Source organism: Cetorhinus maximus, chromosome 7 (assembly GCF_964194155.1).
Source record: "Cetorhinus maximus chromosome 7, sCetMax3.hap1.1, whole genome shotgun sequence".
Classification (NCBI taxonomy): Eukaryota; Metazoa; Chordata; class Chondrichthyes; order Lamniformes; family Cetorhinidae; genus Cetorhinus; species Cetorhinus maximus.
The window spans coordinates 71610878-71682966 of record NC_135885.1 but is presented as its reverse complement, the minus strand read 5'-3'; positions in this window follow the sequence as shown (position 1 = coordinate 71682966).

Sequence of the window (72089 nt, the reverse complement as noted above, 5' to 3'; positions counted from 1 at the left end):
AGTGATGTCCTGGAGCTGAGATGATTGACCTCCAACAATTACAACCATCTTCGGAGAGGAGCACAGTTAACATTTCAAGTCCGAATGACCCTTCATTTGGACTCAAAACGTTAACTGTGCTCCTCTCTGCAGATGCTGCCAGACCTGCTGAGTTTTTCCAGGTATTTTTGTTTTTGTTTTGGATTTCCAGCATCCGCAGTTTTTTGCATTTAACCACAACCATCTTCCTTTGTGCTAGGTATGACTTCAACCAACGGAGAGTTTTCCCCCTGATTCCCAATGACTCCAGTTTTGCTAGGGCTCCTTGATGCCACACTTGGGTCAAATGCAGCCTTGATGTCAAGGGCAGTCACTCTCACCTCACCTTGGGAGTTCAGCTCTTTTGTCCATGTTTGAACCAAGGCTGTAACGAGGTCAGGAGCTGAGTGACCCTGGCAGAACTCAAACTGGGCGCCAGTGAGCAGGTTATTGCTAAGCAAATGCCACTTGGTAGTATTGTTGCTGACCCCTTCCATTACTTTACTGATGATCGAGAGTAAACTGATGGGGCAGTAATTGGCTGGGTTGGATTTGGCCTGATTCTTTTTTGTGCAGGACATACCTGGGCAATTTACCACATAGCTGGGCAGATGCCAGTTTTGTATTTGTACTGGAACAGCTTGGCTAGGGCGCAGCAAGTTCTGGAGCACAAGTCTTCAGTACTATTGCCAGAATATTGTCAGGGCCCATGACCTTTGCAGTATCCAGTGCCTTCAACCGTTTTTTGATATCACATGGAGTGAATTGAATTGGCTGAAGTCTGGCATCTGTGATGCTGGGGACCTCCAGAGGAGACCAAGCTGGGTCATCCACTCGGCACTTCTGGCTGAAGATTGTAGCAAATGCTTCAGCCTTATCTTTTGCACTGATGCGCTGGGCTCCTCCATCATTGAGGATGGGGATACTTGTGGAGCCTCCTCCTCCAGTGAGTTGTTTAATTGTCCATGACCATTCACGACTGGATGTGGCAGGACTGCAGAACTTAGATCTGATCTGTTGGCTGTGGGATTGCTTAACTCTGTCTATCATTTGATCACTTGCTGCCTATGCTGTTCGGCACACAAGTTATAGCTTCACAAGGTTGACACCTCATTTTTAGTTATGCCTGGTGCTGCTCCTGGCGTGCCCTCCTGCACTCTTCATTGAACCAGGTTGATCCCCTGGCTTGATGATAATGGTAGAGTAGGGGATATGCCAGGCCATGAGGGTACAGATTGTGTTCGAGTACAATTCTGTTGCTGTTGGTGGCCCATAGCACCTCATGGATGTCTTGAGTTGCTAGATCTGTTTGACATCTATCCCATTTAGCATGATGGTAGTGTCACACAACAAGATGGAGGGTATCCAAAATGTGAAGGCAGGATTTCATCTCCACAACGACTGTGCAGTGGTCATTCCTACTGCTACTGTCATGGACAGATGCATCTGCAGTAGGCAGATTGGTGAGGATGAGGTCAAGTTTTTTTTCCCTCTTGTTGTTCCCTCACCACCTGTCGCAGACCCAGTCTAGCAGCTATGTCCTTTAGGACTTGGACGGTTCGGTCAGTAGTGGTGTTACTGAGCCACCCTTGGTGATGGACATTGAAGTCCCCCATCCAGAGTATATTCTGCACCCTCTCCAACATGGAGGAGCACTGATACATCAGCTGAAGGAGGGCGGCACGTGGTAATTAGCAGGAGGTTTCCTTTACCCTGTTTGACCGGATGCCATGAGACTTCATGGGGTTTTGGAGTCAATGTTGAGTGCTCCCAGGGCAACTCCCTCCCGACCGACTGTATACCACAGTGCCGTCACCTCTGGGATGCCAGTGGGACAGGCCATAGCCAGGGATGGTGATAGTGGTGTCTGGGACATTACCTGTAAGGTATGACTCCGTGAGGATGACTATGTCAGGCTGTTGCTTGACTAGTGTAAGGCAGCTCTCTCAATTTTGGCACTAGCCCCCCACATGTTACTAAGGAGGACTTTACAGGGTCGTTTGCCTTTGTCATTTCCAGTGCCTAGGTCAATGCCAGGTGATCCTTCTGGTTCCAGTCCTTTTTTGTGACTTTGTAGCGGTTTGTTACAACTGAGGAGCTTGCTAGGCCATTTCAGAGACAACCACATTGCTGTGGGCCTGGAGTCATTTGTAGAGGTAAGGATGACAGGACATTAATGATGGGTTTTTACAATGACAATGGTTCCATGGTCATCTTAGGCTTTTAATTCCAGATTTTTTTATTGAATTCAAATTCCACCATCTGCCTTGGTGGGATTCAAACCCGGGTCCCCAGAGCATTACCCTGGGTCCCTGGATTACTAGTCCAGTAACAATACCAGTACACTATCGCCTCCCTCTGAATGATTGGAGTGTGGTGTAGTGAGCAGCATGAGAAACTGGTGCTGCAGTGGGCTGATACAGGCAGGGAAGGCAGCCCCCGCTGATTTCCCTGGAGGGGTTTCCTCTTACCTATTGAATGTAGCAGGTCTCCATTCTGCCTCAGCAATGGCCACAGCTCCTGCTGGCGCTGCTGAGGCTGCTGGTTCTCTGATTGGGCCACAGCTGCCAGCAGCAGGGGACAGCAGTCCCAGTGACAGCCTCTCCACTGACTGCTGCCTGTAAAATTAGGAAGGAAAGCCTGCTGGCTGCCAACGTATGCAGATGGTTGCCTGTCTGTCTGATCATTAAAACTCTGTGCATTGCTAAACCCCATCTCCCCCATCCCACCCACTCTCCTGTGCGGCTAATCTATCATCATTCTGCCACATCTTGCTCACCATCTTGTTGAGTATCCAGAAGGTAGACTTTCATCTTCACTTCTGGGTAGCAATGTGACATAGTGGTGGTAATCACATATCCATTGTGGAGCTGATTGGTTTTCATTCCATTGAAATGACTGCAAATTGGGTGGACTCTATAATGAGCTGGTAAGCTACTCTGCCAGATTCCCGTCCAGGTGATGAAGTTGAAATATTGGTCTGCAGACATGTAAGAGATAAAATTGACCACAGCTTGCCCACGTCTTTGCAGGGTTGGTAGATAAGATGTAATCATAAATTTCTGACTCAGGCAAGAACACCACCAGCTTATCCATGTTGAAACTTCACAAAACAGTTCTTAGGCTGTTAATGGATTAATTGGTAACTTGTTTACCTGCTTGCGTTGTTCTGAGTTATAATAAAATGACGAATAAAGGAGGAAATATCTCATTTTCCATTCAGGTGCTGGAAACATAGTGCAAATCTGGATGATTCCACCCTAAGTGTGGTAGCGGGCGGTAAAAATGACGTTTTACCCGCCAGCTGCAATGGTGGATTCTCACGCTGTATCATCCCTATCCCGCCGCATTAATTATGCATTCCCGGGAAACACACTATTTTGATGGTGGGCGGGCTCTCGTTCACCAGCCACAATATCACCCTGTCACTTCGTCACGCAGAGTGCCATATTTAAAGTGCATCTGCATGCACACCTCTCAGTGCTTCTAGCCCAGGACTGCTGCACAGAAAACATTGATATGAAAGGGAAGAAGACTGCACACCCTGGTTTTATGACACGTTCCTCTTGCGCCTTTTGAATGCCATGGAGGCTGATGTCCTCTACCCCAGCTCTGGCCGTAGGTGGAGCTGCAACTTCACTAACCCAGCATGGGAGGAGGTGGCAGCGGTGGCCAGTGCCAATGCTCTGCATAAGAGGACAGCCACCCAGTGCCAAAAAAGGATGAAAGATCTGCTCCGTTCCACAATGTCTTCTCATCACTCTCAACTCACACACTCACAAACCATCACACATCCACAGGGCCCCCACTCACTGCCAGTTCAAGGGACATCACCATTCACTCTCTCACACTCACTGTCATTGTCCTCACCACATCCATGGGACCACTTACCGCCCACACATGCCAGGCATACTTATCATCTGGCCTGGCAGGCACCCTGCTTACACTCTCTACATTTCTATTCATGCAGGACAAGCTGGCACACAATAAAAGAGAGAGGTCGCAAACTGGTGGAGGAATGCCTGAAATCAAGGTCCTCACAGAATTTGAAAACAGAGCCATCCAGCTGGCCGGCGAGGACCTGGACCGGTCCTGTGCTGACAGTGAGGTCAGTGGTGCTCTACTGAGTGAGGATCCAGCAGTACAACATCCATCAGGCAACCATGCTTTGAGTGATGTGTCCTGTTCCTCAGTCCCCTGCCATTTGCTAATTATGTCTCCTTGCTTTTGCAGGCACATCTGGGAAACAGCTGAGGAGGTCCATGAACTAGGTTCTTGACTCAAGCCCTGAACAAACCTCTGAAAAGGAATCTGAAGGCACCTTCATTGAAGACCCATCACAGCGCTCACCCACATCCTCCACCAAATCTGGATGATTCCACCCTAAGTGTGGTAGCGGGCGGGAAAAATGATGTTTTACCCACCAGCCGCAATGGTGGATTCTCACGCTGTATCGTCTCTATCCCGCCGCATTAATTGGTGGAACCTAGCTTTAGAGTGGCCTCAGGATCACAATCTGGTGAGCACATCACACTGTCTGATCCATAGCAGGTTGTGGCCGGCACTTACCAGGTTCCCAGCACTCGGTAGACTGCTGGAGGCCAGAAATCTGCTGAGTCCAAGTCAGATGTCGAGCCTCTGGCCTTGGTCATACCACAGTTGCTGGAGCTGCAAAGGCAAGCTTGGGAACATCAGGAAGGGATGTCCGCTGCACTCCTCAGATTGCAAGGCATGATGGAGGAGTCCATCTGCCTTCAGGCTGAGGTGATAGTGCTGGCATGCCAATGCACCGAGGTCAACACTGGCAGGATGGCTGCGTGTGATGAACTCCATCGCTGACACCATAGTTGGCCTTCAACAGTGTGTATGTGAGAGGGGTGCTGGGCAGTTCGATCTCACTCCAGATACCCCTCCTCCTCAAGGAGTCAGCCAGGGACCCTTGGGCACCCATAGGGAGGAGGATCAGCAGGTGTACAGCCTTGGTCCAATGACCCAGGCGACTCCATGAGTGTCCAGCCCATCTGAATCCCCTCTTCCTGTGATCCCAGCTGCTCCAGCTCCACTGGCTGAGCAGGGTGCCACTGTCACACAGCAGGACCCCGAAAGCCAGCCAGGGCCCTCCAGAGGACACCCGCCAAAGTCATCACAGCCAGGGGAGTCAGTCAGCAGGCTGCCTCCACCCCCGCTGTGGATGTCCGGTGAGCACCAAGATGTAGCGGCAAAGTTAGGAATATTAAGAAGATGTAGATACACAGCCTGGGCATGGGTGTTAATCACTTGTACATAATGTTCACTATTGTAAATAAACTCCCAAGAATGTCTCTCTGCCTGTGGCTCCTTGTTCCGATGAGCAGTGTTCGTGTCACTCAGATGTGAAACCTTTCTGCACAAGATAAAGGCAGGTGTCTCAGTCCAGGGCCTTTCTCCTGTTCTTTGTGCAGCCTTCAGACCAAAGTGATGGTCCGGCCTCACGCTCCCTGGACACATTAGTGATGCCTGCATCTCAATGGTTCTTATCATTGCTGCCAGAATGCCATGAGCACGCATCACAGAGTTCCATCATTCCCTCTGTGTGCTCTCAGCACCTTTAATGTGGGATTGGCCCCCATTTCTTCAGCATTCGTGACCAGTGATGCTGTGCTCCTGAAGGGTTCAGGTGCTGAAGGCTGACAAAGGATCGGATGGATTTAAAGTTTTACAGCTGGATCTCTATGATATGACCCTGATCACAAAGCACAAGTGAGGGGCCCTCGGCCAGACAAGAGTCAGACATTCACAGAGGCTATGTGAAGATCTATGGAGCATGCTCACTACATTTCGTCATCATCCTCCTGGAATTGAGCGACTATTAAGGCCTCTGCTGCATCTCCATGACAGGAGCCTTATCACAGAGGGTATGTGCACTGCCATAAGCCAGACTGGAGTCAAACGTTTAGAGATGCAATGGGGGGATCTATCGTGTCTCCTCACTGCATGTCATCATCCTCCACAAATCTAGCAGCTATGAGAGCGTCTCAAGCATGCCTGCCTTGTCTGGCCAGTGTGATGGCCTCATCGTCTTCATCTTTGCTTTCAATGACTTCTTCACCCTCATGACCTTTGACGTCCTCCTCATTGGAGGAGACCTCCAGCTCTTCTATTTCCTTGTCAGTCAGTTCCTCTCCCTGTTGCAGCATCAGGTTGTAAATTGCATAGCTGGTGATGGCAATGCGTGACAAGATCTGTGGACTGTATTGCAGGGCTCCACCAGGCCGACCCAAGCAACAGAACCTCATTTTCAGCATCCCAATGGTTTGCTCCACCAAGGTGCTAGTGGCAGCATGAGCTTCGTTGTATCTTTGCTCTTTTGCAGTCTGAGGCCGCCACACGGGTGCCATCAGCCACGGCCTCTGCGGGTAGCCCTTATGCTCGAGGAGCCATCCTTGCAGCTTCTGTGGACCCTGGAAGACGTCAGGGATCTGTGACCGATTGACAAAGTAGGAGTTGTGGATGCTCCCTGGAAACCGTGGGCAGGGATGCAGTGGCATAGTGGTATTGTCACTGGACTGGTAATCCAGAAGCCCAGGGTAATGCTCTGGGAACCAGGATTTGAATACCACCAGAAATGACAGCGGCAAATCCAACCTTGTTGCCCCTGAAAAGTCTTTCTTAATAACATCTGGGTGTTTGTGCCAAAATTGGGAGAGCTGTCTCACAGACTAGTCAAGCAACAGTCTGACATTGTTAGGAAAAAGAGATAGTTTAAGTAAGTTATATTTGTATTTATGGGTGTTAGGAATGAGCTTTAGCTTTGAAGTTTACGTTTGATTTGTATTTCTGTATCAGTGTGTTAAAGAATGTCAAATGGAGTTTTAGTTTCACTTTAGAAGGCTGCTTGCATTTCTAATGAGAAGCTCACGACCCATATAAAATGAAATAAACACAGAAGAATAGAAAGAATAAAAACAAAAAGCTAAAAGCTACTGCGGATGCTGGAAATCCAAAACAAAATAAAAACAGAATTACCTGGAAAAACTCAGCAAGTCTGGCAGCATCGGCGGAGAAGAAATCAGTCAACGTTTCGAGCCCTCATGGCTCTTCGGCAGAACTGAAGCATAGTTTCAACAAGGGAGAAATATAAATTGGTTTAAGGTGGGTGGGGGGGAAGAGACACATTGAGGGTGTGGTGTGAGCAGATAATCAAAAGATGTCAGAGACAAAAGGGTCAAAGAGGTGTTGAAGGTGGTGGTCTTTGTCTGAGAAAAGTGCTAATTAAGAATGGAAAACAGGATATTCAAAGTACAGCTCTAGTGGGGGTGGGGTGGAAAGACTAAAGGTTTTAGTTTTAGATTTAAAAATAATGGAAATAGGTGGGGAAAGAAGAATCTATATAAATTATTAAAAAAAAAGGCGGGTGGGGGGGGAAAAGAAACGGGGTGGGGATGGGGGGAGGGGGAGTTTAAGATCTAAAGTTGTTGAATTCAATATTCAGCCCAGAAGGCTGTAAAGTGCCTAGTCGGAAGATGAGGTGCTGTTCCTCCAGTTTGCGTTGGGCTTCACTGGAACAATGCAGCAAGCCAAGGACAGACATGTGGGCAAGAGAACAGGGTGGAGTGTTAAAATGGCAAGCGACAGGGAGGTTTGGGTCTTTCTTGCGGACAGACCGCAGGTGTTCCGCAAAACGGTCGCCCAGTTTGCGTTTGGTCTCTCCAATGTAGAGGAGAGAGACCAAACGCAAACTGGGCGACCGTTTTGCGGAACACCTGCGGTCTGTCCGCAAGAAAGACCCAAACCTCCCTGTCGCTTGCCATTTTAACACTCCACCCTGTTCTCTTGCCCACATGTCTGTCCTTGGCTTGCTGCATTGTTCCAGTGAAGCCCAACGCAAACTGGAGGAACAGCACCTCATCTTCCGACTAGGCACTTTACAGCCTTCTGGGCTGAATATTGAATTCAACAACTTTAGATCTTAAACTCCCCCTCTCCCCATCCCCACCCCGTTTCTTTTCCCCCCCCACCCGCCTTTTTTTTTAATAATTTATATAGATTCTTCTTTCCCCACCTATTTCCATTATTTTTAAATCTAAAACTAAAACCTTTAGTCTTTCCACCCCACCCCCACTAGAGCTGTACTTTGAATATCCTGTTTTCCATTCTTAATTAGCACTTTTCTCAGACAAAGACCACCACCTTCAACACCTCTTTGACCCTTTTGTCTCTGACATCTTTTGATTATCTGCTCACACCACACCCTCAATGTGTCTCTTCCCCCCCACCCACCTTAAACCAATTTATATTTCTCCCTTGTTGAAACTATGCTTCAGTTCTGCCGAAGAGCCATGAGGGCTCGAAATGTTGACTGATTTCTTCTCCGCCAATGCTGCCAGACTTGCTGAGTTTTTCCAGAATAGAAAGAATGGTGCTTTTGCCTAGCAACAAAGGGGGCAGATAGGCAGGTTCCTCCCTCAGACATACACACAGAACTAAAGAAACAACAGTTTTAAGTTCAGTTGAAGCCAGGACCCCAGAGAGACTGGACGCTGGGAGAGGGAACTGCAGATTTCCCAAAAGAACAAAATGGTCCCAAGAGAAGAAAAAGCCCAGAAATTCAGGAGTGTGGAAGAGGGGAAAGTCCAAAGGAGAGCTTGTGGACAAAGGAAGGACAGGAATCTAAGAAAAGACCCTGTTATGTGATGTTAAGAGTGAGGGGGAGAGAGAAAGGCTCCAAGCTTCAGATTTAAAGTGAGAGCAGCTTGCAAGAAGCAAAAAGGTTCAAACAGACAACTGAAAGTCTGTAATTCTTTGCTATGGGCATGTGAAGCAGTGGTGTACTGTTATGGCTGAGTTGGTGAGATGGAGTGCATGGAAGACAGCTTGAAAGCATGTGGTGACCCAGGGAAGAGGAACATCAGAAGGAGAGTTCAAAACCCTGGAGGTGAACGCTTGTTGAAGGTTTCGGAGAGAAAACACCAGTTTGGGAGAAGATTCCAACTGAGGTCTTGGAAAGTGGAGATTCGAAATCCTCATGTGAAGGACAGTGAGACCGGTTGGCTCCTGATGTGACAAGCCGTCTGGGGGTGAGTTGAGGAGAGATCCATAGCATCTGGTTGAGCTGGTATCTGTCACTTAGTTTTAGAGTGTGGTGGGTCTGACCACAGGGTGCCTTGGATTAACATGGACTGTGTACTTACTGTGAACATTAAAGCATAAGATAGCTTTTGTAACTTGTGTTATCCTTACAAATCTGTATACATCTGTAAAGGTATAATTGTGGGAGAAGGACTATTGTAATATAGTTCATCTGTTCTTGTTGAATAAATGTTTTATTGTTTTGTTAAAAGTTCATCAGCTGACTTCAGTGCCTCTGTTCAGTAGCTACACTCCACGTACCTGCACAAACAAAAATAAAAGTTAGGGTCTATCAAGCTGGGTCTCACTCTGGGATCAGGCTTGTCCAGGGCTAACCTCAGCTGGGATTGCATTAGACATAGTCATACTCACAAAATCATACCATACTGATAATGTCTCAGACACCACCATCACCGTCCCAGGGTATGTCCTGAACCACTGGCAGGACAGATCCAGCAGAGGTGCAGCACAGTGGTATACAGTCAGGAGGGAGTTGCCCTGCGAGTCCTCAACATCAACTCCGGACCCCATGAAGTCTTGTGTCATCAGGTCAAACATGGGCAAGGAAACCTCCTGCTGATTACCATGCACCGCCCTCCCTCAGCTGATGAATCAGTGCTTCTCCATGTTGAACACCACTTGGAGGAAGCACTGAGGGTGGCAAGGGTACAGAATGTACTCTGGGTGGGGCCAATTCAATGTCCATCACCAAGAGTGGCTCAGTAGCACCACTACTGACCGAGCTGACTGAGTCCTACAGGACATAGCTGCTAGACTGGGTCTGTGGTGAGGGAACCAAGAAGAGGGAAAAACACACTTGACCTCATCTTCACTAACCTGCCTCCCACAGATGCATCTGTCCATGACAGCATCAGTAGGAGTGACCACTGCACAGCCATTGTGGAGACAAAGTCCCGCCTTCACATTGAGGATGCCCTGCATTGTTGTGTGGCACTACCACCGTGCTAAATGGGATAGATATTGAACAGATCTTGCAACTCAAGACTGAGCAACCATGAGGCACTGTGGACCATCAGCAGCAGCAGAATTGTACTCAAACACAATCTGTAACCTCATGGCCCAACATATCCCCCAACTCTACCGTTACCACTAAACCAAGGGATCAACCCTGGTTCAATGAAGAGTGCAGGAGGGCATGCCAAGAGCAGCACCAGGCAAACTTGAAAATGAGGTGTCAACCTCGTGGAGCTACAACACAGGACTACCTGCATGCCAAAGAGCATAAGCAGCAACTGATAGATAGGGCTAAGTGATTGCACAACCAACGTATCAGATCTAAGCTCTGCAGTCCTGCCACATCCAGCCATGAATGGTGGTGGACAATTAAACAACTCACTGGAGGAAGAGGCTCCACAAATATCTCTATCGTCAATGATGGAGGAGCCCAGCACATCAGTGCAAAAGATAAGGCTGAAGATTTCGCAGCAATCTTCCGCCAGAAATGCCGAGTGAGTGATCCATCTTGGACTGCTCCAGAGATCCCCAGCATCACACAAGCCAGTCTTCAGCCAATTCAATTCACTCCATGTGATATCAAGAAATGACTGAAGGCACTGGATACTGCAAATGCTATGGGGCCTGACAACATTCTGGCAATAGTACTGAAGACTTGTGCTCCAGAACTTGTTGCACCACTAGCCAAGCTGTTCCAGTACAGCTACAGAACAGTCATCCACTCACCAATGTGGAAAATTGCCCAGGTACGTCCTGTACACAAAACGCAGGGCAAAACCAATCCAGCCAATTACCGCCCCATCAGTAATGTGATGGAAGGTGTCATCAACAGTGCTATCAAACGGCATTTGCTTAGCAATAACCTGCACACTGACGCTCAGTTTGGGTTCCGCTAGGGTCACTCAGCTTCCGACCTCATTGCAGCCTTGGTTCAAATGTACAAATGAGCTGAACTCCAGAGGTGATGTGATAGTGACTGCCCTTGACATCAAGGACGCATTTGACTGAGTGTGGCATCAAGGAGCCCTAGCAAAACTGGAGTCAGTAGGAATAGGAATCAGAGGAAAATTCTCTGCTGTTTGGAGTCATAGTCAGCACAAAGGAAGATGGTTGTGGTTGTTGGAAGGTCAGTCATCTCAGTTCCAGGACATCAATGCAGGAGTTCCTCAGGTAGTGTCCTCGGTCCAACCATCTTCAGCTGCTTCGTCAATACCTTCCTTCCATCATAAGATCAGAAGTGGGGATGTTCGCTGATGACTGCACAACGTTCAGCACCATTCACGATGCCTCAGATACTGAAGCAGTCCACGTCAAAATGCAGCAAGACCTGGACAATATCCAGGCTTGGGCTAACAAATGTAAATTAACATTCGTGCCACACAAGTGCCAGGCAATAAACATCTCCAACAAGAGAGAATCTAACCATTGCCCCTTGACGTTCAATGGCATGACCATTGCTGAATCCCCCACAATCAATGTCCTGGGGATTATCATTAACCAGAAACAGAACTGGACTAGCCATATAAATACTGTGGCTACAAGAGCAGGTCAAAGGCTAGGAACCTTGTGGCGAATAACTCAGTTCCTGACTCCCCAAAGCCTGTCCATCATCTACAAGGCACAATTCAGGAGTGTGCCTGGATGAGCGCAGCTCCAACAACACTCAAGAAGCTTGACACAATCCAGGGCAAAGCAGCCCGATTGATTGGCACCTTTTCCACAAACATTCACTCACCCCCACCACCGACAAACAGTGGCAGCAGTGTGTACCACCTACAAGATGCCCTGCAGAAACACCAAAGCTCCTTAGCAGCACCTTCCAAACCCACGACCACTACCATCCAGAAGGATAAGGGCAGCAAATACATGGGAACACCACCACCTCGAAGCTCCCCTTCAATCAGTCACCATCCTGACTTGGAAATATATCACCAATCCTTCACTATCGCTGGGTCAAAATCCTGGACGTCCTCCCTAACAGCACTGTGGGTGTACCTACACCATAGGGACTGCAGCAGTTCGAGAAGGCAGCTCACCACCACCTTGTCAAGGACAGTTAGGGATGGGCAATAAATACTGGCCTAGCTAGCGATGCCCACATCCCGTATATGAATAAAATAAAAGACCTGCAGGATTCGTTTTTGGTAGTCGCACACCAGCTGCACATTCAGCAAATGGAAGCCCTTGAGATTGACATAGTTGCCCACTTGTTGCGATGGAGATCTGGGCGCCACGTGCGTGCAGTCGATGGCACCCTGCACCTGTGAGACACCTGGGATGTGGGCAAATCAAATCGCTCTTGCATCCTGTCTTTCCTGATCCCAGGCGAGATGCACAAAGTCGTGTACCTTTGCGAAGGTGGATGCATTTGTGGGTGGAGGCTTGCGATATCCCACAGAGATCACCTATGGATCCTGAAAGGAGCCACGAACATAAAAATTGAGTACTGCGGTCACTTTCACAGCCATTGGCTATGTCCCCATGGTGCCAAATCCTGCAGCAGGTGGCAGATGTGATTGATCACTTGCCTTGACATGTGCAGTCTTCGGCGACACTGGTTCTCGTTCATCTGCAGGAATGTAAGGTGGATTCTATAGACCCTGGGTCCAGCTACGTGCTGGCCAGTGACGGCTCACTGTGGCTCTTCAGTGGCACGCGCAGGAGCCACAGCTGCCCCTTCTCCCTGAGGGTGCTGCTTCTCCCTCTGCGCAGCCAGTCGCCTCCATCGCTCTCTTCTCCATCATCTCTGTATGCCATGAGGCATACAGCTAGTTCACCAGGCTCCATGCTCCTGATATACTACTCCTGCAGGATGAAAGAGAGAGGCATGTGGGTTAGCATGGGTGTTGTAAGAACCCCTCTTGGTTAAGTCTGAAGGCTCCTTATCGCATCCCGGAGAGTGCTGGCCATCACTTGGATGGCCAGAGTTTAGTGCGCTGCATGGCTGCCCAAAACCCCAAACTCCTCTGCCCCACTCCACCTGACTGACTGATGGTAGCTTTGCCCACTGGACTGCATGCTGTGCTCTCAGCTGAGGCCCAGGCATTCTTCTAACCTGCACTGCAAGGTTGCACTGTTAGCTTGAACCATGGGGGAGACTGGATCGGGATGATGACATTTTAAGGGGCTTGAGCGCCTCCACCAGTGACTGACCCACAGCCAGCTTTAACAAGGAGATTGTACAAGGTGCTCAGTCATCCAACTGCGGTCCACTAAAACACTCATTAGTTTGCAGTCTGTGCACGGTGGGGGGGTGGTGAAAAGCTTTGGAGCACTTGGTGGCATTTTCATGCCTCTGCATTGCTTAAGTGAGCAGATAAGTTAGAGGCCCAACTCCAAGCATATCAATGTGGCTGTGTCTGAACTGTCTCAGCTGCAGAGGAATGGTCACTTTATTCAAGGTTTCCCTGATATGTGGCCGATTCCCTTCCCCACACCTCCGCACATGCTTGTGCACCACCATCAACCGCAGGACAGCCCTTGTACCTTCCCCCAACTTGCTTCAACTTCAGGGCAGCCCTTGCCCCTCCCACAATTTGCCTCAACCACAGGGCAGCCCTTGTCCTCTGCCCAACTTACCTCAAACTTAAAATCCAACAGGCGACCCTAGTGAGCGCTGCACAATGTTACTGTGCACTCACCTCCCAGTTCCGCTTGAAGTGTAGCCCACCAAGTGCACGCTTTACATATGCTGTTGTGAAACACGTTGGTGTGTTTTAGTGCCGACGTGAGCAGACAATCCAGCATGGGGGAATGATTCTGGCGGGCTGGGATTATAATGATATGTAGATATATTACAATGAGGTTGCCGATGGCCGACGGCAGAAAATGCAGCCCGCCATTGGTGGGCAGAGCGGACAATTGCAAACTGGTTTCACAACATAGTGAAACCGATTTTTGGCCTTCTTGCCATAATGTCTGCTTGTGCCGCCGAACATGCCTTATGCCAGTGGGCACGGAAAACTGCCCCCCTTAAATCTGATTGCAACTCAAATCTGCTGATGGCTCAAGTCGGTGAGTTTCCAGGGCAACAAATGCTTGGCCACTTTTTCTGATTGTAAAACATGCTATCTGATTTCATATGTTTAACAATAACAACTGTAACAACTTATAGTTATATAGTACCTTCCAATTATTAAAACGTCACAGGGTCCTTCACAGGAGCATTCCAAAACAAAATCTGACACTGAGCCATACAAGGAGATATTAGTCAGATAACCAATTTCTTGATCAAAGAGGTAGGTTTTGAAGAGTGTCTTAAAAGAAGAAAATGAGATAGCGAGGCAAAGAGGTCTGTGGAGTGTTTGAGGAACGTGTTAGCCCTGATACCTTGTGAAGAGGAATTGTAGCCATACTTGGGTATTTACAAAAAGCTAGTTTGTTTACACTGTATACAATATTTTCAAAGTGGGTTATGCAATAGGCACATCTCCTCTAAGAGTTGCCGTTCTGTCGTACAGATTCTCTTGCACATGACCCCTGATGTCACAGGTGCATCATAGTCTACATTACTCGTTAGCACGTCTATTCCATTAACCCTTTACATTAGAAGGAGGGAATTCCAGAACGTGGCAGAGGGCCAAATCTTCCCGTCTCTGGATCGTCAGAGACCGGACATATGAGTGAAGATGTGCATCAGGGCCCTGTGAAAGTCCTGATGTGCTGATCTCCATGAGAATTGCCTGCAAAGTTTCAACTTCCGATGGGCAATTCCCCTGTCTCCCTGGACACTCCGTGATGAGTTGGAGACTTGAGACAGTCGAATGTATTTACCTGGATAGTTAGCCAGGAAATGTTGGACAGATTAAAACTTAGTCTAACTCCTGGATAACTCCAGAATTGACCCACCAATCACTCACACTGACTATCCCTACCGACCACCCGCCTTGAAGCCGCAACTACCACACTGACCCCCGAATATCCTTCGCGGCCACCCAAATATACCCCCGACCCCCAACTAGTCCATCAGCACCCGACTACCCCTTTGACCCCCCTTCCACCCCCGCTACCCTCCCAGCTACCCTCGGAACCCCTGACTGCACCCCAACCACCTGACTTCCTGACTAGCCTCTGACCATCCGGCTACTCTCCTGGACCCCTCACTACCCTCCCAACTACCCTTCAGATCTGGCCCAATTATCCCTTACCCTCTCAACCACCTCAGTCACCTACTCCCTCCCCACTTCATCCACCTCACCGTCTACTCCCTGCCCACTTACCCACCTCGCTGCCTCACCAACTCACTCACTTACCCCTCTATCTGCTTATCAACCTACCCGCCTCACCCATCTACCCACCCACCTCTGCACACCCACCCCTTACAACCTCACCACCCTACCTCACCCACCTACCCCAACCCACCTACTCTCCTAGCCCCATCACCCACCTACCCCATTACCCACTTACCTACCTACCGATCTCACCCACCTACACCCTTCCTCTTACCCACTTACCCACCTCACCCACCTACTCACTCACCCATTTACCCATTCACTCATTTATTCACTCATTCATTCACTAACATTCATTTAGTAACATTCACACTGGACATTTAAATTTACCATCGGGCAGCTAGTGCCATAAATAGTGGGTGTGTCTTGTCTTTCCCTGACTCTACCATGATCCGATGGAATTCCCTGAGGGATGCCACACTCCGAATTTCTAGGACATCTGGGTTCGCAAGACCCTGATGGAAATGTGGATCAGTGTGGGTTGGGAAAATTTCCGGATGTGGTGGCAATCCAATGATGATTGCCGCTCGTTGGAAGATCTGGACCAGTGTATTACACCTAGATTTGTAACAGATCTGAAACAGAAACAGAACATCTGGAAACACTCAACAGATCACACAGCATCTGTGGAGAGAGAAGCAGAGTTAAGATTTTAGGTGGATGACCTTTCCATCAAAATTATTTTTTTAGAACTGCTTATGTAGCAATCCACTGGACCCACTAAGATAGAAGTGTACTTCTGAAGACTTTGTGGGGACAGATTCATATTCACATGTCAATTTGTGCTATCAACATGGATTCAAGATCCATATTATGTGGAGTGCTATTGAAGTAATGCTTTTTTATTATTTCAGGAACTGAGCAGAAGTAAAACCTCTGACAACTGTGAGCCACAGGCGATCTACTGGCAAAGTTATGCATACCAAACAGCCATTTCCCTAAGAAATCTACATAAATCAACAGAGAATGAGTTAATCAGGAAATATATGAGTCATTTGTCAATCATTATCTCACATCAACATCTGAAACAACTTGAATATTTTGTGATTTTGCTTTCATTGCCAAACAGATTATGCTGCCTTGACTTTAAATTGATTGATCCTTACATTGCTGTTATGAAGGTGTATGAGGGATTTTTAATTTGTTTCAAAATCAAAAGCATGATGAGTGTTTATGTCAAAAATGCCCTTTCTTTGCTATGTTTCTCCCTTTTTGGCACTTTAAATGATCACTGCTTTTGCCATACACCTTCCTTTTTACTACAGGTCGAGTATCCTTAATCCGAAACCCTTGGGCCGATTGCGTTTTAGTATTCAGGTATTCTTAGTTTTCAGATCTACCGTCTATATGGTAGGCCTAGGTGTATTTACATTACAATAGTCTAAACCTATGCTAGCTATAGTCTACAAATACTAGGTTGTTTCTCCATTTGCCAACTCTCACACACCCCACTTCCTACCCGTTAACACTTATTACACCTGTAGTATAATATTACATTGCTTTATTAGTGTACAAATTAACTGCATAGCCGTTCAAAAAACGTTTGGTTTTTGGATGTGTTCCCTTTTCAGATGTACAGATAAAGGATAATAGTCATGAATGCTGAGAGAGACTGTTTCCCCATGAGTGCACATTAAAGAAAGGTCATGAGATAAGGAACCAGGTTCATCCATTAACTAATCTTAATGCTAAGAGAAAATACATTTGAATGTTGCAATTGATTGTGTAGTTGGATTGCTATCACCTTCACAGGATGTTTTAATTAGTAGCAGCAATTAAGGTGCAAATCTTCTTCTGCAGCATTGTGCTGAGCTAAAAAAAAAGGATACAGAAAGATCTTATAAAAAGTATTGATTTACATGTAAGTTAGAAAAATTATTTTGGTGATTGTTGGTACAGTGCAGTCAAGGCAGACATGCTGTTTGTGCATTCATTAGAGTGCACTGTTAAGTACTATGTTTTATTATGCCTGCTTGATGGACACTGCTAATAGAGAATTCTCATGTAGGGATAATTTTACTGATAAAATATTAACCACACATTTAATGAAATTACCGACATGTGTGAAAGCATGCAGCAAGAACAGGGCCAGACTTTTCTTTTAATAACCTGAAATAACAATGCACTAATGCTGTATTCAATGGTTTCTGTCAGGTTATTCAGGAATTACGTTCATAGTATTTAATTTATTCAAAATTATCCATTCGGGGCAATTTGAATGTGTGCGATGCTGTGCACATTAACAACTGTCGAGTGATAATGGAACAATTAGCACGCACTGCAATGTTTTATAGGATTAAGTTGTATTATGCAAAGGATTATCCATCACATTTGGCTTGGATGTGAGTTCTTAAAAACATAAAAATAATGTCAGCTTTGTAAAACAGCTGAGTTTTTCAGTCTGATTTCTTCTCCTTCAAAGGGGAAATGAGAATCTATTAAAGATACCAGCCTAGAGATTTCAATTTGTGATATTACAAGAAGAAAATCTTCCATTTAATTAGCGCTTCTCAGAGGTGTAATCAGGAAAAAATGGACGTCAGGCCAAAGAAGATCATTATTGCAAGGAGTGACCAAAAGCTTGCTAAAAAGGTGAATTTTTAGGAGGGTCTTAAAGGGAAGGAGGAAAGTGGAGAGGTGAATAGGTTTCAGGTAGGAATTTCAGATCGTAAATAGGGTTGTTAACTCTGGCTGGACATACTCTGGGAGAAGTCAGTGGAAGTGGCTTTGCAGAAAGCCGTTGGAATGGCGTGAGTGGGTGAATTTCTTCACTGGCCCAATTTCTTATCCACCCTGCCATCTCACCCCACTTCCCTTGGCACATCTCCTAGACTCAGTTTTTTGACATTTATTTCTCTTTTAGGTTTCTCCTTTCTCTCCCCTGCAACAACCACCTCAGGGTCTTTTAAATGTTTAATTCTGACTTCCAACAGGAGTTGTTGTCAACGTCCCAAGATTAGAACAAAACAAATAAAACAACACCGGGTGTTGGTGGTCTCCTGGGCCATTCCAGTAGTCGGCAACCCGAAAAGGCCTAAATTACTGAATGCATGGCTGCTGTTGGTGAAGGGAGGGGAGGTGCATATAAGAGACCAGAGTTGGAGGAGAAGAAAGGTCTGGTGGGGTTGTAGGGATGGAAAAGGTTACACAGATAAGGAAGGGCGAACCCATGAAGGGATTTAAACACAGGGTTTAGAATTTTAAATTGGAAACAGTAGAAACAGGAGTCCTGGGTAAACTGACTAAATGCAGGAAAGGATCCGGTCAACAGCATTTTGAATGACCCAAAGTAAATGGAAAATAGAGGATGGGAGGCCAACCAAGAGGGCATTGGAATAGTCAAGACTGGTGGTGACAAAATTATATTTGAGATTTTCAGCAGCCAATGGGCTGAGGCAAATAGAGGTAGAAGTGGGCGATATCACAGAGGTGGAAATAGATGGCCTTTGTGATGTAGGGAATATGGAGTCAGGAGTTCAGCTCAGGGTCAAATAGGGTGCTGAGGTTTGCTAAAGTTTGATTTATCTTGTGACAGTGGTTGTGGGGGGAATGGTGTTTGTGGTGGGGGCATAGAATGGTTAAGCACTGGTACTGTATTGCATCCTTGAAGGGAAAATTGGATAAATATTTGTACAGCAGAAGCTATATGGCTTTGGAAAGAGTGTTTAGCATATTGGTGAAGAAATAATAAATTTATACAAAATATTGATTTTACCACATTTAGAGTATTGTGCACAGTTTTAATCCATACAGAAAGGACCTATAAGTCAAAGAGAACATACCGTGTAGATCGACGTGGGTAATGGTGGGTTCCAACTTATCTCAAATGGACATATGCGCAGAGTGAACTGTCCCGGCTGCCTATGGAGAGGAGTTGTTTGGATACAGTTAATTTTGAGACTATGTGGAGCATGGGGGAAAATAAATAGAAAGCAAAATACTATTTATTCATGTGAGCTCTTAAATATCATAGAAACAAAAGGCAAGAACTGTGGGATAAATACTTATCCGGTGACTGAGTTGTGAGTTTGCTGTGATATTGGGTCCATGCATTGAATAACATAATTTCTCCAGGATCCCTTTGTGCTTTTGTTTATACTTATGTGCAAACAGAAATATAAGGATGCTAATGTTGGGGTCAATTTTTTGGGGAGAGGGAATGAAGGTGGGGGACATATTGCTCATTGCCTGGTTGGCAATTCGCTGACTTCATAAAGGGTTGGCCCTTGACAATATGCTGGGGACAGCCGTAACAAAGGAATACTGGGACCTCTGCCCCTCAGAGACAGGAAGTCCCACCCTCAAGAGCTGCCGGCCAATCTGATTGGCCAGCAGCTGAGTAATCCCAGCAGTGCCATAATGCAGTAGTGGCCACTGCTGGGATTACAAGGCAGTTCTGGAAAGAAGATCACGGGCACCCAGCTGAAAAGTCAGTCTGGGGTTTTTGGTCAGGGATGGATTGGTGACCCTAGCGAGGGGGTGGAGGGATTTGGGTTTCCGGAGGCCATGGTGGGAGGCACCAAATGGGGGTACCAACTTCCTGGGGGTTTGGGCACAGAGGATACTCCAAAGGAAGTATCCCCCTTCCTTCTACACTGAGTTGGGAAAGTAGTGGGCCAGCTTCTTTCCAGGGGAAGGCGGTGGAGGTGAAAAGAGGCCCTGAAGTGGGTCTTTAATTGGCAACTTAAGACCTAAGGGCAGACAGGCCGGCTGATGCGTTATCCACCCACTGTAATATAGGGGACAGCTTGGGGCTGGGCAGGCAGGCGGTAGGCTAGCCATCTGTTTTATTTTATGTCTCCCACACCCCCCCAGTCTTCACATACACTGGTGGGAGGAGCCGTAAAACTCCCCCCATGATCTTTAGTGTGGAGCACATGTGTTGGTGTTATCCTGATGTGTGGAGTATGTGTGCCAATGTTGTTTTAAAGTATCTGGTGTGGAGTATATATGCTTATGTTGTATTAAAGTGTTATTGTGGAGTATTTATGTTGATGTTGTATAGAAGTGTCTGATGTGGAGTATGTGTGTTGTGGTGTGCCTAGTGTTTTTCATTTTAATTCGTTCATGGAGTGTGGGCGCAACTGTCAAGCCCAGTATTATTGTCCATTCTCGATTACCCTTGAGAAGATGGTGATGAGTTCTTCTTCTTCTTGAACCACTGCAGTCCACCTGGTGTAGGTACACCCACAGTGCTGCTAGGCAGAGTGTTCCAGGATTTTGACCCAGTGACAATGAAGGATCAGCAACATATTTCCTGGTCTGGATGGTGTGTGGCTTCAAGGGAAACTTGCAGGTGATAGTGTTCCCATGCGCCTGCTGCCTTTGTTCTTCTTGGTGGTAGAAATTCAGAGTTTTGGAAGGTGCTGTTGAAGCAGCCTTGGTGAGTTGCTGCAGTGCATCTTGTGTATGGTATGCACTGCTGCTAAGCTGTGATGATGATGGAGAAAGTGCATGCTTGAGGTGGTGGATGAGGTGCCAATCAATTTGGTGCTTTGTCCTGGATGGTGTCACGCTTCTTGGGGATTGTTGGATCTGCATTTATCCAGGCAAGTGGAGAATATTTTATCACACTCCTGAATTGTACTTTGTAGATGGTGGACAGGCTTTGGGGAGTCAGTAAGTGAGTTACTCTGTGCTAAATTCCTAGCCTCTCACCTATTTTTGTGGCCATGGTATTTGTATGGTTGATCTGGTTACGTTTCTGAGCAATGATAACCCCCAATGTTGATGGTAGGGAATTCAACAATAATAAACGCTATTGAATGTCAAGGGGAGGTGGTTAGGTTGTCTTGCTGGAGATAGTCATTGCCTGGCACTTGTGTGGCAGGAATGTTACTTACCACTTATTAGTCTAAGCCTGAATTTTGTTCAGGGTCTTGCTGCATGTGGGCACCGACTGCTTCAATATCTGGAAAATTGCAAATAGAACTAAATACCATCCAAAACCCTCTCCAAACCTCGAGCAGAAAGTGAATTGCGAAAGGTGGTCAACCTTTTAAGTGCCACTTGAAATTCTCTGCAAAATCGTAAGTTGAACTCCCAATCAGCAGGTCACTATTAGGAGAATGAGTTAAAGTGCTAGTCACCAAAATACTGTGCAATCTTAATGAGTGCTAACAGTTAATTTAAGTGATACCCAGCTGTTTAATGATATTCTCTGGGTAGTGCAGGCTTCAACTCCTTTACCAAGATGGTGTCTTTCACTAAAGGCAGGCTAAACAGATGGTTCAGCTTAAGACCCAGTTCTAAGACACCACGAACGTTCTTTAGTAGCTAAAATATCTGAAGAAAATTGTCCCCATTGAATATAAAAGGTAATGCTAGAACTTTGAAAATCATTGATAGGCCTGGAGTGTTTTGGACAATTCTGGCCACCACACTCCTGGAAGGTGTCTGAAAAGGTACAGCAGAAGATGGCCAGGATGATACTGGGGTTATGGGATACAGTTTTGAGGAAAGGTAAGAAAATTCAGAACTGCTTTCCTCAGAAAGCAGAAGATGAAGAGGTGAGCTAATAGAGGGTTTTCAAGATGATGAGAGATTGTGATAGATAGATATGGTAAAGTGAGGTACCCTGTCCCTTTAAGAGAATGCAAGTGTACTGATCATGTGACAGCTCTGATGAATCAATGTACAGCGTGGGCAACTGGGAACTGTAAGTCTAGTTCTGGAGGTTTCTGAGTGAGCACATATGATCTGGTGCTCTGCCCTATGTCTCAATAAACCATCACTGTTTATTCTTACATCAGTCTCTCCCCATTATTGATTGCAAGCAGCAATTGAGGAGAACATAGGAATGGGTGCAGCTAGAGTTTGGCTGGCCAATGAACTCATTTACCCAAGACATAAAAGTAGTGACGAGGATAAAGAACAAAAGAAAATAAATTTCAAGATGGGTAAGCAAAGCCTGGGAAAGAGCATCTGTATCTACATTGTAAAATAGGTAACAGTTGGCAATCAGAGCAGAAAGCAGTGCTGCAGTTTAAAATAAAAAAAACTGCAGAATCGCGATTGCAGGGATCCTGCCAAAACTTGATAAGAGTGCAAAACCCAGTAGAGAAAAGCTGCAGAGACAGAGTTTTAAAAAATAGTGACTGCTCTTAAAGCGGCAATACATTTAAAAGGGTAAATACATGAAAAATGTCTATGGACAGAAAACTATGAGACCCCAGAGAGAGTGCAACTCTGTGGTAAGCCATACACCTAAATTTGTCATTACCTGGGAAGCCTATTGGAAGCTCAGTCCCCTTGCAGTCATTCATGATGCCCCAGTTCGGGCGTGTCACTCCACTCGACCCCATTTCAGGTGACTGGTCTAAGTATGTTGAATGCTAGTGTTCTTTTTTTACTGCTAGTAACATCATGGGGGAGAAGAAGAGGGCAATTCTTTTGTCCTGATGCGGGAGTAAAACATACAGGCTGATCCTCAGTCTTACTTCACCTAGCGCCCCAGACTTGAAGACTTTCGAGGAGTTAATAAAAATTGTACAGAGCCACCTGAGACCAGAGCCCTCAGTTACTATGCAGCACTTCAAGTTCAATTCAAGGAACAGGCTTCCAGAGGAGACAATAGCTGACTATGTGGCCATTTTAAAGGCATTAACTGAGCATTGCGAATTCGGACCGTCCATTAGTGATATGATGAGAGACCAGCTGATATGCGCGATTGGAGATGATACTATCCAAATGCATTTGCTAGCTGAACCTAGTTTAGACTTCAGTAAGGCATTAGAATTAGCTACTGCAATAGAGAGTGTTGTTAGAAGTTTGGAAGCTATAAGAGATGCACAAAATGGCACCATCTATCTGGTCGAGTGGGACGATCCAGAGAAGAGACAATGATATGCGATTCTTCAGGAAACTATTAATGAGAATAGGAAAGAATTGGAAGAGCTGAAGCAGCTGCTGCATAAAAGCCCTGAACTTTTAAAGCTAGAAGCCTTGAATTCTCAGAAGGGCTGTCGAAAAACCCAAATACTGAGCCCATTCACATTCAGCTCTCGTCTGAGTCTAGTCCAGCCAACAGAGAAATTAAAAAGAAGACAGAGATATGGCTTGGGGGGGAGAGCAGCAGGAGTGAATGTGACTGCACCTGGAAGATGGCGAAATCATCCACTGAGGGACCTTGGCGTGTGTGTCCATAGATCTCTGAAGGTGGAGGGGCACGTTAGTGGGGTGGCGAAAAAGGCAGATGGGACACTTGCCTTTATCAATTGAGGCATATTACAAAAGTAGGCAGGTCATGTTGGAGTTGTATAGAACCTTGGTGAGGCTACAGCTGGAGTACTGTGTGCAGTTTTGATCGCCACATTATAGGAAGGATGTGATTGCACTGGAGGGGGTGCAGAGGAGATTCACCAGGATGTTGCCTGGGATGAAACATTTAAGTTATGAAGAGAGGTTGGATAGACTTGGGTTGTTTTCGTTGGAGCAGAGAAGACTGAGGGGCGACTTGATCGAGGTGTACTAGATTATGAGGGGCATGGACAGGGTGGATAGGGAGCAGCTGTTCCCCTTAATTGAAGGGTCAGTCACAAGGGGACATAAGTTCAAGGTAAGGGGCAGGAGGTTTAGGGGGGATGTGAAGAAAAACCTTTTTACCCAGAGGGTGGTGACGGTCTGGAATGCATTGCCTGGGAGGGTGGTGGAGGCGGGTTGCCTCACATCCTTTAAAAAGTAACTGGATGAGCATTTGGCACGTCATAACATTCAAGGCTATGGACAAAGTGCTGGTAAATGAGATTAGGTAGGTAGGTCAGGTGTTTCTCACGTGTCAGTGCAGACTTGATGGGCCGGAGGGCCTCTTCTGCATTGTGTGATTCTGTGATTCTGTGATAGTGGGCAGCTGGCCCCTGAAAAGGAGGTCTCAGAGACACCAGCTGAGGTTGTTGGGCTGCGATGCTCAACCTGTCAAAGAAGGTCTCCTGAGAGATTTGACCTGTAAATAGTTATTGTGTAAATAGTTAATGTGTTTTAAGTTTGTTAGCTGCACTTTTAAGTAAAGGGGGAGGGATGTGGTAAAGTAAGGTACCCTGTACCTTTAAGAAAATGCAAGTGCACTGAACATGTGACAGCACTGATGAATCTGTAGAGTGTGGACGACTGGGAACTGTAAGTCTAGTTCTGGAGGTTTTTGAGTGAGGACGTATGATCTGCTGCTCTGCCTTATGTCTTAATAAACCATCACTGTTTATTCTTACATCAGTCTCTCCCCATCGTTGATTGCAAGCAGCAATTGCGGAGAACATAGGAAGGCATGCAATTAGAGTTTGGTTGATCAACAAACTCATACCAAGACATAAAAATAGAGAAAAGTTATTCCCTCTGAAAGTGGGTCAATAACCAAAGGGAATAAACTTAAAGTTATTGTTAAAAATTTAGAGGGGAGATGAGGAGAAATGATTTCACTCACAGAGTTATCAGGATCTGGAATGTCCTACTAAAGGTATTGGAAGCTGATTCCATAAGTAATTGTAAAAGAGAACTGAACAAGCACTTGGGGATAAGAAACTTTCAGGGTTACAGGGTTATGGGCAAAAAATGGGATGTACGGCTAAGCACAACAGTTTTCAAAGAGCCAGCATGGAAAGATGGGCTGAATGGTCTCCCTTAATGCTGTGTCGGATTGCATTACAAACCAGCAACATAATTTAGGTTTTTTGTGCATCAGGGAACAGCTAAACAGGAATCATCCACAGACAACTCTAACCAGATCAGCAGCCACAACAGCAAAACCTGTCTGGAACATTGGTGTCATCTCAGCTCTGGAAGTGCCACACCCTTGAAATGCTTACAGACTTCTGTTACCCTCAATAAATTGTACACATGGAATTTATAAGCTGATGTTTTTGCTTTCCTTCATTTCATTGTTTTAATTTTACCACCACTATAAAGAAGACCTGGCCACTGGCCTGTTTTTTTTAGTAAAAATAGGCTGTTCACCAGTCCTTCCCTCCTATTCACACAAATTACAATAGTGGGTATTCCAAGATTGTGAAACTAAATATATTTTCTCACCGCTGCAGCCACCCTCCTTGAAAGTCTCATTTGACACACTCTCTGTTAACTAAAATGATATTATTCATCATGCTATCCCACTGTTTGCACAAGCATACAGCTCATACTATTCTCACAAAACAGCTACATCTCCACTGTGTGCAGCTGCCACAGAGTGTTAGAATGTAACTGTTGATGGCATCTTCAATCAAGTGAACTGTCTACTCTATATACATGTTGTAGCATCTCTTGAATTATCCTTTTTAATTCAGAGAATTTACATTATGGTACATAACATTTGTGGTCTCACTCAATCAAACTGGCATCATACAAGTGAAATAAATGTTGCAACTCAAACAATTTCATTAGAATGAGATTAACTCCCTATTCATTGGCTCCTCGTTCCATTATCAAGATTTGTTAGATGTAATCAAATACCACATAATGAAATTTTTTTGAGATCCCTATTTGAAATGCTCACTGTACTGATGAGATCCCCAGTAATAGTAAAAATGTCAAATGGGTTTGGGATGGAAGGTGTCTATTAAAAAAAGCTTGTAAATGCAGAGCTGAGTGAAATAGCGTACAAAGATGAATTACATTCAGATAAACAAAAGCAGGCGAAATCAGATTTGAACAGTGATAAGGTACAAATGGCTACTTTTATTAGTATGCGGGCAAGTTAGTGGTTGCTTCCAGAGAGCAAAAATAGAATAGATGGGGACTAAATTCGATAGCCTCTGAATTTGGACTTGGGTATCGTAATCGAAGTAATGCAGGCAGCATGCAAGCATTGTGCTTTCAACTCATTTTCATGATTGTGACATGCAGCCCACTACTGTATACTGTATATCATCATGGCTACTTCCTAAAATTTTAAAACTGGACAATGACCTGTTAAAACGACTGAATCCATGTCTGGCTGTGAAGTTTGGACAATAAGAGCAAATCTAGCAGTATTGAAGAAATTTGTACCTTATTATCTCTGAAGAGACATTAATTGCACATGTGGACTGCAGAGACCAAATTCAAAGGGAATTATACAAAGGCCATCTACATTTCCTAAGCTAGGCCTAGCCACCAGAGTCTACTAGTCTGCTAGGGCAAAGAGCCCTGCAACCTTCCATTGTAATTCTTAATGTTTGGAACATTAACAATCTCAGGAACCCAGATAAAGGAATATACAATCTTTGTCAAAGCCAAAGTGAAGAGGTGGGAGTCATGTGATATGACTACCCCTAGCTGGTGGAGCCTGTAATATTGCCTTATGGAGCTGCAAAGCTCAGTCTTCCATCTTCCATCTACCAAGCACCAGCACAGAACAAGGGCTCTGTCCAGGTTTGAATGCCTGACCCCTTCTACACTGTTTCTACTGGAACTTCTGAACTCCCATACCATCGACTACAAGACTAATTCATCTCTGCATGCCTATCTCATCGTGGAAGTCAACTCTACTGGAAAAGTGAATTATCGAACATCAGCTCAGCCTGTCGATCTCTGTGAAGGAATTCACCATTGGATTCTTGATTCTGGACCCTGGACTCGTGTGAAACAATAATTCTTTGCTCTGTGGTCTTTGCCCTGTAAATCGCTCTTTCTCTATCCCTCTTTTATTGTGTGAGGGGGCTCTGCAGCGACGCCCCCTCCCATGTTTTAAGTGTGCTCGAATAAACTGAGGTTATCGTAACTTGAGTTTGCTGTGGGGTTATTAATAAAAATTGGATCACAAAACTGAGGGATTGGGAAAAACGTTACCGCTTAGAAAGAGGGAAATCAAAATCAAAACATCTTTCTGTTTATGGACGGGTGGTGAGAGGAGAAATCAGGACTGTCTAAATTAAACCCTCTTCTGTCTGTAACAACACACTTCTGCGTGGCTACATGTATCAGAAGGGAGCCCAAGTGTGTGTGCAGTTATCTCCACTTAAAGCTGACCTGCAGCTCTTAAAGGTGAAGTGCATCCTGGCTGGATCGGGGCTGAAATTGTTTGGGTACCATATGAAGAGCTTCAGAAAGAGCTCAAATGGGGCAACAGGCAAGATAGCATACTTCAGGTTTTCATACTGGAGTTACTGGTGCAGGAGTGGATCAGACAAGAGAAATCCTCTTCCCTCCAGGGTTCAGGAGGTCCTGCAGACAATTGGACAGAAGGCAATGGGAGCAGGTGGCTGGGGCAGTCAATGCCACTAGTCTGGTAAGGATACGGATGCAGTGTCATAAGAAGTTTAATGATCTCATGTGAATAGTCAAGGTGAATGAATGAATTCTTACATGGCAAATACTACCAACGACACCACCAACCTCACACATTGCTCCATTCATCACACGCCCTTCACCCACCTATGGACAATCTATATCAATCTATTCAAACCTCACATTCATATGCTTCAGCTCACTCTCACACATTTAGCATTCTGGAAGCTGAATATTCATATCTCACAGCTTGTGCACACTGCCAGCTGTACAACAATGGCAGGCACATCACCCAAACACATGACAACACACTCACTAACACATTTCTGTCTCTTTTGCAGTTCAAGGTGGTACATAATAGACAGCAGCAGCAGCAACAAATTGGTAGGGAACAGAGGGCATCAAGGCTGTGTGTGCTCACACTCATGGAGGTAACGGCACTGGGATAATTAGAGCAGCTGTTACTGAGGCTGTGGCCAATGGCATCACTGAAGTCATCAAGATGACTGCATGCTCCTGCCTTATGCACCTTCTCAAATCCTACTTCATCTTCAACTGCAATCTGTTATGATGTACAAGCTACAGATGTTGTAACCATGTACCCCTAACCTCCTTTCCTCACCCTATATCTCCCCTATGCATTTATGTTTTTATATATGCAAGTGATGTTATCTGGCCAGCCAGTAATGCCTGAGGCTGACAGCTTGAAGGCAGGGCAAACTGAGAAACGAGAGACAGCATCAATTGATCTGACCACCAGCTCAGACACTGGCACTGCACGTAATTTATAGGGTAGTATAAAGGTAGGACCTGCACGTGGTGAGTCACTAGGCACAAGTGGGCTGCAGCCTGCCTGGGGGAAATGATAGCATGTGCATTAGCTCCCCAGAGGGTGGGATCGCAGGCAAGTTTTTGCTGTAGAGAACTCAGATAGGACTTTGATGGGCAGGTGTTCAGAAAAAGACTAATGGGCATGCAGAAAGAAACGTTTGATGCATTGACAGGTCTGCCACAGAGCCTGTTCATACCATCAAGGTGGATAGAGGAGTGCGACACAGAGCTTCATGTAGGCAGGGTAGTAGTGATAGCTAACTCCATGAACAAATTTGGATCCAACCATCAATCAGCATCCAATAGCTGATGTCTCAGCTTCCACTGCAGCACAAGCAGACGTCATGCATCATCTGAGTGCTTCAATGGAAGCTCAGATGGAGGTCACAAAATCTCACCTTGTTGTCATGAAAGCCCAGTTCAGAATGCTGCCATCTTGGCTATGGATGCCAGCACTCAGAGGCACTTGGAATGTATAACTGCAGTCCAGTGATCTGTGCTCCAGCAGATTACTAGAAATGTTGACGCTCTGACCTGGATGGTGGCAGCAGCTCCTTGGAGCACAAACCTGCTGTCCTCTCTTAGGATGACAGCATTGGGTGCCTGCAGCTGTCACTCTGCAAATGCTGCTGATGTTGCTTGTCAGCCAACTACTGCTGCTGGTGGTGCAGTCCAAAGCTGGAATTTGAAGGCCCAAAGTTACTCCTGCAAGGCCACCTGTGGGGCTCCCCCACTGAAAGGCAGCATCTTTCTATCAACCATGCTGTAGCCACTAGGGTAACACTGTGCAGAACACTGGGACAGCCAAAGGCACCTGCAAGCCAGGCAGTAAGGGAATGCACACAGGTTCAGGTCTATATGTATTATTGGAAGTGTTGTTAGCTAAAGTTGTTATGGAATTTTTTGTTGCTGTTGTCTTTTATTTCAAGATTTGGCCAAGAAGATACTTTTTGGTCTGTAACAGAGAAATGAAAAGATGGGGAAAGGTGCTACAGATTTTGGAAGGTCTAATACAGGTAGGAATTATACAGTAAATGGCAGAACCCTTAAGTGCATCGACGGGCAGAGGGATCTGATTGTACAGGTCCACAGGTCACTGAAAGTGGCAACGCAGGTGGATAAGGTAGTCAGGAAGATATATGGCATGCTTGCCTTCATTGGCAGGGGTATTGAATATAAAAGCTGGGACGTCATGCTGCAGCTGTAAAGAACCTTGGTTAGGCCACACTTGGAATATTGTGTGCAATTCTGGTCGCCACATAACCAGAAGGATATGGGGGCATTGGAGAGGGTGCAGAGGAGGTTTACCAGGATGCTGCCTGGTCTAGAGGTTATTAGCTATGAGGAGAGGTTGGAGAAACTCGGATTGTTCTCACTAGAGCAACGGAGATTGAGGGGCGACTTGATAGAAGTTTACAAAATTATGAGTGGCATGGACAGAGTAGATAGTTAGAAGCTTTTTCCTATGGTGGAAGAGTCAATTACTAGGGGACATAGATTTAAGATGAGAGGAGAAAACTTTAGAGGAGATGTGCGGGGCAAGTTTTTTACGCAGAGGGTAGTGAGTGTCTGGAATTCACTGCCAGAGGAGGTGGTGGAAGCAAGCACGATAGTGGTGTTTAAGAGGCAGCTTGACAAATACATGAATAGGATGGGAACAGAGGGATACGGACCCCGGAAGTGCAAAATGTTTCAGTTTGACAGGCAATATGATCGGCGCAGGCTTGGAGGGCCGAAGGGCCTGTTCCTGTGCTGTACTTTTCTTTGTTCTTTGTTCTTTGAAATTGGAGCAACAGAGATGTCTGATGGACTGTTCACAGAGAGCCTGAGTGGAGAGATAACGTCCCTGAAGCCTCTTCCCGAGGTTCTAGCTGAAGGCCTGGTGGCAAAAGGACTGTGTCTTCATCAGAGTGGAATTGTGGAGAACGCAGCAGACCAGCACAAGATTGGAGATTGCTCCAAAGAGTATTGAAGGGCTCCCCCAGAATGGATCAGGCAGCAGAACTAATGTTTGTTAATGCCGATGGTTTGCTCCACAACATTCCCAGTCACAGTGTGGGTCTTGTGTATTAGTGCTGTCTATGTGTATTTAGGTGGTGGAGGGAAGCCATGTGTAGAGTGTGTAGCCCTTGTTTCAAGCAGCCATCCTATGGTTAATCATGGTGGTTATGTGGCTGCAGGTCTGGTTGGAAGAGGTGGCACAGTTCAGTGACCACCTCCTCGGTGAATTGTAGCCACTTTAGACACTGATCCTGGTTAAGGTGGAGTTGGGAGAAGTGCTCTCATAATACCCTAGATGGGCTGGGCCTTCTGTTAAGAGTCCCCCTCCTCCTCCCTCTCCATATAGCTTCATCTCTCTGCTGCCTAGCTCTGCTCCATCTCCCCATCATACTGCAGTCCAAGAAGGACCACAACTAAAGCACTCGTGGCATAGAACAAGCTTTCTGCTCAGCAGCTTTCAAACACCTTTCAAGCTCCTTGCAAATGGCCAGCGTCACTCGCTCCTGAATCCAGCAATATGTGTGAGTTTCTCCAGCACACATAAAGTGCTTACACCAACTCTGTAGCAACAAAGAAAATACCAAAGCATCTGACCTAAAGTTCCATTCTGATCCCTTTAAATAGTACAAGTGGAGGGTCCTAGTGCAGCTGCATGTGTTCACAAGGTGGCATTAGCAGAACCTGCAGGATCCAAAGTGGCAGGTCGGGTGCTAAATCAGCATTAGACTCTGATTGATGTCATAACTGCCCATTCTGAATGCTGGCGGTACACCATCGACACAACTGTACTATTGCCCTTCCAAGGGTGGCCATCCACATGGCTGCACTGGAACTGGCCCTAAGCAGATTGACCATCATTTCTAGTCCCTGGGGGCTCCTGCAGTGCTGAAACTAGTGGTGCTACAGAGCCCAATTTTCCAGCCTGTATATCTCATAGCTAATCGCAGGATTGCAATTTCCATCCAAATAGCCAATGTAAGGACCAAAATAATTTAAATAAAGTGACTATTTTCTGTATCAATTTGACAAACTTATATAGCTTTGATTTGTGGAATTAACTAAAATCAGAAGCTAATTAACAATGAAAGGCCTGAAACGATGTTTATCAACTTAATATTAGCAGATAATTGTGGGAGTTAAAAATATTTTATTAGAAGCCGATTCCTTCTGATGTTCAGTAAGTGTATATGCTGGGCAACTAACAACAGAAGGCAAAAATGCAAAGAAAATACCCCTAGCTGTGAGGAATGGTGATGAGGATCATGAATTCACCAATCCAGTTTACCCAAGATTTCTGCCATCCACTACTCTAAAAGATATGCAAATAATTTGACCTAAGATTTACTGATGCAGGTATCTCTGCAAAACATCAATGGCCAAAATTAATTTCCCATTGGCGCCAAAGTGGCACAATTGATTATCTAAATATTTGGTCAATGGCTTAATTGAGTCCAAAATTAAAACAATCCGTATTTGTGCTGCAATTTCCTCTGACAGCCACTCTGACATATTTCTGGATGCTAAGGGTGGAATTTTCCAGTCCTGCCACTGGCGGGATTCATGGTGGGTGCGACCAGAAAATTTTGAGAGAGGTCAAAAGACAGATTCCCATTGACGGGAAAACAAGTCAGGATTTTCCCCTCAGCACTTTCATGGCGGGCTGATGGTGGATTGGATTGCCTGCTGAACCATGTTTGGAGCCCCATTTACATGCATTAGTGTGTCATGAATACTCATTAAAAACGCAAGTTGCTGTAATCACATTCTTCCTCCCAATTACGTGCCCCGCCAGTGGGAAATTAGACCAGTCAAAATCATGACCAGATATAAGTGATGTGCAGCTGCCTACCATCACTTTGCTCGGTGACTTTGAGATGAATGAAACATTCAAAGCCTATCTGCAACAGCCCTGCTACAGGCATCAACGAAGCCAAAGCTGCTGTGTTAGGCCATACTCGTGGGGGTGTCTAGTTGGGCTGCTCATGGTGGGTGCCATGGGTGCATAGCTGGGCTCCTTACAGTGGGTCTGCGGGTGTGTAGCTGGGCTCTTCATGGTGCGTGCCAAAGGTGTCTACTTGGGCTCCTCACTCTGGGTCCACAGTTGTGTAGCTGGGCTCCTCACGCTAGCTGCTGTGCTTCTCCAGTGGGGACAGCACCCAGCATGTGCTGCAGGTCTCAGGCAAGGCTGCTATCTATCAACAGAAACCAGCATGGCACCCGGGAGATGGGGGTTCACAGAGTCATGAGGGTGAAGGTTACGGGGGAGGGTTGGTTTGGTGGGGGGATGGGGGGCTGGGGGGTGGGTGGGAAAATGGCAGGAAGAGAGAAGTTTGGGAGTGGGGAAGCTAGAACCTGACATGGAAGGGCAGAATGCCAACACAGCAGGAGGGGAGGTGGGTAGATTGGTGGGTATGCATGGCACACATGTCATCGCCCAGGGATGGGCAAGGCCTGTGTGTTCAATGGGGATCAGGCACAGATTGATGTGCAGGGCATGGTCATAGTCTCACACTCAGTGGTGCTGGGGGTGGCTGGCTCAGAACTGGGCTGCAGTTGGGATGATCATGGTCAGGAGAGGCATCTGCAGCCTGTAAATGGGGAAAACGTAATGGGGGTGGGGGGTACTTGAAGTTTTCATGGGGGGTGGTGGTGGGGAGGTTGCCTCTGCATCTGACCATGAACACAGCCTCAAGATGGGGAGGTGTGAGGTCCACATGGGGCTTGGGGACATCGACAGTGATGGGGTCAGGGCAGGAATGTCCACAACATTGGCTATGGGCTCCAGGGTTACTGGGGGAGGCTGGAGAGTGACTGGAGGGAGGTCTAACTGCGCATTATGGAGTTCCAGGATGATTTGAGGGATGTGAACGGTGACAGGGGGAGGGCTGAAGCTAGTCTTGAAGTAGAAGTGCAGTTCCACCATCTTGAGACACCGAAACAACGACGCAGTTTTAAAATGAAACTGGAAAAAAATTTCCATGGAAGGGGCCTGAGGCAGTGTGGGAGGAGCCCAGGGCTGGGCTCAGGGGCCCTTTTAGGGGCACATATTGGATTCTCAACATGGAGATGAGGGTTCAGCTGATAGAACTCGTGAACACTTTATTAAAAAGTTAGAGTTGGAACCACTAACAAATGGTGGGCTTTTACACGAGACTGCAATAGTCATCGAGGGTCACATGAAAGGTGGTAAATTTGAGCATTTAAAAGTGAGAGGAATGGGAGGAGGGAAGATGCAGCCAGCCATTAAAGGATAACAGTTACTGTTTATCTGTAAGATGATCAATGAAACCCTGTGCAGTGCATTGTCCAATTGACACGGGTTATAGGCCAAAGGGCATCCATTCATTCCAAAAGTTCAAGATAGGCTTAATCTCTAAACCAAATCAGGCATCGTCTGAGTGCCTTTAGTGAGGGTGAATGTAGCATGGCTGCACTCAAGCCTCTTCCGACCTCTATGGGATTGAGGTGTCAAGTTGCTGGGCTGGCTTCTTAGGAATCTAATATCTGTGAGGGAGCACCTCAGCTACAAGGCTGGAACAGGGATAGGCGAGTAGCACAGATGCAGCACTAGAGAAAGACACTGGCTGTCTGGCAGTGAGTGGGAGGTCTACTATAATTGTTCATCCTACATTAATTTCTTGGATCTATCTGTCCATGGGAAGAAGCAGGATTGCAGAATGGAGGCTGCACTCAATGCTGCCTTCTTGATGGCAGTGTTCCGACTAAGGAGGAAAGGAAGGCCCCGATGCTGTCTAGCACAGCTTTGAGAGGAACCCGCGAGTGCGATCTATTGCACACATGTGCTTTGAGAGCTCCATAGCAGCAGCCCCTGATCATTAACAGGAAAGGGTTCCACTCCCTCAATACTTAACTAGTGTGTGATCATCAGAAGCACATCATGCACATTTATGCCAAGTACCTGGGAGTTCCCACAACTCCTACATCCTGTGTCACTCCCAGGTGCCTCAGATATTCGAATGGCCGCGGTGCTTACAGTGTTGGTTGCTGGGTGATGGGGGTACCCACTGAAAAGACAAAATTCATGACACTGTGTGTCTTCCTCAAAGTGCCTCGGAGGAGAGATTCAACAGGGCACACAGTGTGACAATATCCATCATTGAGCAGACCATTGGCATCCTGAAGATATACTTTCTAATGTTTGGGCTGCTCAGGTGGGGCTCTGCAGCACTCTCCATAGAGGGTGCCCCCCCATCATCGTGGCCTGCTGCACCCTGCACAACCTGGCGCTTCAAAGGGAAGATCACTTGCCAGGGAGAGACATGGAGGAGGCTGAGATTTGCTTGGACGATGAAGACCTAGAAGGGCACAAACTTGAAGAGAGTGATGAGGGTCCACTTCCACATGATGATACCCTCGAAGCAGCAAAGTGTGGAAGGCGTGCCCGTGACACACTGGTAGCCACAAGGTTCCAGGAGGAATAAGGTGCAGGCAAGGGGAACAGAACGCATTTCTCCTGTTCCTTACTGCCATGCCAGCAATTGGAAAGGCCTTTACAAGCAGTGACATCGCAAGCAAGGTCCACATTCAGCCTTGGACCTGCAACCCTCAAGGATCATGAGGCCCTCATCTTTGGAAAGGTCAGTAGCCAAAGCTGTATGTAGTCACTGTAAGAAGTGCATGGCTGCACATCAGCACAAACCCTGCATCAACTGCACACCTTGCAGTTGTGGCCACCTGAAGGAGTCACTTCTTGTGGCCACAGAGATGGCACACACGGTTGGAGAGACCATCATGGCTGCAGGTCTTGTGCTTTGGAACAAGCCAAGAAGACAGCTCATTGTTGATGAAACAACATTACTTGTAACCCTCCAAGGCACACAAGTACACATAACTCTATGGTGTCTTGTGAGGAATAAAGGTTCCAAACTCAAGGTGCAGATGCTTTTAGGGAAGAGCTTGGCACAGCTCCCTGACATTTCATAAAGGGCAAGAACATGAGTCTGCTAAACATCACATGAATCTGAGGCTCACAAAGGGAGGAACTCACAGAATGGGAGCTTGGGTCATCCTCGCAATAAGAGGGCACAAAGATGCATACGCACGATACATTGCATGATTAGACATGTCACAAACAGCAAATGTATTTACAAAAACGCATTATAATATTGACTGAACACCCATGCCCCTGCAGTGATCTCAACATTTCTTACTTCTTCTAACCTTACCTCTACATCTTGGTGCATCTCCGACATCTGCAGCAGAGGTGGAGGCAGTCTGCTGACCGCAATGCCCTGTTGTCTGTGATTACCTTGGCAGGCGTCCTCTGGAAGGCCAAGGCCTGAAGGGCCTCGTCCTGTTTTGGGTTTCTTGCTGTGGGGTAGGTGCACCCTCCTCAGCCGGTGGAACTGGAGGTGATGGTGTCATAGGCAGAGCGGATTGGGATCGGCTGGATATTCTCAGAGCTACCTGGGTCGATGGCCCTGGGATATCCAGCTGATGGGCCTCTTCGCTTTAGGTACCCAAGGGCCCCTGCCTGACTCCTTGAGGAGAAGGGACACCTGGAGTGATGTTGAGGTGCCCCATCCACTCTCGCCTAGCCAAAGATATATTCCACCTATGTTTAGAACAATGGAGTGAAGTTCTGAGCACAAATCTGGCAGAACCCGCTGAACCAAGGTCACCAAGGTCCTTGCCACCCTTCCCATGGAGACCTTGAGGCATTCGCATGTCAGAGCCATGACATCAAATAGAACACAGACGGACTCTTCTATCCTTCGCTCTGGTCTGTTGACTGCCTCTTGCAACTCTGCCTGATGTTCCATCGTCTGTCTCTGCATCTTCAGCATGTTTACAAAAGCCATTTCCAGAGGCTCATCATCTGACTCAGGCTCAGCAGGTGCCTGTTCGCCAGCAGTCCTCTGGGTGTCAGAGACCTTGGCTATCACCGCCTCCAACTATTGTAGTGTCAGTGAGGTGTTCCACAGAATGTGACCCTGAGCCTAATCTAAATCTGTGACCCACTGAAATGTGTGTCTGGTGAAGGGTGCAGGTGAACGTAGTGATGTGTCCTCATTGAATGGATCCTGAGCATCTTCCTCAGAGGTGGCGTTGGGATTAGGGCTGGGGGTCTGGCTGGACCCCTGTCTGGGTCTGCTAGTGGCTATAAGAGAGAGAAGATAGATTTAGTTCATGAGCAGGTTGAATACAACTTTGCACGGCATTCACTGTGAATGTCAGGACGCAATCAACTCATGCAGGGCTTATCTGTACTGGGTTGCTGTAAGAGGCCAATCACGCCCTCACCATTGGAGTGATCCCTGTCCTCCCCCGGCCAAATTGGTGGCATTCTCCTTGCATTTGGTCAGCTCAAGTATGTTGGCCATCTCTCCTCCAATCTGGGGTCTCTCCCTCCTGTTGTGGGCCAGCTTGGCCTGCATGAAGACAAATCGATGGAATGTGATGAGAAGCTATGGAGCAGAGATTGGGAAGTGTGCATGCCTGCTATGTGTGCTGAGGCCTCCCCAGCAAGGGCTGAAGATGCTATTTGTGCAGGATGATAGATGAGATGGTGGGGAGGAGTCATTCAATGTTGATACCTCCTCTGCTTTGAGTGCATAATGCCATTATGAGAGTGTTTGAAATTAGCGGAAAGCTTCCTGTACTTCTTTGATGGTTGCCTGATGAGCTGCCCTCCTTCACGACCAGCTCCCAGGCCAGTGGGGTGAGGTTGGTGGACCTCTTGGATCCATCCCTCGGATAAAGTACATCCCTGTGCTGGCAGACACCTCTGATTAAAGCCTCCAGGGAACAGCGGCTAAACCTTGGCGCAATGCTCATTGTGCTCATTGGGGCCATCTCAGTGTCACTTGTCCACAGAGCTGGGCTGCAGAGAGTGAATGTGTGTGTTCAGGTGGCATTTAAATATGGTGCCAGGACCTTCAACACCAATAGGGGATGGCGGGGTGGATGAATCAGTGCCCGCCCTGCCATGTGATTCTGAGGGCTACTCGGCGATCCATAATTAATAAGCTTCCAAGCGTAAAATCGGACGCAATATCCCATCCCGCTGCCCAGCTGGAAACATGTCGCTTATCCCACCCGCCAACACCCTTAGGGCAGAATTTTATGTTTGTCGGGTGGGTGGGCCCGACCCAATCGGCGGCGGGCGTGTAGCCGATCTCCGCCGGTGAAACGGGCCCGGCCGCCATTTTGCGAAGGCGGACCAACTAAGGCCCGCCCAGACCGTTTTAGACTCCCATGTACAGCAGCAAATCCAAATGTGCTGCGGGCGTGTACAGACCGCTGGTTCCAATGAGGAACCGGCAGTCTGTATAAAGAAAGGCCAGGCAACCTCCTTTAGGCTGTTCACCACGGCCAGCGACCGGGCTCCAGAGGAGGTCAGGGCAGAGGAGGAGGAGGGGGGGCAGGCTGCAGGATAGGCCAGTGGGGGGGCCAATGTGCCCCTCGGTTCTCTGATGCCTGCCTTTCTGCCCTTCTTGAAGAGGTGTCACATTGTTGGGAGGTGTTGTTTCCCAAGGATGGAAGGAGGAGGGCCCCCTACGTCACCAGGCAGGCATGGCAGGAGGTGGTGGAGGCTGTAAGCTCTCAAGATGCTGTGCGGCGCACAGGAACGCAATGCCGCAAGCACTTCAATGATTTGTTGCGCTCTGGAAGGGTGACTACCATGTCGGCCTTGGCCATTTTACCCAGCAGGTAGCCTTAGCCTTTGAGGCCCCCCCCCCCCACCACCCCCCCCATCTTAGTGTCGTTACTGCATTGGGCATTTGGTGCATGCTGGGTGGGCAAACAGATAGTGACCATGCTTACATCAGCCTTAGTGGTTGAGGAGAAGATGGGTTCTCCCTGCAGCATATGTTGATGTTTGTCGCATTTGAGTAGCCTGGGGGCAACCTGCAGGGGAGGCAGCTAGACACATACTCAGAACTCCAACATGTCTTATTGATGGTGATGAGATGGTGGAAGGGGAGCCTCAAGGTGTCGTGGCCAAGAGCCATCTGCTGGCCTCAGCGCCGCACCTAGTTGCACCTCCTTGCCACGGGCGCTAAGACCCGTGTGTTATTCAAAATGATGGACGCATAATGTGTCCAAGGTGTCCATTGGGGGAGGAGGTTGGGAGCAGCCGTACTATCTTCTGGTGACTGATCACCAGTAGTGTGGACAGGAGCCGCTGGAGGCCTCAGATGGGCCACTGTGGTTGGGGTGTGGCGTGCGCGTGCAGAGTACATGAGCGATCAGCCCCAATAAATGCTTTTCTCTGTTCTGCAGGCAAAAACAGAGCACAATAGCCAGGAGCATTTGCAGACTGGTGGTGGGCACACCGTGCTGCAGCACCTCACCACGTATGAGGACCAGGCCATGGAGCTGGGGAGGAGGCAAGCGGCCAGGTCGGCAGGTGTTGGCGAGGCTGGGGTGCAGCAGCCAGATACTTGAGGCCCACAGTCTCATCCACTCTGTCTCTCCAAAGCACTGATGGTTGCTGCAATCATTAATGCTGCAACACTGCTCATTCACAGACTGATACAGTGAGACGTGTGGGTCATACACAAAGGTCCCTATGTCCCTTGAGGATGCGCCTCTCTAGCACCTTCCAAAGTCGCCTTGTTCCATTTATGACCACTATCCCTATGGCCCAACATGCCATGGCATCGCTGCTGCACATCCAAAGACTTATTGCATCTTAGGTGGGCTTATACCTCCACCACCCTTTCAGCCAGTGTGTCCCACATTACTCTGTCCAAAAGGTCCTCAGCACCTCACCTGTCACCCTCATGGCACTCAACTTAAATAAATGCCACCACGTTAGTCATCCGTGTGCCAAGGGGAAATGTTGCCTTCTGTCTATCCGTTCTATGCCCCTCATAACGGTATGAAGGTCAATAATGTGACCTGTCAATCTCCTGTGCTCCATGGCAAAGGTCGCAAGTGTTTGCAATGTTTCCTCATAACTCCAACTCTCCAGGCCAGCATGCATCCTGGTCAGGAACCTCTGCAGTCTCCCCACTCCAATGCCATTCCCTCCCATGAAGCGCAGTTCACAACTGGACGCAGAAGTGTAGATGTGGCCGCAACAGCGTTTTCTGCACTTGCAACATGACCTCCCTTTTCCTCCATTCTATTCCTCGGCTAATAAAGGCAAGTTTGGCTTTGACCTTGTTAAACGCCTTATGTTCCTGTTCTGCTACCTTAACGGGTCTGCCCAGCAAGGTCCCTGTAATCGTCGTGACTTCCCACGGTCCTACCATTACTCATGTATTCCCGTACCTTGCTTGTCTTGCCCAAGTGTTTAACTGCACACTTATCCACATAACATTCCATGTGGCATTCCTTAGGCCATCTGACCAACCTGTCTGTATGCACGTGTAATGTTTGTGCCTCCTCTTGACTATTTACCACCCCACCAATGTTCGTCTACTTAGGTTCTTGAAGGTTGAGCGCATTATGAGGCTGGAGGGGGAAAGGGATGAAAGGTGTTACTGACTGAACGCTAACTGATGCACTGTCCTTGTTGTTAATTTCAGCATCACCACCACATGGCCGCCACCAACAAGTCCAAAGCCCCCCCTCTACACCTGAGGGGCATCACTTGCAACTCGTGTCACATCCTTTCAGCCAGCCAGGCACCAGCACAGCGACAAACACTTCAGTGGGGAATATAATGTTGGCTAGTGTCCCGGGCACAGTGGAGAGGGCACTTCACAATCGCTGGAGGAGATGGCACGGACAGAGAGTGCCGATGGCGCCAGCAGCCGGAGGACTGCAGGGGACCAGGCACATGCCGAGTCGGGCAGTGATGATGTGCCTTTGGAGATGTCACCAATGCAGCAGCTGCAGGTCAAGCGGCAGGATGCACGGGAGCATCTGGCAGGGTTGCATGAGGGTGTGCTTCACTTGGTCTCTGAGGTGGAGGGATCCAGGCAGAGTGTCAGTGCTGGCATGAACCTCAGGACAGAGCTTCAGGCTTCCTCCATTGAGAGATTGGCGACTCTCATGGAGAGGGGCTTCTAACAGATTGAGACTCTTCTGATTGGGTTACGCTCTGACCTGCAAGCCCTCGCAGCGCTAATGGCCACAGGTGGTCATTCCCAATGTGGGAGATGTTCTGGGCACCAAGTGTCGCCGCTCGGACCCCATCCATCTGCGGTGAGCAGGGAGGTCCAATGTGACCTCACATTGGCGCAGCAGCTGCCTGTCGTCACTGCGAGCTCCTCTCAGGGCACTCCGGATGAGGGCAGCAGCTCCTCCGCCCCTCTGCCAATGACCGTTGCATCTGTTGAGGCTGCGACAACTGGGGAGGTGCCAGTTCTGGAACTGGTCACTCCCTCCAAGGCAGGGCCAGCACAGGCTCCACGGGCCAGAGGATGCCAGCCAAGGTCATCGAGGCCAACAGGACAGCAGAGTCAGCAGGCTGTCTCACAAACCACATCGAGCGATGGAGCGGCACCTAGACGTAGCACCCACAAACGTAAGCATAAGACACGTTAGGCACTCCATGGGTTTGTCACTGGTGATTTTGTGTTGGCCCGAGATTAGGGAATGTTTCATTATCTGCGCCAGAGTGACGTTTGTAGTTTTTTTTGGTGGCAATAAAGTCCACATTTCTGACCCTGGCTGAGGGTGTTTCCTTTGTGCTGCATTTGTATTTTTCAGACATCTCATGAGTGATTGAGTGGACATTGATGTTTCTGTACTAAGCCCTTAGTTGCAGCTGATGAGGTGGAAGATGTAGCACCTAAGTGCCACGTGTGGATGCGCCAGGCAATGCTGGTCCTGCAGATCATTGTGTGTGGAGCTAGCTGAAGGTTCATTGGATTAAAGTGTCCCGGATGCCCCTGCCTCATTGGTGTAGTAGCGGGTCTGCCCCTCATCATTACCCTGTGCTTCCTCATCCTCTGAGCCACTGCTGGATTCATCATGTGCAGCCTCATCCACTGCGTCAAGGTCTTCATCGTCAACTGCATCCCCCCTTTCCAGCGCAAGATTGTGCAGAGCGCAGCATGCTACCACTATCACAGAGACTCGGTCTGGGGGGTAATGGAGTGCCCCCTGAGTGGTCCAGGCAACGGAAACGCATCTTGAGAAGATCGATGGCTCTCTCCAACACGGCCTTTGTGGAGGCGTGGTTCCTATTGTACCGCTGCTCAGCTTCTGTTCTTGGATGATGGAGAGGTGTCATGAGCCACCTTCTGAGGGGGTAGCCCTTGTCACTCAGCAGCCATCCATCCAGCTGGGCTGGAGCCCTGAAGAGCCCCGGCACCTGGGAATGTCTAAGGATGTAGGCATCATGGGAGCTGCCTGGGTACCTTGCACAGACTTGTAGAATCAGCATCCTGTGATCACACACTATCTGCACGTTCATGGAGTGGAAGCCCTTCCTGTTGACCAAGGCACCGGGCTCACCTGCTGGCGCCTTGATGGCCACATCTGTACAGTCTATAGCACCCTGGAGGCGGGGGAAGCCAGCAATGGCCGCGAAGCCTCTGGCTCACCGTGCCTAACTTGCCTGGTCCTAGCGGAAGTGGATGAAGGTCAATGCCCATCTGAGCAGAGCATCTGTAACCTGCTTGACACAAGTGTGTACAGCTGATTGGGAGACACCGCAAAGATCACCCACCGAGTCCTGGAAGCAGCCAGATGCATAGAAGTGGAGGGCAACTGTGACCTTCAGAGCCACTGGCATGAGGTGTCCACCCACACAGCTAGGAGAGATCTCAGGGCCAATCATCTGACAGATACAGTTCACTGTCCCCCTTGAGAGTCGGAGCCTCCTTCAGCACTGCACCTCAGTCATATTGAGGTAGCTGCTTCGCCACCTGTAAACCCTGGCAGCAGGATAGTGGCGTCTTCTGCGACCCCTTCCACCTTGGACAACCTCTTGGTCCTGCGCCCCTTGTGCCTGCGCCTGGCCTCCCAAAGGTGACTCCCCTGGAGGCTGATTGACTACTCCTGGCCTCCTCCTTATTCTATCCCTCCATTCCTCCTCAGAGGAGCTGCCTCCAGTGGAGTTGTCAGAACCCATACCCCCAGGCTAAATGGAGGCCTCCGGAAAGCTGCAGGCCCAATGAAGATTACTGTGTGCAGATTACTGAGCTGAAGCTTCAAAGTACAGAGAAAGCTGTTGGAAATCGATCTGAACTGGTAACAATCACACAGGCAAGTTTGAAATACTTTCTGCATTAAATACTTCAGATAAAACACTAACAATCCCTCTTAGCCCATATATCCAGACCGTGGATGAGGTTTGTTAAAAAATCACTTACCCGCCTGCCCGTTGCGCCTGTGTGCCGAGGCAAAGATCGCACGGGCTCCTCAAAATTGGCGTTGATTGCCGAGTTAAGGGCCTTAACAAGGCCTTTAATTAATGGCGGGTGCGCGTCATGCTTCATTGCACCCGCCCAGCTAAATATCGCGATGGCGCGCGCTGATGTTGGACGCTTGCCTGAAGTCAGCATGCGACATTTTAAGCGCTGATGTGTGGGGTCCGCCACCTGCACGTCATACATAAAATTCTGCCCTTAGTCTCTGAAATGGAAAATCCCACCCTAAATCTTGTAGTTGGCAATTTTGCAATGGTCAGTCTCCCAATGAGAAGTGTTTTCAATGCCAAATATTTGGCCACAATATTAAAGTAAAGTTGCAGCCCAGTCAAAGTGCAATGTGTCAGGATTCAAGCATTGTCCAACTTCTAATCAAATTTAAGCCTTAGGGGAAAATATATGCCTATAACACTATCTTAAGCCCCAGTTTTAACCCAATCCATCTGACAGGAACAGACAGGTTTGGGTTGGACATCAAATTTATACCCGCCTTATTTAATTCTTCAATGGCCAGGCTGGACCAGCCCTGTTCATTTCAGGAAGGGTGAATTCAAAGTTGAGCTTTAGTCCCTAAAAGAACAGGCTGATGTCTCACACCATCAGTCATTTACATTTTATTTGTGTGTGCACTGTTGAAGAAGTGGCAAGAAGAAACAAGCCTTCACTACCTGAATCACTTCTGCAGACATGAAAGACCTAATTTTATGTCGAATCCCATTTAGAATTAAATCGAGTCCCTTTAAAACTGGGCTGAAAGCTGGTGGAAATGGGTCTTGTCCAAAAGTGAGATTTGGCTCTCCACTCACTTCAATGGAACCAAATACTGGGCAGTGTGCAAATCTGACAGCTGATCTGAAAGTCTCTTGTCTGGTCCAACTTGGTTGTGGGGGTGGGGTGATGGAGGTGGGTTGGGGTCATTAAAAATTTCGCTCTAACCTGTAAAAGAAATATGTTTGTACCTTTTTTGGTTTTAATGATAATTTCTTGAAAATAAATGGTGGTGTAATGTCAGTCAGCAATTTTTCTGGTTTAGCACAGGTTAAAGCATTTTTGCTGCACATGGAAAAGCAGCAACCAATTCATGGGGGAAAACACCTAAGCTGTTTGATTGTTAAGGTCATTAACAGCACTAATACTCAAGCAGATATTTGAAACAGCAGACCCCAAGTGTTAGGGTTAGGGTTAAGTGAGGAAAGGGAAATGATGAAAAAGATTAATTTCAGAAACCAATGGAGAACAAGGAGAATTGAGATGTCAAAACAGAAGAAACTGAGCAGGAGAGCTTTATTGGGCTGAATGAGCAGCCTGGAACGGTAGAGTTAGAGATAAACAAAAAGCTTAATATTAGGGAAGTGGAGGGTACATACAGGTACATAGGCATGGCGAGATCACTAAAGCAGCATGTGGAAAGGCTTTGGAGCCATTTGAAAGTGTGAACAAAGTGTGAAAGTCAATTAATTATAAGGTGAGCATTTTGGGGAGCTGGAAAAAGTCAACAGTGATGGAAATGTATATGAGAATGGAAAGGTCAAGGGATAAAAGCTGCTAGAAAGATCACAGAAGATGAAGAAAGACAGAGGGCTGAATTTTTAGACACTGCCAGCTGTCACATCACTGAAAGTGCTGGTGTCATCTTTAAATAGCTGCCAACGCTCTTTAGAGTTGTTGCAGCAGTAAAGAAGACTGAAAGGGATAGAAGCAGAAAGCCGGCCAGTGCAACAATGGTAGAGACAAGATTCCTTTGACCCACGATTTAGCGATGCCTCCCAGCAGGTTCTCTTCCAGGCTGCTCAGACAGGCAGGGGCTACTCTTCCCCAGGGACAGGCCTGACCAAGGACGTCTGGATGAAGATTGCTGAGGAGGTCAGAGGCCATGGGCTGTGTCTGGAACCTGGCTGCAGTGCTGCAAGAGTGTGAATGTCCTCATGCACTACAATGTATTCATCTAAGGGGCTTGAATGTGATGAGGCATATGCACGATCTAGTTAGACAAGGGATGCCAGCACAGTTCCTAGCAAAGGGGCCAGACAGCAGCAGCATTGGCTGTAGCAGGTATGGCAGCATATCAGAGAAGGAATACCTGTGGGACCATCATGAACAGTTTGGTGGCCAGCATCATAGATGATGCGCGTGACTTTGTCGGGTAATTCACAATGGTCATCTGTGTGCTTGCAGGCAAAGGCAGTCCACAATGCCTGGGGATGGGTGAAGACCGGTGATAGCATTCCGTACCTCTTAATCTTGACCCCCAGTGAAGAGGAGGTGAGAGAGCTTGGAGGACAGCATAAGGGCCATTCCATTTCAGACGATGGGACAAGACAGGAGAGACAAAGAGTGATTGGCCTATTGGACTAGGTAAATGGTAAGGTCAATGAATGAGGTGGATCAGGGCTGCAGAGTGCTGAAACTTTATTGGATTGTATGGATATATCAGTTTGGATTATGTGAGCGGTTCATGTATTAATGCATCTCAAGTATCCCTTGTGCGTATAACATGGTATCTTACCTGTGGTCCACAGGGCTCTACAACACCCAGCTCCTGGTCATCGCCTTCCTCCATCTCCTCATCAGCGGAGGCTTAATGATATCCTTCTTGTTCAATTGGTCTCCCCTCTATAGTGCCAGGCTGTGTAGGACATAGCACACCACAATGATACAGGAGACCCTTGCTGGGGCATATTGGAGGGCTCCACCAGATCAGTCTAGGCACCTGAAGAGGCCCTTCACAAGCCCTCTGGCCTGCTCAATGGTTTCTTGAGTTGTGCCATGGCAGGTGTTGCTTTACATCAGTGCTAGGGTTTCTCACAGTGTCAGTAGCCACATCTCCAATGGGTAGCCCTTATCACCCAGTATCCACCCCTGAAGGTGAGGAGGGGGTGGGGTTGGAAAAGGAGATATGTAAGTAGGCCTTATGGTCACTTCCTGGGAACCATGCACACACCTGGGGGAAATGGCTGCGATGGTCACAGCCTTGAATGAATGCAAGCACTTCCTGTTGATGAAGGCTGCAAGCTCATCGGTGGGAGGCTTGTTGGCCATATGTATGCAGTCAATGACATCTTGTTCAGGGGGGAATCCAGCAATGGCCACGAACCCTGCGGCCGCTCAGCCAGACTGTCCAGATCCGTATGAAAGCGCATGCACTGGACGTCCCTTTTTGACATTGGTAATCAGCATTATTCAGTAATGAGCCACAGACTGGGAAATCCCACACGTATCTCCTGGAATGATCTTGAGATGTAGAAGTTCAGCGCCACGGTGAACTTCAACCCAACAGGCACTAGGTGGCCACCACCTCCCATGAGGCTTTGAAAACAAATGTTGAAGAACTTTCTAAGATGCGAGAAGGTAATGAAGTCATAGGTAGCTCAACTACCGAACAAAGACAAATGGGGAATGCATCTGAGAGGAGTCTGGCCGACAGTGAAGTCAAATAAAGGGCCAAGATTAAATTCTGTGCTAGAAAGAAAAAGACATGCAGAAAGAGGATGCAGAATTACTGATGGGGCATGGACTTTAAAAAAAATCAAACTGTGCGGGATTCAGCATTGCTCAACAATCCAATGACACAAGTGCCAGTTCGCACCATTTGCTTACCCAGGAGTTCCGAAATACCTCTATCTTTTCATCTAGTCACCGTCTTCAGACAAGACTAAGCCTGATACTTCCCATTTTGGAGGGGAAGGTGGAGAAAAGTCAAGGGAACCAAAAAGCGACTCATGATTTGCATAGCCAAGAGTGACAGTTTACTGTTGGGGAAGCAGTGTGTGTAAGGAATTTTGGTGGAGGACTGAAGTGGTTACTTGGTAAAATAAGCTCTGTGACCGGACCATTGTTGTACCATGTGTAAGTGGAGGGCTAGATCACCCATAAGCATCATTTAAGAAGAAGGGAGATATCCCAACAAAACAATGTTCCACCTGTAACCATTGCTAAATCTGTGGTTCCTCTTGAAGTTGCTCAACCAAGGATAGACATGCCCGATGTCTCTGTCAGAGTGGATGACACTGAACTGCCTGTGCCTAATTAGGTACCTGATATTCATGGGATTCCAGAGAATGTGGTTCCTGAAAAATAATCTGAAATGCGATGTTCCACATGGATCAGGAAACCACCTGAAAGACTGAACTTGTAATTTCATGACCTGTGTAAATATTGTAATGTCATGACATAAATATCCTTGTAAATACAAAATGTACAGAAAAGTTAAAAGGGAAGGAGTGTAGTAATTATAGTTTTGATAAAGGTTAGGACTGTAGCTTTAAGAATAATCCTGTGTTGTAAGATCACATGATCTGTGTAAACCAATGAGTTAGCAGTGAGTAACCTCTGCAGAGGGGAGTTCATCTTTAGTTATGGAGTTTGATGCACATGTATAATTGCTGCTGCTGTCTTGTAAATAAACTTAAATTTTTCCATTAAGCAAAGTTGCCTGGAAAATCAACTCTATAGCAGCTTCCTTTTCTTTCTTTCTCTGCCGCTGCTCTGACTCATCATTAAGACGTTTGGACTCAAAGCGTGATGCAGCTTGATGGGTAAGTAGTCGCCATTTTGAACGATTGGTAGCAAGCTCCTCCCATTCATTAATGCCAATGCTGCCGCACTTCAAGGAGAACTTCAGAATGTCTTTGAAGCATTTTCTTTGTCCTCCCCTGGAACGTTGGCCATTTGTGAATTGAGAAAATTGGACCTGGCCGGGGAGACACTTTTTGGCCATCCAGGCACAGTGTCCTGTCCATTGTAGCTGATTTTGCAGCAGTTTTGCCTGAATGCTTGTGGAGCTGGCTTCAAGATGGATCCTAGAGTTTGTTTGATAGTCCTCCCATTGAATGTGGAGGATGAAGCAGAGGCATTGCTGTTGGAATTTCTCTAGACCTTACGTGTCACTGATATACTGTCCAGGTCTTACTGCAGTACAGGAGCATGGTGATGACAGCTGCTCTGTACGCTAGCTCTTTTGTAGCCTTTCGGAGGTATTTTTCAGTATTTTGCTTTTGACTTGGTAATAATTGTTGGTTGTCACAATAGATTACCTGGTATTTCTATTATAAAGTTCCTATTGTTTCCTCATGCTTGATCACTTGGGCCAGATTGTCATTACTTCCACCCCAAATTTGAAGGATTAAGGTGCTGTTCTCAGTTGTCTTTGATGTGCAATCTGTAAAACTGCAGCATATGGGCTATTTAAATTTTAAATATCCATTAGCAGGTTGAAGGTGTTGGATTTGAAAATACATTAACAGGTGTTTGATTTAATAATCCATTAACAGGTTGAAGGTGTATGTTTAAAATTTAATGGGGACACCAATCTGTACTCTGCCGCTCTGCTGTTTATTGTGAGATAATATGAGGAAGAGAAAGATTTAACAGCTATTTGGAGAGAATTTAGAGGTGGAAGACAATGCATGGTGAAATATCTGAATGAAGTACAAAACACTATTTGCATTAATTAAAAGTTGTATCTCTCCTAAAATTAATTTAACTCCCATTATACTGTAAGTCTAGCTACTCATCCACTAACACTATGGAAAAGCCTGTGTATGCTGGAAATCTGAAATACAAATAGAAAATGCTGGAAATAATCAGCCATTCAGGCAGCATCTATGGAGAGGGTAACAAAGTGAGCAGAGTCAATGGCCAGAAAAATGTTGGCTCCATAGATCTGGCCCCACTGGCTTCCTCTGAGTTAGGTGTACAGCCTGCGTGGTATCCCATGTAGCAAGAGATGCTCATGTGGCCATGCTGTACATGCGCTGGTAGCTTCCAGATCCTGACGCCAAACTGCTGTCCCTGCTGTTGCAACACATGTATTCGAAACTTGGATCACCACTGAATACATTTGCTTATGACTCAAAGGTGAACATGTGTTCAACTGTAAGAGCCCCTTCTCCTATCACTCCCACTGGCACTATTTAAAGGACCAGCCATTCAACTTTCAGGTGAGGTGGTCTTGAGTGACTTATGTTATTAAAGATTTGTGGAAGTAGCATGGGGTGTTTTAGGAGGTTTTGTTGTCAGTTATGCAATTAGCAGGGAGTATTATTCATGAGGATTTGTTGGCCTGACCACACAAAGGCTGAAACAGGTGTGGCGACTAGTTGGGAGGCAGATTGAGCAGAGGCTGTGAAGAGGAGAAGCTCTGCCAGGAGGGAAGAGGAGGCAGCAGGGAGGATGTACCGAGAACGTTTTCACTCTGGATGTGCTATCCATGAGTGCCTGCTCAAACTGCAAAACAGCTATCAAGAAATCCGGTTGGGAAACCCGGAAGTCAGCTGCAATTACAGTGGCTGGGATAAAGAGCCAAAGATATCAGTGCCAAATGCCTCTGTGAGTCTCACAGATAGCGAGCAGCCTGTAGCACTGCCTGTCCCCTGGGAATTGAGGTAAGTCTGTAGACACAGCGTTACATGAATGAATTTCTCAACCCCTGTCATTTTGCCAGAGCATTGGAAAATTAAAATTCAGCCCAAAGGGATAAAGGGTGAGCTTGAGAACTGTGGGTCTAATAATAGTGCCTTAAACGTAAATAAAGGCAATTACAGGGGTGTGAGGACAAAGTTGGCTAAAGTGAACTGGGAATATAGGTTAAAATGTAATACAGTAGAGAAGCAGTGGCAGACATTTGAGGAGCTATTCAATTAACTCTCAGCAAAGATATATCCCATTCAGAAAGAAATAATCTACGGGAAGGATGCACAATCAGTGGCTCACTAAGGAAGTTAAATGAAGTATTAAATTGAAATAAAAAGTGTACAGCCCTGCGAAGATTATAGCAGATCAGAAGCTTGGACATATTTTAGAAACCAGCAAAGAATGACCAAAAAATAATGAGGGAGAAATTAGAGTATGCAAGAAAGCTAGCTAGAAATATAATAACAGATAGTAAGATTTTCTACAACTATTTATAAAGGTAATGGGTAACTAAAGTGACATTGGTCCTTTAGAGAGTGTGACTGGGAAATTAATAATTGGAAACAATAGCAGAAGCGTTGAACAGGTATTTTGTGCCTCTATTTACTGCAGTAGACACAGAAAACACCCCAAGAACACGTGATAATCAAGAGGTTAAAGGGAGGGAGGAACTTAAAACAATTATAATCATGAGGGAAAAGGTACTGAAAAAATCATTAGATCCAAAGGCTGACAAGTCCCCTGGACCTGATGGCTTTCATCCTAGGGTCTTAAAAGAAGTGGCTACAGAAATATTAGATGCATTGGTTGTGATCTTCCAAAATTCCCTAGATTCTGGAAAGATCCCAGTGGATTGGAAAGAATTCAAGAAAGGAGGGGGACAGAAAGCAGGAAACTATAGATCAGTTAGCCTAACATCCGTCATACGGAAATGCTAGCATCTATTATTAAGGAGGTAATAGCAAGACTGTCAGAAAATTATAATACTATCAGGCAGTCAATATGGTTTTGTGAAAAGGAAATCATGTTTGACTAATTTATTAGAATTATTTGAAGAAGTAACATGCAAGGTAGATAAAGGGAAATATTTCCATGTCATGTACTTTGTTTGCCAAAGGTATTTGAAAAGGTGCCACCGCAAAGGTTACTACACAAAATAAGAGCTCATGGTGTAGGGGGGAAACATGTTAGCATGGACAGAGGATTGGTTAGCTAACAAGAAGCAGGGAGTATGGTTAAATGGGTCATTTTCAGGTTGGCAAGCTGTAACTAGTGGAGCACCACAGGGATCAGTGCAGGAGTTTCAACTATTTACAATCTATATATATATTTTTGCATTCACGGGATACAGGCACTACTGGCTGCGTGAGCATTTATTGCCCATCCTTAATTGCTCTTGAGAAGGTGGTGGTGAGCTGCCTTCTTGAACCTTTGCAGTCCATGTGGTGTAGATAAACTCACACTGCCTTTAGGGAAGGAGTTCCAGGATTTCGACCCAGCGACAGTGAAGGAACAGCAATATATTTACAAGTCAGGATGGTGAGTGGCTTGGAAGAGAAATTCCAAGTAGTGGTGTTCCCATGTATCTGCTGCTCTTATCCTTCTAGATGTTGGCGGTCGTGGGTTTGGAAGCTGCTGTCTAAGGAGCCTTGGCTATTTCTTGCAGTGCATCTTGTAGATGGTACACACTGGTGGTACTGTGCATCACTGGTGGTGAGGGAGTGAGTGTTTGTGGATGTGGTGCCAATCAAGCGGGCTGCTTTGCCCTGGATGGTGCTGAGCTTCTTGAGTGTTGTGGGAGCTGCATTCATCCAGGCAAGTGGAGAGTCTTCCAGCACACTCCTGACTTGTGCCTTGTTGATGGTGGACAGGCTTTGGGGAGTCAGCAGGTGGGTTACTCACCGCAGGACTTATAGCCTCTGACCTGCTCTTGCAGCCACCATATTTATATGGCTAATCCAGTTCAGTTTCTGGTCAATGATAGCCCCCAGGATGTTGATAGTGGGGGATTCAGTCATGGCAATGCCGTTGAATGTCAAGGGGCGATGATTAGATTCTCTCTTGTTGGAGGTGGTTATTGCCTGGCACTTGTGTTGCGTGAATGTTACTTGCCACTTTCAGCTCAAGCTTAAATATTGTCCAGGTCTTGCTGCATTTGGACATGGACTGCTTCGGTATCTGAGGAATCACGAATGAACATTGTGCAATCATCAGTGAACATCCCCACTTCTGACCTTATGATGGAAGGAAGGTCATTGATGAAGCAGCTGAAGATAGTTCTGTCTAGGGCACTACCCTGAGGAACTCCTGCAGAGATGTCCTGGAACTGAGATGATTGACCTCCAACAACAACAACCATCATCATCCTTTGTGCTAGGTATAACTCCAATCAGCGGAGAGTTTTCCCCTGATTCTGAAGGGTTCTCAAAATTCCCACATTTTTCATATCATCAACAAGGATATGACTTTTGGACTTTTAAACTGCTGAGTTAAGTGTAAAACCCTGCAGATAGGAGGCTGGGCCCATGAAGGCCTGGGGCTGCACATGCCCGGGCTTGTTGAGTGCAGTGTGGATTGTTTTGCCTGAAACCAGACAATGAGAGGAGACAGAATACGCATTCTTCCCTTTAATACAATCAACCCAGAGAAAGACTTCACCTCACACGAAACTGAAGCCCATCAAAAATCTTACATAAATAATCGCTACTAACTACTAAGGCAGGAAGGCACAATCAATTCAATTATATGAACCCATCAATACTCCACACATACAATGGCTTTCAGTTCAAAAACTAGTTACTAGGACAGGAAGACAATGATAAACATCATGCGAGCCCATTAAAAACAACGAGACAACAATCACCGGGGGAAGCCCACCAAAATCAGACAAAGAACTAACCTTGATATCTGATAAGAAATTGGAAAGACGGTATAACTGCCCAGTCAGTTACGAGAGGGGGAGAGGGAAACCAGCTAGCAGGCAGTGAGCAGTTGGGAGTGGTTGAAACAGACTTTAAGCAAGAAGATCTGGAGGTTTTGCAGGCCCACAGGCAACATCACGGCGAGGGGCACGGGGTGGCAGGCTCAACCGAAGACAACAAGGCCGCAACCGCAGCCCTCCACGAAGATCGACCACCCACAACCGCATCCTCCACTCAACTGAAGAACCTTCACAGATTCCACAGACCAGGACAACGTGGGGACGGTAGGCCCCAGAAGACACAAAGAGCGTACCCCAAAGCTGCAACCGGCTTACCTGGCTGGATTTTGAACTGTCAAGAAACCCTGGGTTGGTGAGCATGATCCCTGACCTCTCCTAGTTCAATTTAGTTAGGTTTTGGGGGTGGGACAAGGGTAAGGGGATTAGTAGCGTGATTTTCGCTCATTATGCCGTATGTTCCCCATTCTTAATTAAGTGTACTTTGTAAGTCTATATAATCTCAGTGTAATCCTAATGTTATAAGTTCTTTTGTGACTTCAGTAAACTCAGTTTTTCTTGCACCAAAACCAGTTGTCTGCTGCACTTTGTCACAACCCCCAAATAAGTCCAAGGTCTAGAACCCAGGGAGTGGGAGCGATTCAAACTGCTCAGAAGTCAGAGGTGAAACTGACACACACACTACCACCCCCTACAATTCCCGTTAACTTTAGTTTTGCTAGGGCTCCTTGATGCCACACTTGGTCAAGTGCTGCCTTGATGTCAAGGACAGTCACTCTGACCTCACCTTTGGAGTTCAGCTCTTTTGAACCAAGGTTGTAATGAGGTCAGGAGCTGAGTGGCCCTGGCGGAACCCAAACTGAGCATCAGTGAACAGTGCCACTTGATAGCACTGTTAATGATACCTTCCATCACTTTACCGATGATCGAGAGTAGACTGAAGGGGCGGTAATTGGCCAGGTTGGATTTGTACTGCTTTTTGTGTACAGGACACATCTGGGCAATTTTACACATTGCTGGGCAGATGCCAGTATATTTTCTGTACATGAACAGCTTGGCTAGGGGTGCTGTATTTTCCGGAGCACAAGTCTTCAGTACTATTGCTGGAATATTGTCAGGGTCCATAGCCTTTGCAGTATCCAGTGCCTTCAGCCATTTCTTGATATCACGTGGAGTGAATCAAATTGGCTGAAGACTGGCACCTGTGATGCAGGGGACCTCCGGAGGAGGAAGAGATGGATCATCCACTCAGCACTTCTGGCTGAAGATTGTTCCAAATACCTTAACCTTATCTTTTGCACTGATGCGCTGGGCTTCCCCATCATTGAGGATGAGGATATTTGTGGAGCCTCCTCCTCTAGTTAATTGTTTAATTGTCCACCACCATTCATGACTGGATGTAGCAGAACTGCAGAGCTTAGCTGGGTTTGAAATTGCTTACCTCTGCCTGTTGCTTGCTGCTCATGCTGTTTGGCATAAAAGTAGTCCTGTGTTGTTGCTTCACCAGGTTGACCCCTCATTTTAGGAATGCCTGGTGCTGCTCCTGGCATGCCCTGCTGCACTCTTCATTGAACCTGCAATCTATATCAATGGGCGAGATTTTCCGCACCCGCCTGCCTCTGGGATTTTCCGGTCCCGCTGCAAATCAATGGACTTCTAGCTGGGACGCCGTCTCACATTCAGTGGGTCCTGCCCATGATGGGACTGGAAAATCCCGGCCAATGAATTGGTTGAAGGGACCAATATATGCTAGCTAAACTTGCTGATGACACAAAGACAGTTAGGGACGTGAGTTGTCAAGAGGACATAAACAGTCTACAAAGAGATTTAGTTAGTTTAATTGAGTGGGCAAAAATATAGCAGTTGGGCGATGATGTGGGATGATGTGAACTTGTCCACTTGGGCAGGAATAATGGAAAAAAGTATATTATTTGAATGGGAAAGATTGCAGAACTTTATGGCAAATAGGGATCTGGGTGTCCTGGCACAAGAATCACAAAATATTGATATGCAGGTGCAGCAAGTGATTAGGAAGGCAAATCGAATGTTGGCGTTTATTGCAAAGGGAATCGAATATATAAGTAGGGAAGTGTTGCTGCAGCTGTATAGGGCCTTATTTAGACTGCATTTGGAGTACTGTATACCGTTTCAGTCTCCTTACTTAAGAATGGATATAATTGCAATCAAAGTAATTCAGAGAAGTTCCACTTGACTGATTTCTGGGATGAAGAGATTATCTGATGAGGAAAGGTTGAGCAGTTTGGGCTTATATCCATTAGGTCAAAAAAGGACAAACAGAAATAGACATTGTAATTCAGTTGTGTTTGGCAATGGTTATATTGATTCTTGAGAGTGGAGGTCTTGAGGTGCAGTGATTGAGTCCCTACCTCTGGGTAAGAAGCTCTTGGTTCAAGTCTCACTTTAGGACTTGATGGCCATGGAAGGTGCATGCATAATGTGGCAAACAAGTTGATTACCAGCCTATAAATCCTTCCAATATGTCTGATGACAGGTGGTAAAGAGTGAGAAAGTTTCCTGTTCAGCCATCCTGCAGAAGGCAATGGCAAACCATCGCAGTACTGTGCCAAGCATCATTATGGACCAATCCAATGGAAGTCCATGATTTCCAACACCATCTTAGGGCAAGACACCTGAAGAAGGAGGAGGAGGATCCTTGAGAAGTTAATAATAAGTAAATGACAGGGTTGCTTCGCAAAAATATACAAGCATTTTTATTCCAAATCATACCTAAAATTGTTTTCTGAAAGAAAGCTGTCTAATTTGCATTATTGAGTGTCAAAACAACATCTTGAAAATTATCGCTTTGTAACAACAGGAGTATGGATGGCAAGACTGGCACAAAGATACTGCCAAGGCATGTTTTAAAAAGGAGTTTAAAAAACACCTAAGAACAATTCACCATCTGCTGGATTGAGACTTCATAACTTCATTTGTTTCCTTTCTGGGTCTCCAAAGTTCTTTAGGTCAGTACCATAAATCATGTTCTTAACAGGGTCCTCACAACATTAATTACCAGCTTCAAATGGTAGCAGTAAAATTAATTCCTATTTATGGTGCAAATTCAATAATTTCATGGCATGCAATTAATTTTAATGGAGTGACTTGTGGCAAGATGGTAATTTTCTTTGGTTTTGGTGGATTTGTAGCAAATTAGAACTCATGGTGAATCTCTTCCTCACCAAAAATTGCTGAGTTATTTGGTCAATAACGGCATATGCTCTGAACTTGCTAGTATTTTTACAGAGTTTTCTGGGCCAATGTAGAGAAGTACGTGTGTACCAAGCCTAACTTAGTTACATTACGTTGGAACAGTGCATAATATTACCTATTTCAATATACTTTGTCCATATGTTTATTAACATTAAAGTTTATTTAGAAATGTTACACTCAAATCAATAAGTTTATCCATGAAATAGCTGAGTCATACAGGTCAGAAAAGTTTCTGGTTCCGTCCCCGATCTGTGCTGAATTAGCTCTCTCATCTGCAGAAGCAATCTGGGTGTTCCAACTGGCCTTCACATTTCCAAATAAGCAAGTGAAGAATCCAGCAGAATTCCAGCTCCAGATTACTATCCCATGATTCCCATTGAATCTATGGGCAGGATTTTTGAATCTGACTGGGGTGGGACTGGAGGAAGGCAGGCCGGAATTTCACACTGCCAGCTGGTTTGCAGCGATCACCCCGCCCCCTAGCCATTTTCAAGAAGGCTTGGTGGAGGCAAAACAACTACCTGCCCACAAGTGGCAGGTAGCCAATTTATGTAATTAAGGGACCTATTAAGACCCTTGTTCCATGCCAGCTGGAATTTTCCAGTCAGCAAGTGGGCTCCACGCCGCTGCAGAAACATGGTCAAGAGGGGTGGAGACCTCAAGCTGGGAGATAGGGGAGGGGGGTCGGGGGGCAGTGCTTCATCCTGCTGGGGAACCCCATGCACACACAATAGCGGTCGGGCCAGCTGGACATGCAGCGAAGGGGTTGCCCCTCCACGACCACAGCCTGGCAGCTGTGGCTGCTTTTAAATCATTTTTTTAACGTGGTCTCAAGAGGGCGCCTCCAATGTGAGATACCTTCTCCCTCTACCTGGACACTCTCACCTCAGATGCTGGGGCTGCTGATGTGTCATCGCTGGATAGCCTCCTATTGGCCTTCTATTCTCAGGTAGACTGCAAGGATGACAAATGGCCCTTTAGCCATTAATAGACCATTAAGAATCACATCAAGTGATGGAGTCCGTTCCCTCAGGCCAAGAGGGGAGGCAAAGAGAATTGGAACAGAAAAAATAAAAAATTGATGAAGTAGAACTGTGTTGTTGTTCAGCGGCGAAATTAGAACTACTATGTGTTTTTGATTATTCACACAATTTTATATTCTTTGCAGCATCCCTCTTGTTTTCTATTTCAGTAGCAGCCTCAAAAACACCCTCAAAAATGCATCACAACTATGTTGCTCTTTTGGCACAATCTTTTTAGGTGTGGTACATATGGCAGCATAGAGGCATGTGAAATGCTGAGGTTGTGAGTTCAAGCCTCACTCAGAGCAGCTTTGGTAAGTAGAATGAAAATGCAGCGAGGCAGAGTGTTTAACTCTGGGAATGTGATAAGTGAGGGAATTCTATGCAGTGATGGAGAAGGTGCTGCCTGGTCTTTTGGGAAAAAGGAGTCGTCGGAGAAAGGGAGCCAAAGACTGCGAGACTTGAGAGCTGAAGCCTGGCGGTATTAATTACTTGAGGAGGCAGTGATTGGTGAGTTTCCTCTCCCTAAACTGGAACAATAGTTTAAACTGGTACTGAAGATGTAAGTAGTTTATTAAATTAATAGCATAACTAGTTAAACTCCATAACATAACCTCAGAAAATCATTGAGTAATTTTTCTAAACTTGAAACCTAATTAGTTAAATAAAACACAATGAAGATGACAGGGCAGGTGATATGTTGCAGCTGTAGCATACGGGAGTTGGTGGACACCAGTGTAATCCACGGCAACCACATCTGCAGTAAGTGTCTGTAGCTTGAAGAACTTCAGCTCAGAGTTGATGAACTGGAGTCTGAGCGTTGGACACTGCGATGCATCAGGTAGGGGGAAAAGTTACCTGCACACTTTGTTCAAGGAGACAATCACTCCCATTAGGTTATGTACCTCAGATTGTGTCTGTGTTCAGGGACAGGATGATGCAACTGCAAGTGAGGTAGAATAGGGAGATCCAGAAGGTGGCAATGGAGGCCCTTGCAATTGTCCAATAGGTTTGATGTTCCTGCAACTTGTGTGGATGAGAGCAGAAACTGCAGTGGGGTTGAGAAAACTGACCACATCAACATGGTGCAGGGGGCCATTTAAGTGGGGGGAGTAAAAAGGAATGTAGATTGAGTAGGGGACAGTATAATTCGAGGGATACATACTGTTCTCTGTGCCATAAGTGTGAGTCCCAAAGGTTATGTTGCCTGCTCAGTGCCCGGGTTAAGGGCATCTTCTCAGGGCTGAAGAGGAACTTGGAGTGGGAGGGGAAAGATCCAATTGTCATGGTCCACATGGATACCACCAACATGGGTAGGACTGTGAAAAAGGTCCTGCTGAGGGAGTATGAGAAGCTAGGGACTAAATTAAAAAGCAGAATCACAAAGGTGATTCTAGATTACTACCTGAGTCACGAGTAAATTGGTATAGGGTAAACTGGATCAGAGAGCTAAATGCGCGGCTCCAAGATTGGTGAGGGAGAAATGGGTTTCAATTCATGGGGCACTGGCATCAGTATTGGAGAAAGAGGGAGCTTTACCATTGGGACATTCTTCACCTGAACCACATTGGGACCAGTGTCCTTGAAAATCATATAATTGGGCTGTAGAAAGGACTTTAAACCGGAGGGGAAAGTTCACATGAGGGGAGATTTGGAAAGTTGAAGAGGAAGAACAAGGCAACAGCATAGGGCAGCAACACAAGTAATGATAATCAGAGTTTGACAGGGAGGGACAGGGTGAACAAACATAAGAGTACAACATCAACTAAGGTCAGAATAAGAAAAAATGGTAAAAAGATAGAATTGAAGGCTCTTTATCTGAATGTACGGAGCATTCATAACATGATAGCCATTATAGATACATGGTTACAAGGTGATCATGGCTGAGACCTAAATATTCAAGTATATTTGACATTTCAAAAAGACAGGAAGAAAGGAAAAGGAAGGCAGCTTGCTCGGTTATTAAAGGATCAGATCAGCACAATGGTGAGAAATGATCTTGGTTTGAAAGATCAAGGCGGTGAGTCAGTTTGGGTAGAGTTAAGAAATAGCAAAGGAAATAAGTAATTGGTGTGAATAGTTTATAGACCCCCTGACAGTAACTGCACTGTAGAATGAAATATAAATCAAGAAATAATGGAGGCTTGTAAGAAAGGTGTACTGCAATAATCATGGATGATTTTAATCTTCATATGAATTGGATGAATCAAATTAATAAAGGTAGCATTCTTACAGTGTATTCTGGACGGTGTTTTTTAGAACAATATGTTCTGGAACCAAGCAGGGAGCAGGCTATTTTAATAGAAAATAAAATCAAAATATTGCAGATGCTGGAAATTGGAAATAAAAACAGAAAGTGCTAGAAAAACTCAGCAAGTTTGGCAGCATCTGTGGAGAGAAAAACAGAGCTAATGTTTCGAGTCAAATATAATTTCAGAACAGGCTATTTTAGACCTGATAACATATAATGAGACAGGATTAATTAATTGCCTCATAATAAAAGATCTCTAGGTCAGAGTGATTATGACATGATAGAATTCCGTGTTCAGTTTGAGGGTGAGAAATTTGGATCTGAAACTAGCGTCTTTAACTTAAATAAGTTCAATTACAAGTGTATGAGGGTAGAGTTGGCTAAAGTGGGATGGGAAAGTAAGTTAAAAGGTAAGACAGTAGAAAATCAGTGACAGACATTTAAGAAGATATTTCACAACTCTCAACAAAGATATATTTCAATGAGAAAGAAAGGTGTAATGAGAAGGATGCACCATTGCCCATTATTAATTCCCTAAGGAATAAGGCTTACTAAGGAAGTTAAGGATGATTCCAAATTGAAACAAAAGATGTACAATGATGCAAATACTAATGATAGCCCAGAAGATCAGGAAAATTTTAAAATCAGCAAAGGATGACTGAAAAATTAATACAGGGAAAATTTGCAGTGTGTGAGAAACTAACAAGAAATATAAAAACAAACAGTAAAGCTATTTACAAGTATATAAAAAGGAAGAGAGTAGCTAAAGTAATCATTGGTCTTTTAGAGGGTGAGAGTGGGGAATTAATAATGGGCAACAAGTGAAATGCAAAGGATTTGAAAAAGTATTTTGTATCTATCTTCACAGTAGAAGACACAGAAAACATCCCAAGATTGTAGAAACACAAGAGGCAAAAGAAAGGGAGAAACATGATCACTAGAGAAAAAGTACTGGGAAAAATAATGAGACTAAAGGCTGACAAGTCCCCTCGAACATATGGTGCACATTTGAGGATCTTAAAAGAAGTGACTGCAGAGATAGCGAAAGCATTGGTTGTGATCATTCAAAGTTCCTCAGATTCTGGAAAGTCCCAGTGGATTGGAAAACCACAAATGTGATATGACTATTCAAGAAAGGAGGGAGTCAGAAAGTAGACAGCTATAGGCCAGTTAGCCTAACATCTGTCATTGGGAAAATCCTAGAATCCATTATTGAGGAAATAATAGCAAGACATTTAGAAAATTGCAATATAATCAGGCAAAGTCAAAGGGAAATCATCTTTGACAAATTTATTAGAGTTCATTGAGAATGTAACAAGCAGGATGGATAAAGAGGAACCAGTAATGTAGTATATTTGGATTTCCAAAAGGCATTTGATAAAGTGCCACTCAAAAGATTACTGGCAAGAGCTCATGGTTGGTGGTGATATATTAGTATGGATAGAGGATTGGTTAACTAACAGGAAGTAAAGAGTTGAGATAAATGGGTCATTTTCAGGTTGGCAAACTGAAACGAGTGGAGTGCTGCAGGGATCAGTTTTGGGGCCTCAACTATTTACAGTCTATATTAATGACTTGGATGAAGGGACAGATTGTATTGTAACCACATTTGCAGATTATACTAAGGTAGGTAGGATAGCAAGTTGTGAGGATGATACAAAGTATCTGCAAAGAGACATAGATAGGCTAAGTGAGTGGACAAATAAATTGGCAGATGGAGTATAATTTGGGAAAAATGTGAAGTTTTCTGCTTTGGTAGGAAGAATAGAACAGCAGAATATTACTTAAATGGAGGGAAACTGCAGAATGCTGCAGTACAGAGGGATCTGAGTGTCCTGGTACATGAGTCAAAAGAAGGGCAGCCTCGCTGTTGCATGCAGCTTACCACTTTGTTTGAATGTGGCTTTAGGCTAAATTTGTTTTGGCTTCTAGCTGGCACAGAGTCCATAAGAACATAAGATCATAAGTTTGCAAGAAGTAGAAGCAGGATTAGGCCATTCGGCCATTGGGCCTGCTCCGCTTTTCAATAAGAACATGGCTGATATGATTGTGACCTTAATTCCATTTTCCTGCCTATCCCCCTAACTCTTAACTCCCTGGTCAATCCAAATCTGTCCAACTCAGCCTTCAATATATTAAATGACCCAGCCTCCACTTCTCTCTATGGAAGAGGATTCCAAAGACTAACCACCCGTTGAGAGAAAATTTTCCTCCTCATCTCCAACTCAAATAGGAGACACCTTAGTTGAAAACTGTGCCCCTCGTTCTAGATTACTCCATGAGAGGAAACATCCTCTCAGCATTTTGTTCTCTCTTTGTAAATAGTATGTTATCTGGGACCTGCAGCATTAAATAGTTTACAGTGACTGACAATGGGCGAAATCGTCCCACGATTGCACTAAGTGTGGTCGTGGCCGTGAAACTGACATTTTATGCGCTGGCCGCAATGGCGGGTTTTCGCGCTGTATCATCTGCTTCCTGCCTCATTAATTATGCAGCCACAGGAAACATGCTGTCTTGCTGGTTGGCAGTCTCTGAATCGCCCGCCACGCCATTACCTCACCATTTCCTCACTCCGGGTGCTGAATCTAAACTGCAGCCGTGCACACTTCTCAATGCTCGCAGCCAAGGACTGCTCCAGTGAAGACATGGCCCTGAAAGCCACGAAGAGTTCAGTGACCCGTCACTGGAACGCCTTTTGGAGACCTGCCGTGACGTCCTTCATGCCCGCTCTTGCCACAGGAGGAACAGCAATCTCACCACTCTGACTTGGAGGCGGTGGCAGTGGTGCTCTGTGCCAATGCTGCACAGAGAGGTTTGGCCATCCAGTGCAGAAAGAGGACGAATGACCTCATCTGTGTAGCCAGGGTAAAGCAACCATCTTATCACTCTAAACTCTCACGCTCACATACCCATCACATATCATTGGCATCTCACTTACTACCGGTTCAAGGGACATCAGTCTCTCACACATATCCTCGCATGTCCATCTGACCTCATCTCCTCTAAAGGTTGCCCCTTCAGTCCTCACCATCTTGCGGTAACTTGCATCGATCAATATGTGCCCCCCCCACACACCCTGGGATACACTCCTTCCCCAGTACAGCCCTCACCTTGCAGCCTCTTCCCTTGCCTTCACTTCTCCCTCTTCCCCAAGCTAGGCCTTGCCCTGCAGCCATTGAAAAGCCACCCCTGCCCTATGCCTGGTCTGGTAGGTAGAGACCTGCCCGTGAGCCCCCCTAAAAGTGATGTGGTGCTGCCTGCGAAGCGTGGCGCTGATGACCACAAGTGCTGCCTTAAGCAAGATAGGAGAACTAACCTTGAAGTCTCTAGCAAAGTGCAGCTCACCAGGTGCACGTCACTTATGTACAGTTGTGAAACATGTCAGCGTGCAGTCATGGTGCTGTGCCTGGATGATCCAGCACGGGGAATGATTCTGGTGAGTAGGCCTTATAATGAGATGCTAAAATATTGAAATTAGGTTCCCGACATGCGGTGGCAGAAAACGTGGCCTGTCATTGATGGGTGGAGTGGACGATTGCAAACTGGTTTCATGATGGCGTAAAACCGATTTTTGGTCATCTCGCCATATTGTCTGCTCACGCCGCCAAACACACCCATCGCAAATGGGAGTGGAAAATTCCACCCTGTGTATATTAACTGATTCTTAAAGAGCAGTACTGGGCTAATCGATTGTCACTTGTACTTGGTTGTTGCAATTAATCCTGACGTGGAAATAATAATTTGACACATAATTCATTTAATGTTTGTATTATAATTCCCATTATATAGAAGGAAATCCAAAGAGAAAATTTTAGTACCACATTCAAAGTTATGAAACACCTATAGCTGAATTAATACTTTTTATTAGTAAAAAAAAATCAGTTCATAAATTTACAATAGAAGAACTTCAGTAAATTCATTTTAAAATATTATTTGTTTCAGATCAGAAATCTAAACGTTAAATAATGAGGTCCAGGAAACTCTAACTTGAAAAGAAGAAACATGGAGCTCATTTCAATGAGCAGTAATTCCAGAATGAATAAGCATCGCTTCTTAATGCATATAAAAGACTTGGGGTGGAATCGTCCCAGATTTGCACCAAGTGTGGTAGCAGGCGGGTAAAACCACATTTTACCCACAGGCCGCGATGGTGGATTTTCATGCCACATCGTACCAAATCTGCCACATTATTTGTGCATTCCTGGGACTGGCTGGCAGGCTCTCATTCGCCCGCCCACTATCACCCCGCTGCTGCATCACGCCAGGCACCATATTTAAAGTTCAGCTACAAGCATACACCTCAGTGCTTCCAGACCACCACTGCTGCACGGAAGACATGGCCCTGAAACTGAAGAGAACTGCAGCCCCCAGGTTCAGTGATGTATCCCTCAAGAGCCTTTTGGATGCTGTGGAGGCCCGTTGGGATGTCCTCAGCCCCTGCTCTGGCCGCAGGATGGGCAGCAACAGCACTGGCTTGGGAGGCGGTGGCAGCGGTGGTCAGTGCCAACTCCCTTCAAAAGAGGACAGCCACCCAGTGCTGTAAGAGGATTAATGATCTCCTCCATTCCGCCAGGGTAAGTCACTCTTCTCATCGCTTGCAAACCTATCACACATCCACAGGGAATTCACTCACTGTCGGTTCAAGGGACATCATCATTCATTCTCTCACACTCACCTTCATTGTCCTCATCCCGTCCATAGGACCACTCACCGCCCACACAGGCCAGGCATACTTATCATCTGGCCTGGCAGGTGTGCTGTTTACAGTCTCTCCGTCCCTATTCATGCAGGACAAGCTGGCACACAACAAGAGGGAGAGGTTGCAGACCAGTGGAGGAATATCTGAAATCAAGGTCCTCACAGACTTTGAAAACAGAGCCATCCAGCTGGCTGGTGAGGATCTGACCGGTCCTGTGCCAACGGTGATGTTGGTGCTACTGTACTAAGTGAGAGTCCAGTAGTGCAACATCCATCAGACTACCATGCTGTGAGTGATGTGTCCTGTTTCACAGACCACTGCCGTGCACTAATTATCTCCCCTTGCTTTCGCAGTCACATCTGCCTAACAGCTGACAGAGTCCATGACCCAGGGCCTCCAATCAAGCTCCAAAGAAACCTCTGAAGAGGAATCTAAAGGCACCCTCCCTGAAGTCCTGTCACAGCGCTCACCCAAACCCTGCACCAGTGCAGAGACACACACCTCAGTGGGACACAATCTGGTGAGCACATTGCACTGTCCGATCCACAGCAGATGGCGGCAGAGAATTCCCAGGTGTCGGGCACTTGGAGGACTGCTGGAGGCTGGAAATTTGCTGGGTCCGAGTCAGGTGATGAGCCTCATTCACTCACTCAGTCATGTCACAGCTGCTGGAACTGTAAAGGCAAGTTCGGGAACATCAGGAAGGGATGTCTGCTGTACTCCTCAGGATTGCAAGGAACAACCGAGGAGTCCATCTGCTTTCAGTTTGAGGTGATAGCGCTGGCATTGCAATGCACTGGGGTCAACACTGGCAGGATGGCGACCGCCATGGAGACCTTGGTCCAGGGCTTTGCTCCTGCACTGCTGCGTGGGGTCAACTCCACCACTGATGCCATAGTTGGCCTCCAACAGCGTGTACGTGAGAGGGGTGCTGGGTAGCTCGATCTCACTCCAGCTACTCCATCTGCTCACGGAGTCAGCCTAGGGCCACCAAGCACCCATTGGGAGGAGGATCAGCAGGTGCACACTCAGGCCCATCCATCCAGGTGACTCAGAGTGTCCGGCCCAACCAACTCCGCTGTTCCTGTGACCTCAGCAGCTCCAGCTCCACAGGCCGAGGAGGGTGCCACTGCCACACAGCATGACCTCGAAAGCAGGCCGGGGTCCTCCAATTCTCGGCCCTCCACAGGATGCCTGCCAAAGTCATCACAGACAGTGCGTTACAGTCAGCAGGCTGCCTCCACCTCTGCTGTGGATGCCTGGGGAGTACCAAAATGTAGCGGCAGGGTTAGGAAAATTAAGGAGAATTAACTGCACAGCCTGGGCATGGGTGTTAATCACTTGTACATGCTGTTCACCCTTGTCAATAAACTCACAAGAATGTCTCCTTGTCTGTGGCTCCCTGTTCTGATGAGCAGTGTTCTTGTTACTCAGACGTGAAACCTTTCTGCACAAGTTAACAGGCAGGTGTCTCAGTCCAGGGCCTCTTCCCTGTGCTCTGTGCAGCCTTCCGACCAAAGTGACGGTCCAGCCTCACACTCACTGGAATCATTACTGATACTTGCACCTCGGTGGTGTTTGTCATTGCTGCCAGAATATAGTGGGCAGGCGCCACAGAGTTCTCTCATTCTCTCTGTATGCTCCCAGCACGTTTAAGAAGGGGCTGATCCCCATTTTTTCAGCATTTGTGACCAGTGATGCTGTGCTCCTGAAGGGCTCAGGTGCTGAAGGCTGACAAAGGATCAGGTGCTTCTAAAGTTTCATGGCCGTGTCTCTATGATATGCCCCTGATCACGGAGCGCAAGAGAGCTGCCTTCGGCCAGACAGGACTCAGACATTCTCAGAGGCTGTGTGAAGATCTATGGAGTGCCCTCACTGCATGTTGTTGTCATCCTCCTGCAATCGAGCAACTATTAGGGCCTGCACTGCATCTCCATGACAGGAACATTCTCACAGAGGGTATTGGCGCTGCCATAAGCCAGACTGAAGTCAAACGTTCACAAATGCGATGTGAGGATCTATGGTGTCTCTTCACTGCATGTCGTCATCATCCTACACAAATCAAGCTGCTATGAGGGCCTCCCGAGCTCGCCTGCTTCGTCTGGCCAGTGCGATAGCCTCATCCCGGCCATTGTCATCGCCTCCGAGGACCCCCTCACCCTCATCCCCATTGGTGTCCTCCTCATTGGAGGAGACGTGCAGCTCCTCCATCTCCTCCTCAGCCAGCTCCTCTCCTCGGCAGTGCCAGGTTGTCAAGGGCACAGCAGATAACGACGACACATGACACCCTCTGTGGACTGTATTGCAGGGCACCACCAGACCGCTCCAGGCACCAAAACCGTATCTTCAGCATCCTGATGGTCTGCTCCACCAAGCTGCGAGCTGCAGCATGAGCCTCATTATAGTGTCGCTCTGCTGCAGTCTGAGGTTGCCACACGGATGTCATCAGCCACGGCCTCTGTGGGTAGCCCTTGTTCCCAAGGAGCCATCCCTGCAGCTTCTGTGGGCCCTGAAAGACTCCAGGGATCTGTGATCGGCTGAGGATGTAGGCGTCATGCACACCCCCTGGAAACCGTGCGCACGGTTGATGTAGTTCACCGTGTGTTGCGACAGAGACCTGAGCGCAGTCAATCGCACCCTGCAGCTATGGGAAACCCCAGATCTGGGCAAATCCAATCAGTCTTGCATCCTGGCTGTCTGGTGAAAGGCACAAAGTTTTGTGTCCTTGCAAAGATGGCATCCATGACCTCATGGATGCATTTATGGGTGGAGGCTTGTGATATCCCACGGAGGTCATGTGTGGAGTTCTGAAGGGAGCCACTGGCGTGGAAATTGAATGCTGCTGTCACTTTCACAGCCACTGGCAGTGGATGCCCTCCATTTGCCCATGGTGCCAAATCCTGCAGTAGCTGGCAGAGGTGACCGACCAGTTCCCTAGACATGTGCAGTCTTCAGTGATACTGGCTCTCGGTCATCTGCAGGAATGAAAGGTGGCGTCTATAGACCCTGGGTGTCGCTAGGCATCGGGCTGCAACGGCTCGCTGTGGCTCTTCAGTGGCGTGTGTGGGAGCTCCAGCCACCCCTTCTTCCAGAAGCTGCTGCTGCACAGCTAGGAGCCTCAGTCATTCTCTCCTCCGTTGTCTTCGTGCTCTGTGGGCCATCAGGCATACAGCTAGTTCACTAGGCTCCATGATCCTGATGTATTCTGCCTGCAGGACGAACCTGCTCTGGTTAAGTGTGACAGCCCCTTAACGCATGCCGGGGAGCGTTGACCACCACTTGGATGGCCAGAGATTAGTGCGCTGCATGGCTGCCCGAAACCCCACCACCTCTGCCTCACTGCACCTGCAATTGGTGGCAGCTTTGCCCACTGGACTGCATGCTGTGCTCTCAGGCTCAGGCACAGGCATTCTCCTAACCCATGCTGTGAGGCTGCACTGTTAGCTCGAACCATGGGGAAGACTGGTCCAAACCGGGATGCTGACATTGCAAGGGTATGAGAGCCCCTGCAGCAGTGACTGCTCCATGGCCAGCTTTAGCGAGGAGATTGTACAATATGTGCAGTCATCCAATTGCTCTGCAATTCACTAAAATGCTCATAACTTTGCATCTGTGCTGGTCGGGTTGGGGGGAGCGGGGATGGAGTGGGGATTAGGTGAAAAGCTTTGGAGCACTTGAATGCCTCTGCGTTTGCTTGATTGGGCAGATAAACTAGAAGGCCAACTCCAATCATCTCAATGTGGCTGCACTTGAACTGTCTCAGTTTCAGAAGAATGGTAACTTAATACAGGTTTCCCTAATGCGTGGCTACTTCGCTCACCCACCCTATCCCCCAACCCCAAATGCTTGTGTCCTATATTCAATGGCTGGGTTGCCCTTGCACCCCACCCCACCCCCCCAACAAGTGCTTCAATGTCAGGGCTGCCCTTCACCCCAACCCCCCCAACGCCCCTCAAGCTTGAAGTCTAACAGGTGACCCTGGCGAGCGCTGCACAACGTTACTGAGTACTCACCTCCGTGTTCCCCTCAAAGTGCAGGCCGCCAAGTGCTGCTGTGAAACACGTTAGCGTGTTCTCCCGCCGATGAGGATGGATGATCCAGCAGGGGGGGCAATTCTGTCGGGCTGGCCTGATAATTATATGCTGATGTATTACAATGAGGTTCCCAACGTCCGATGGAAGAAACGTGGCCCACCATTGGCGGGCTGAGCGGACGATCACGAACTGGTTTCATGCTGCCGTGAAACCGATCGTGCCATATTGTGCGCTCATGTTACCTATCACGCCCGATGCCGGTGGGCACGGAAAATTCTGCCCATGATGCAACCAGCAACAAACAACACATACCCATCAATTGCTATTAAATACAAAGGTTATTGCATTTTTCCATTTCAAATCCAGCAAAAATGCTGAGTGCAAAATATGAATTATTGTCTTTTCTTAAAAAACGGAGAATTTAAGTGTTCAGTATTTGAAACTTATTTGTCTCATGATAGCAAATGGTAAGTAAAACAATATTGAGTGGAAATTCACTAATACTGGCAGAATCTACCCCGGTGAGACTATATAATAATATGGTAATAGGTCACTTTGCAATTATATCGCTCATGGGCCTTGAAAATCATTGACTCTATGTGTGTTTTACAGGCCCATGTGCCCAGCATGGTGGGCACCGTGCACACACTTTTTGCATGAGAAGTGTGTACCCGCTATATTGGTAAAGGCTCCTGAATAGGAAGGAGTTCAGGCATGAGACTGCTGCATTTGCAAATAGTGGGCCAATGCCTGTTTGAGACCTCCTACCTGAAATTCCATCTTTATACCACCAAAGAATTGATCACCATTTCACAAGGCTACTGACTAAGAAAACTTTTATATTGTTGATTCACAGATATCAGTCATTTTGCTCACCCCCCACATGTGAGTTAAATGCTTATAATAGCAGTGTGCATACATGGAAGGTTACTTTGTCCCTCTGCGTGCATTCAAAGAATCTTTAAAGGGATAGGAGAGGCAGAAACTGAAATGATCCACAATGGACTAAACTTATGAATATAAATTAACCATAAACACTGTTCATGTGGCAGAGATTAACTAACAAGTAAACAAGAGCCAACCAATTCTCCTACAGCAAATATCCTGCTGTAAAAAGATCATGGATTAGAATTTAGAACTGATAAAAATATTTTGGCAGTAATTTCTAATGCTTTATCTCTGTCTTATGCAATCAGTAGTCCAAGAAATCGTATTAAACCTGACATGAGAAGCATTCAACACATATTTTAACCAAGAAAGTGGAACATGTTTTTTTTGGACTGGGATCTCACTAAGTAATAATTTTCAGATTCCAATATAAAATTTTGTACGCTCACCTAAAGATTAATACCTAATGAATCATAACATAAGCATTTTACAAATATATTATTAATTTAGAAATAAAAGCATGCAGCAATTCTTAGTAATAATTGATCAAAATGTCAATCTGATAAATGTGAAATTAAGAAAATGCCACAATGAATATTGCTGTATTTTCAATAGTGCAGTGTTAAATAAATAAAACATACATTGGCAAAATGGACAAATACCCATAACAAAAACAGAAATACCTGGAAAAACTCAGCAGGTCTGGCAGCATCGGCGGAGAAGAGCAAAGTTGACGTTTCGAGTCCTCATGATCCTTCAACAGAACCAGATAGAGTTCTGTTTAAGGGTCATGAGGACTCGAAATGTCACCTTTGCTCTTCTCCGCCGATGCTGCCAGACCTGCTGAGTTTTTCCAGGTATTTCTGTTTTTGCTTTGGATTTCCAGCATCCGCAGTTTTTTGTTTTTATCTATGGACAAATACCCATTGTTATCAGTTCACTCTGTGTCCATGTGAAGTGTACCTCACGGAGTATAGCTTGGTCTCCTTGTTATTTTTCCCTTCTCCTGAAATAGGGCATGAGACACCTCATACAACACTGAGATTGAGAAACTGAAACATTTACATGTTGGAACATCAAATATTAGTTGAAAAATTGATTTAAACTGAATGATGAATGAATGGGAATTCAACACCTTACAAATTAGCTTTCAATAGTGATCATAACCAAAGTTGAACACCCAAAGCTTGACCTCCTGAGCATATACAACATTGGTTTATTAGCAATAGAATTAGTAAACATATTTATACATAAGATATTCTTGGGTGTTGATAAATACATGAAATGTAAAAAGATAAAAAAAATCAGTGACATACCCATCTGAAAACTAAGCATCATTATAGCTTGATATTAATTTCTATTCACGTAGCAGAAATATTGATTTCTGGTACTAACTGTACGGACGATGATTCGCTGAGAAAATATGTTTCATGATCAGTCAAACATGAAGCTGTACTTCTTTTAAAAATATATAATGTGTTACCAAGGAAATTTTCTACCTGCTCAGTAAATGCAAATGAAACACTGGCATAAGAAGTGAGTCCTTACTAAAATATTCTTGTCACTCTAATACACTTTGATATTATTTTTCAAAAATCAATGCAACTCCATCAAAATGAAAATGAAGCCTACATGGTGATAAAGTAAAAGACAGTCTGTCCCTTCCGATTGAGGCTTGCATTTTATAAAATAATCTTTCCTTGTAACTGACTTTCCTCACAGCTAACTGGTGGCATAATGTTCTTAATAAACTTAGGTTATCTAGACACAGGAAGAAAAAACGAATGCATTTTATAGTTAACGACAGTATTACCATTGTGATCAGATGCCTCTGTGTTCCATCTAACCTGGTTCACTAGGTCATTTTAAAGGTCAAGTGATATGATTTGCCACACTAAATAAACAAATATATTGCTTAACTGCTTTTCAGTTCTATTGGAAATATACAGCTTTGACCATCTATCTGAATTTCAGAATAACATAGTAGAAATTGTGGATATGTTTTTAGAGCTGATAATATGTGAAATTTCAGTTCAAAAAGTTGTAAATAGACAGAAATACTCCATGTCTAGTGTCTTTTATTGTAACATCCACAAAAGTCAAACACAATTCTGATGCCTGAAGTATTTTAAATTGAGCATAGTATATATGTATATAGTATATATGCGTAGTTGCAGGTACCTCTCTCCCCAGCTTAACGTGATCCAATAGTCTGTAAATACGCCTTATCCAGACTCACACTTGAACTATGGCCAACTGGGTGACGCATCAAAAGATTGTTCATGCTTGTAGCCCAAAATGAGCCAACTGAGGACAGGAGAATAAAAAATCTTCAAAGGTGCTAATCAACATTAATCTTGTTTTTTATCTATTCCTGTTAATTTTTTAACAGATATTTCCTTTAACATTGGCAGTACTGAGAGCATCACTGGAGGTTAGTAGATTGGATTGGACAGTTAATGCATGATGCTACAGAGTGGAAGAAAATAAGTTTATGGCTGCATTTCTCCATACCTAGGTGGTAAATTACTAATCTCAGTCACAGCAGCATAAGGATTTGCTGAGTAGAGGAAGGGACAATAGATCATTCTGTTCTTGTGTACATCATATTGGATGTGAATAGAGAAGCCTTAAAAAGCAGAATTTCTGTTTGTCCTGTTGGTAGTGTATGACATAGCGAAACTCTGGAGAGACAAAATGAACAAAAACAAAAAGCAGTTTACAAAAATATATAAATTTCTAACTATATATACAGATGTTGGTTTTTCTCACATTTTATGGCCACTAGGTGACCTACAAAATTCTAATATGGTGGGCAGGAAGTGCACTGTCTACCATATTGGTAGAGGAGGTCATGCTGTTGGCAGGAGTGCATGTTAACATTCTAAATGTTAAGTAAGAAATTCAAAATAGAGTCCTACACTTCTTGCAGGGTATCTCTTCCAGTGCTTCACTCGTTACATGCTACCCTCACTCAGCATAACATGACACTAGCCAGCATGAAGGTCTCCTCATCAGTGCTACTTAAATTCATAATTTAATTTTTATAGGTTAGTTGTTGGTTTTATAATTCTGGCTATTGCTTGACTTCTAGGCTTTTTTGCCCTGTCACATCACTCTGCTACATCGAATTTGCTTCCACAGAGTGAGGTTTTACTACTTTTACCTGATACTCTTTTCTTCACAAATATTCTGGTTGCAGGTATCTGGTGGTCTGATGTGGATATAGATGATTGGGGGAACAATAAGAAAGTCACAACATGAGCAGGAGATGCTGCCAGAAGAAGGAGGAGTAGGAGGATACCATACAGTGTCTGCAGGAAGTACTTCTCCTTCCTCAACTTAGCTGAGGATCAATATTTAAAGTGTCTTTGCTTCACCATGGAGACTAAGCTAAGTGACCTGCCACAGCCACAACTCCAGCCTCAAATCAGGAATGGACAGCACTTCCTGTGGCTGTCTAGGCCAGCGTCACTCACAACGTTTATGCAATGGGCTCATTTCAGGTTGCAACAGGTGACATTAGCAACATCTTACAGTTCACAGTAATATATCAAGCATGTCTCCGAAAATCTCTATACCGCGAGACACATCTACATCTTCCCTACTGACAGAGCTAAGCTGGGTAAAAGAGCAGGCTGGCAGGCTGCTTTATGGTTCAAGGTGTCTTTGACAACTGCACATTGTCTTTCATGCTCCTTTTCACCAGCCTGTCAACCTTATCTCCCTCAAGCACAACCATTTTGTGACCACAGGCAGCACATTATGCAGGTCTACGAGTACTAACCTGGCAGTAATCATAACATTTTTATCCTAAATTAGTCCTTTAATCCAACCAGATCGCCAAGTTACAGGCTGGCTATTGGTCAACAAGCGATACCCCCACTAGCTAGATATGAGTCATGACTCCAGTCAAGAACCCAAACTTAGCTGCAGAGTGCACCCACAATGAAAGCTTTG